This window comes from Helianthus annuus, chromosome 4 (assembly GCF_002127325.2).
Source record: "Helianthus annuus cultivar XRQ/B chromosome 4, HanXRQr2.0-SUNRISE, whole genome shotgun sequence".
NCBI lineage: Eukaryota > Viridiplantae > Streptophyta > Magnoliopsida > Asterales > Asteraceae > Helianthus > Helianthus annuus.
In genome coordinates, this window is record NC_035436.2 from 5,773,601 (window position 1) to 5,845,689 (window position 72,089).

Below are 72,089 nucleotides of genomic sequence, written 5' to 3' on the forward strand. Positions count from 1 at the left end.
TGTAATAGGGTACCGTAATTTTAGTCAATATTTATTATATTTAATTGTGATACCATGAAAGGCCTTTGTTTTTTGAATGAATATTAACGAGAATTACATCCACATATATACACGAGATTTCTCCTGTGATAAAAGGAGATAATATCTCACCTATAAATGGCTAGCACTAATTTACGTATAATCACAATTAAATATAATAAAGACAAAATTACAGAAAACAACCTTTATGTTGCCCTAAACTGCACTTTATACCTTTCACTATGAAATCGGCAAAAACCAACCTTTATGTTCGTGTTTTGCTACAAGTTCAACCTTTAGCACAAACACCGTTAAATTTTCTGGTTAAGTTACCTCACATGCTTTGTATGTGAGGGTATTTTGACCAATGTTAAGTAGCAACAACCCAGATCCGCAGTAAACGGTTCCGTCAACAACTACCTCCACTGTCAACAACTACCACAGCTTATGTTTATGTTTTCGATTGCCTACGCTGCCGGAGCGTGGCCGGCGAGAGGCCGTGGCCACCATCTTCTCTGACTCTCACTCCTACTCTCTCTGTATCCTTTCTCTCTCATCTGATCTCTCTCTCTACGCTTCACTCTCATCTGACCTCACTCTCTAAATACATAAATAAATTGTATTGAAAAAATTAGAAAAGACCAAAATACCCTCACATGCAAAGCATGTGAGGTAACTTAACCAAAAAAATTTAACGGTGTTTGTGTTAAAGGTCGAACTTGTAGCAAAACACGAACATAAAGGTTGGTTTTTGCCGATTTCATAATGAAAGGTATAAAGTGCAGTTTGGAGTAAACATAAAGGTTGTTTTCTGCAATTTTGTCTATAATAAATATTGACTAAATTAAGGTAGCCTATTACTATGGTTTTTTAGAATAAAATGAAATTGATAAATAGTATTTTATTTATGCAATTCAATATGGTGTTTAGAATAAAATGAAATTGATAAATAGTATTTTATTTATGCAATTCAAATCAGATTAAGATTTTTTCCTAACATGAAAATTCAATACGAAAACATCAATCAGAGCACTTATGTATCCCCCACCATAGCCCAGTTGGTTAGTTGGGCGGTGTTCTCCTTGGAGACGCCGGTTTGACTCCCGGCTGCGGCGAAAGGTGCGGGACGTCCCAATGATGGATCGTTTTCTACCGAGGTATGGTTTGATCCGGAGGGCAACCCGGTTTTACCCAGCTGTTACCCTAACGAGTTTCTCGTGTGAGGACAGTATGGTTTCCGGGCGAAGGTCAGTCAGAGCGGCAGCCGGGGCCCGATAGAACGTCGCGTCTGCGAATGCTGGGCTGACAGGTAACCGTACTTGACGGGAACCCGGTGACCAATGGTCCATGTACATTTTAAAAGTCACCCTTCAAAAAAAATCAGAGCACTTATGTATGTATTATATCATCTGATCTTTTATTTAGTAATAAATATCATCAACTATTACACATTCCAAAATCACAAAACAAAAACATGAAATTCAACATCAAACAGGTCCTTTAAACGACACCAACTTCCTGAACTTCAGCCATGGTTTGTCCCAAACAAGCGCCACATAGTTCTTCCTGACTCCACGGTCGGACGCCGTGATCGTCAGGTTGTAATTCATTCCCGCGACCACTTGTTGATCTCCTTTGATGACTTTTGCAAATTTGAGAGATACATGAGATTCCTTGTTGTGCTCATAGATGGCGAACTTGCCGATACTGATCACTGTAGGGTCGGTGATGTCAGGAATCGGCTTCCAACTGCCGACGAGCACTCCGCCGCGCAAGGCGGAGGAGGGTTTAGTGCAGGAGAAGAACATGATGAGAAATGTGATGAAGAGGTTATGCATTTTGGAAGGGTGGTTCATGTGAGGGATGGAGTGGTGGTTTTTATAAGGACATATACCATGTGATATGCACACTTTTTATCTTTGCTTTTAAAATTTGTCTTTATTGATTGTTTAAAATTAGATTATTGTTAATTGGTTAACTAAAAGTGAAAAAGTTTATACCACGTGATGATGTGGAAGCATCCATAGTTTCAGGGGCATTAAATCTCATAGGACCAACAAATTTGGGTTTTTCTGCCACTAAGACTAAGACTACCGGGTGTGGTAAGTGGATTGGGGAGCCGGAATGCATTTAACGCTGGCTAGACTACATTTGGTTAGCGTTGGTCGTGACGTTGTCCCGCTGGTGTGGGGATTGAGCCTGGCGTGGGGCAGGAGGCTGGGGTGACATGGCTGGCTTTGATTGGCTAGTATTTGATGACCGTTGGGCTAGCCGTTAGGCATAGCCGTTGGCCAACGCCTATTTAAAAAAAAATCTTTTAATTATATTCTATATAAACCAAACATTTCTTACTCATTTTTACCATCAAAAAAATTCAAAAACCACTATCAAACTCCAAAAAAAATATATAAAATGGATTCTTCAAGTTCAAGCGATTCGTATGATAAATTTGTTTTGTCATCCTCATCCGACGACGGGTCGGAATTATTATTATCAGCAGTGTCGATGCTGGTGAAAGCTATTGTTGAAGATGCAGATGACGGGGCAGAATTATTATTTCGACACTTCATAGATTCGACTCCAGTAAAGATGAAGATGATTGATTTTTTTTGGTGATGTCATGTATTTTTTTTATTTTAGTTATTTAATATAAAATAAATGTGTTTTTAAAATTATTTACTAAATTCTATGATTAATATAAAAAAGAAATTTAGGTGCCATACGACACCTCAACGCCGCCTAGCCACGCCCTTCCACACCCCACTTTTTTGGGTGTGGACTGGTGGAGCCCATACCTATCACGTGTCGAGCAATGCCCCAACCTAAACCCCTCCACACCCCATAGTCTAACTCAATATTTTATGTTTGATTCTTTATCAACCAAATAATTAAATAAGAATCAGCGACTGGAAGAAAATCCTTTAGGTGTTTAAATAGAAGGAGATCAGGGGTTCAATACCCGATAAGTGTAACATTTAACCGTTAAAAAATTAAATAAAATCTTCAATAAATTACTCCTCCAACCTAAGGCCATCCGTAGTCATAAAGCCCCTTTGTGGGCGTTATCCGACACGTGTCGTGCCACGTCACACAGAGGCTTTATGGGGCGTTCTATCACTAGATCCCGTAGTCATAAAGCCCCTACCAATTATTACCTAATTATTAATTTTCATTTTTATTAATTAATTAAAAAAACACTAACTATTTTTTGATTGGTCCATTTTTGAAAACAACCCCCATATCGCCGCTATGGAGATAGCGCTCTCCCCTTTTTTTACCCCATAACGCCCTTCGTCGGGATGTTCCAGACACCATTAAGCGCTATGAGCCAAAAATCCACCCATATAGCGCCCCACTACAAAGGACCTAAGCCATTTAATCTTATTCATTAACTCCATATATGGAATCATAAAATTCAACTTTTGATTAATGTATTGCATTAATTATGTTTTTATGTTATTTAAAAGTTAGTTTACTATATATCTTTTATACTACTTCTTTACTTATATTAGTTGTTTAATTATTTAATTATGTAAATACATTTTATAATAAAAGTAGTTAAATTTAAATAAACATGGGTGATGATGTGGAAATGTAAGGATCTTTGTATGATTCGAGGTGAAATTGAGTGTTTTTAAGGATTTGTAAGGATAAGATGTGACGGTTAATTAGGCAGCTAAGGACACCCTTAGACCATGTGTAGTGGGGCATTATAGGGCATTATAGTAGGGGTGTGCAGAATTCGTTTCGAATTCGAAAAATTCGAAATTCGTTTAAATTCGATTCGATTATCAAGAATTCGTTTCGATTATAAGTATTCGAATTCGAATTCGATTCAATTCGAGTCAAGTAAATCGAATACGAATCGAATACGAATTTATAATTTCAAATTCGATTTGATTCGAAATTCGAATAAAAATTATACATTTTTATTTATTTATAATACATATATAACTTTTATTAGGCTATACTATAAATTATTTTCAGATTTTTTCCAAGTATTAAAATTACCCATTACCAAACCCACTACATGCTCCATAACTAAAACCCAAGTAACAAATCTATCAATAGATTTCTAAGCGTAAAAATATTAACTTGTAATGTGGAGTGGTTATTCTCGACTTCTCGTTTTGAATTTTAGACTTGTGGTATTTTATTTGGAACTTTTTAATGCGATATCGTGCTTTATGACTGCTTTAAAATTTATGTTTCATTTTGAAAGTTTTTTTACATGTTTTTAAAGAATCTGAATTAAATCGAATTTATTCGAATTCGATTCGAATTCGAATTTTTAATCGAATACGAATTGGGTTTTTTATTCGAATACGAATTCGAATCGAATTCGGAAGGTTTTAATCGAATTCGAATCGAATGCGAATTCAAGGAAAAATAAAAATTATTCGATTCGAATAATTCGAGAATTCGATATTCGATTCGATGAACACTCCTACATTATAGGGCAAAAAAAAAAACGCCCCCTTCCCCATTACATAGGGCATTACTTTTGAAAAAAAATTGGTGGGGCATTATATATAAAACGCCTAACATGGTTTGTGGAATGGTTGACTGGGTTTGACCCACCAATGAGAAAATAGTTTGCTTTTTTTTGTTTAATGATTGGAAGAGGCATTATCAGGCATTATTCCCACTACGCCATTTTTGCAATAACGCCCCATGCTGACTGGACTGTCACGTGTCGAATAATGCCCCATGGTAGGGGCATTATTTTGTTTAACCACTACACATAGTCTAAATACTTAAAGCATACAACATTTAATCCTTGCGCCCTTTTTTCCCTCTCCTTGGTTTTGGTGTTTAGCACGCCCTTTCATGCTGAGTTGTACGAGGGCGTTAACCCACTACACTCAAGACATATTTTGGAACCACAAACTCACACATTAAATAATCCTACTTCTAAATTTACAAATTTTGTTTAGCAATGACTTGAATTCTTATAACTTTATTATTTATCTTATATGATTAGAAATTATTAAAAAAAGTGGGTTGGGTCCTGCTAAAAAGTGGGGCGTTTCCGTAAGATTGATGGGTGTGGTATATCACCCCTGCCACATCAGCTTTAGTGGCGTCCCATAGCGCCCCTCCCCCATTTCCTAGGCGCCAAAGTGGGTTGGGTCCCGCTAAAAAGTGGGGCGCTTCAGTAAGGCTGGTGGGTGTGGTATACCGCCCCCTGCCACATCAGCTTCAATGGCGCCCCATAACGTCCCTTTGTAAGATTAAATATATTATGTTTAATATTTAATCTATAGCCATCTTAATCATTTACATTATAGAGATCAAAATATATTAGAACCTATTATTTAATTAGTTGGTAATTGTTGATGGACCATATTACCCTTAGTAACTAATTAGGTTTCCTCCTGGGTGCTTATATAAGGAGAGTTATGTGGAGGTTTAGGGGTTACTCAGTTACACAATTACACCACCCCATTAGCCATAACATCATCACGAAACCTCCTCTCCTAACCGATACCCTTTTCGGTTTCTAAGTCCCCATCATCAGTTAGCATCCTAAGGAGGAACCAGATCAAGATGACAGGCATGTCGAACTCCCTTACAGGATTCTCCTCTGCACTATCTGCTGTGACAGGTATGATTTATATATGTTTTCCTTCATGAACAAACAGAACTGAACCAACATGTGGTATCAGAGCATATGTTGATTAGTCAGTTCTGTTTTCGTATCCATAATTCTGGGATTGAAACTTGGAAAACGGATTATTTTCTTTATAATTTTTCAAAACCGTCACAGTCGGTTTCGAGTCATGAAGATCGACTCGAAATCATGATTTTCGGAAAAAAAAAAGATTAATGATATGTTCATTCGGAATTAACTTGTTTATGTTTAGCCGAAATCTGTTTAGAAAAGCTATTAAAATTCAGGTTTCGGGTTCCAGAATTTATGTTTTATGTTTTAGGGTTCATCATGTTCTTGAGAAAATTCGAAGTATTCTGTTATGATTTGGAATATGATTCGGATTATTAAGTGTTTTTTCCTGGTTTTGATCTATTTTGTCCTCTAAAGTTTTTAGAAAACTGTTAAAAGATAAAGAGATTGCAATTTCGAAATCTGTTGACAAAATTAGATCAGCTTAAAACAGGAAAGAATATCTCTTAATCCCTTAGATTTCGAATTTTCGGTTATGATATCACAATTAACAGCTGTTAGCGAGGTTGCTACTCGCAACCATGAGGTTGCTACTCGCAACCATGAGGTTGCTACTCGCAACCATAACGTCATCACTCGCAACCATGAGGTTGCTACTCGCAACCATTACGTCATCACTCGAGACCATGAGGTTGCGACTCGCAACCATAACGTGATTAGTCGAGACCGTAGTTGCGACTCGCAACCATAACGTGATTAGTCGAGACCGTAGTTGCGACTCGCAACCATAACGTGATTAGTCGAGACCGTAGTTGCGACTCGCAACCATAACGTCATTAGTCGAGACCGTAGTTGCGACTCGCAATCTCACAGCTTTGGCCGAACCCCGGGCGGGGGCACGCTGTCCCCCGCACCCCCCAGCGAACTCACCGCGGAGTTCGATCCGCGCTAACGGGTAGTTTGCTATTAAATAAATGGTTTTGTAATTTACTTAGTTTAATTAATCAGAATCAGATAATGTAATGTTTTACAAAACCAGAATAGCTTAACTTGAATGAGCTTTGATATATCATTTCTGGCCAAAGCTGACTTGATACATCTACTTATCATTCAAATATTACGAAAGCTATGCTAAGTGTGCATCATAAGCATGAATGTTTTAATATCTGGCCAAAGCTGATTTAATTCTTTCATAGATGGTATACTTAGCAAGTGCATAACTAAAGTGATTGTTTCAATTTCTGGCCAAAGCTGATTTGTTACAACCACTTTGCACATATGCTTAAATGATTACACTTCTGGCCAAAGCTGTTTTGTTTTCGTTTAAGTAGAATTTTTTTAGTTAAGTCTATTATTTTGATGTTAGTAATAGACATTATCACAACTTCATTATGTAAAATGGTCATTATTTTGCCTGCATTAGTTTAACGTGCCCATAGATCACATTAGTTTTTCTTCCTTAGTATCATAACTTGCTCATCTTATTTCCACTATCAGCACCCAACTGCGGGATTCCACCTTTGACTGGTGATAACTTTGCTGCATGGAAGGATGCTCTCATGCTTACTCTCGGATTGCTTGATTTTGATTATGCCCTAAGAGAGAAAAAGCCAGCGGACCTTACCACTCAAAGTACTGCTGCTGAGCAGTTAACTCATGAAAAGTGGACTAGGTGTAACCGCATGTCTCTCATGTTTATGAAGCAATCCATAAGCAATGCAATCAGGGGAGCTATTCCTGATTCTGAAGATGCTAAGACCTACTTGGAACATGTGGAGGCGCAGTTCAAAGGGACGTCTAAGGCGCACGCTAGTACTCTTATTCTCAAGCTGGTGACAACTAAGTATGATGGGAGGAGCGGCATTCGCGAGCACATCATGATGATGAATGACATGGCCAATAAGCTGAAGGGGCTGGAAATGGAAATCAGTGATGGTTTCCTTGTTCATTTCATCATTACTTCGCTTCCTTCATCCTTTGAAGCATTTAAGATCAATTACAACACTCAGAAGGAAAAATGGACGATGAGTGAGCTGGTCGCCATGTGCGTACAGGAGGAAGAGCGCATGAGGATGGATCGCACTACTGATGTTGCCAATTTCACTACCTCCAATCCTATGAAAAGGAAGCACAATTATCAGAGGAAGGATGCTTCTAAAGTCCATAAGTCTAATTCTAACCCTGCTACAAGTGCACCTTCCAGCTCTAAGAACTCCTTAGGCAGTATCCGCTGCAAGTTCTGTAAAAAGACAGGACACATGCAGAAGGAATGCCCTGACTTTAAGGAGTGGCTGGCTAAGAAAGGTAACGATTATTTTATGATACTTGAGTCCTATAATTTAAGTGTTCCTGCTAATTCTTGGTGGTTTGATTCTGGTTCTATGGTTCATGTTACCAATTCTACTCAGGGATTCCTTTCAATCCGGAGGCTGGAAAGAAACCAAAGAACGCTTAAGGTTGGGGATGATCGAGAATTAGAAGTGAAGGCCATTGGAACATTACAATTAGTTATGAAAACTGGTTTATGTATTAAACTTTATGATACCTTATATGTTCCTGAGGTAACTCGGAACCTTGTATCAGGACCAAAGTTAGACATGGACGGTTTTATTGTTTCCCATGGTCATCGCCAACTCTCTATCCATTATGATTCTGTTCTTTATGGTACTAGTGTTCTGGATGGAGGTCTCTATAGATTAGAACTAGATGATGGCTTTTCCAAATCTTTGTTGTCATATAACATTAATGAATCACTCACAAAGATGGAAGAGAAACGAGACTTAGAGACTTCATCCATGTTGTGGCATCAGCGTTTAGGCCACATTTCAAAAGAGCGATTAAATCGTCTCGTAAAGGATGAAGTCTTACCTCCTCTCGATTTCTCTGACTTTGGAACATGTGTCAAATGTCTTAAAGGTAAAATGACATTAGCGAATAAGAAAGGTGCCACTAGGAGTTCTAATTTATTAGAACTCATTCACACTGACATTAGTGGTCCCTACCAAATCGCTGGCATAACAGGACATACTTCATTTATCACTTTTATTGATGATTATTCTCGTTACATGTACTTGTATCTTATTAAGGAGAAATCTGAATCTCTAACAACTTTTAAAGATTATAAGGCTGAAGATGAAAAGCAATTAGATCGTCAGATTAAAGTTGTGAGATCAGATAGAGGCGGTGAGTATTATGGAAGACATACTGATGTGGGTCAAGCTGCTGGTCCATTTTATGAGTTTTGTAAGGGCCAGGGGATTGTGAACCAATACACCATGCCTGGTACACCTCAGCAGAACGGTGTCGCTGAAAGAAGAAACCGTACCCTTATGAACATGGTGCGCAGTATGTTAGCCAACACTAACTTACCATTATTCCTCTGGACTGAAGCATTAAAAGCAGCTGTTCATATACTCAATAGAGTTCCTTCTAAGTCTGTCCCTAAAACTCCTTATGAACTTTGGACAGGAAGGAAACCGAGTCTTAAATATATGAAAGTATGGGGCTGCATTGCTGAAGCAAAACTTTACAATCCTTTCCTAAGGAAACTTGACCCTAAGACAGTTACCTGTTTCTTTATCGGGTATCCTGAGAACTCTAAGGGTTATCGTTTCTATTGTCCTTCCCATGTCACCCGTATTGTTGAAACCAAGCGTGCCGCGTTCCTGGAGGATTTCAAGGTCAGTGGGAGCAGTACCAACCCTTACGAAGAATTGCAAGAAGTACAAGACGCGGGGGGGGGGGGGGAGAGACTCGTCGCTTACCATTACTCCGATTATTCCTCTTGTACCCAATGCAATTATTACACCTGAAGCTACTGCACCAACTCCAAATTCACCTCTACAATCAGAACCCATTATACCTCATGACGAAGGCACATCAAACGCTCAAAACCAAGACAACGCTGAACCCGATAATCTACTCAGGAGGTCATCCAGGCAAAGAAGGCCTCCTAATTGGGATGATTATGTTACCTACCTGACTGAAATGGATCCCGGAAAGCTCAATGATCCTATCTCTTACAATGAAGCCATTAGCAGTGATCAGTCTTCTGAATGGAATAAAGCAATGATTGATGAGCTTGATTCCATGAAGAAAAATGACGTTTGGGATTTGGTAGAATTACCCAACGGAGTCAATCCCGTAGGATGCAAATGGGTGTTCAAAACAAAACTGGATCCGAATGGGAACGTTGAACGCTACAAAGCGAGATTGGTTGCAAAGGGCTACACTCAGAAAGAGGGAATTGATTATCAAGAGACGTTTTCACCTGTCTCTCGTAAAGATTCATTAAGGATCGTCATGGCCCTAGTAGCTCATTTCGATTTAGAGCTTCATCAGATGGACGTTAAAACCGCTTTCCTTAACGGAGATTTGGACGAAGATGTTTACATGAAGCAACCTGAAGGCTTTGAGCCTGAAGGTCAGGAGCATCTAGTCTGTAAGCTGAAGAAATCCATTTACGGGTTAAAACAAGCATCACGTCAGTGGTACCTCAAGTTTGATGAAGTCATGAAGAAGCAAGGTTTTATGAAGAATCAAGTGGATCAATGCACCTACCTCAAGATGAGTGGGAGCAACTTTACTATACTTGTCCTTTACGTTGACGACATTCTATTGGCAAGTAATAGTTTAGACATGTTGCATGAGTCGAAGCGTTTACTCTCGCATAACTTCGACATGAAGGATCTCGGAGATGCATCTTACGTCATTGGCATCGAAATTCACCGAGATAGAAACAAAGGGATCTTAGGATTGTCCCAAAGGGCCTACATAGATCGTGTCCTTACACGGTATAACATGCAACAGTGCAAACCCTCCATCGCTCCAGTAGTTAGGGGAGATGTTTTCGGTTTGTTTCAGTGTCCGACAACAGAGGTTGAGAAGGAGCAAATGAGCCAGATACCTTATGCATCAGTAGTCGGGAGCTTGATGTATGCTCAAGTCTGTACTCGTCCAGATATCGCTTATATTGCTGGAATGCTAGGCCGTTATCAGACTAATCCTGGCTTAGATCACTCGAAAGCAGCTAAGAAGGTACTTCGATATCTGCAAGGGACGAAAGACTATAAGCTGACTTATAGAAGAAGTGATCATTTGGAAGTGGTGGGCTATTCTGATTCTGACTTTGCCAAATGCAAAGATGACAAGAAATCCACTTCGGGCTATATCTTTATGTTAGCAGGCGGCCCTATCTCTTGGAAGAGTCATAAACAACAGTTGACTACAACTTCCACAATGATGGCAGAGTACATTGCTGTCTATAACGCAACCTGTCATGGAATGTTGATTAGAAATCTGGTCACTGGACTCAAAATTGTTAATTCCATTTCTAGACCATTGAAGCTTTACTGTGATAATTCAGCTGCCGTTAGTTTCTCGAACAGTAACAGTTCGACTGGAGCTGGTTTATATCTCGATACGAAATATCTATTTGTACGTGAACGTGTTGAGGAAAATAATCTTTGTATCGAGTATATTAGTACTAAGGATATGCTTGCGGATCCGATGACTAAAGGTCTCCCTCCTAAGGTTTATGAAGAACATGTTCGGAATATGGGATTATGTAAAGACCTTATTTGAGCATATTGTACTAGCTTATGTTTTATGTTTAATGAAATTTCCTCAAGTTTGATTTTGTATGTCTATTAGAATATGTTCAACCGGTATAATGGCATATAGACAAATAAAAGTTACAAATCAAACAAAGGGCTTACGCGTATTTTGATCATAACGACTAGGTTTTAAATTAAGGCTATAGTATGATTAATGGGGGTCCTGAGTCGCATAATGATTCAACGGCTGTATTTTTCTGCTATAGTACTTGTTTAAGGCTAAAATGAGTGTTAACTCCTGATCAGGCTTATCTAATACTCATAGTAAATGATTACTCGGCTAAGTGGGAGAATGTAAGATTAAATATATTATGTTTAATATTTAATCTATAGCCATCTTAATCATTTACATTATAGAGATCAAAATATATTAGAACCTATTATTTAATTAGTTGGTAATTGTTGATGGACCATATTACCCTTAGTAACTAATTAGGTTTCCTCCTGGGTGCTTATATAAGGAGAGTTATGTGGAGGTTTAGGGGTTACTCAGTTACACAATTACACCACCCCATTAGCCATAACATCATCACGAAACCTCCTCTCCTAACCGATACCCTTTTCGGTTTCTAAGTCTCCATCATCAGTTAGCATCCTAAGGAGGAACCAGATCAAGATGACAGGCATGTCGAACTCCCTTACAGGATTCTCCTCTGCACTATCTGCTGTGACAGGTATGATTTATATATGTTTTCCTTCATGAACAAACAGAACTGAACCAACACCCTTCCCTATTTCCTAGGTGCCAGGGGGGGGGGGGGGTATGGAGGGGGCTCCATCCCAGTAACAAGCGCCAATGGCATGTACAGGTGGGGCCCAATGTTTTCAACCAATTAGATTTTTTCCTCTTTATTTTTTTTGTATTTTTTTAATAGCGGGCTTTAAACCACACCGTTCAAGTTAACGATAAAGCCCCTCGCTTATGTGGTGCATACGTGGCTCTGACATGGCACTAGTGGCTTTAAACCACATCCACCAGCCTAATCAAACCCCCGTTATTGATAATGATGCGGGATTATCTTTTAATTTGATTTTTAAAAGTGATTTTTTTGGTTTTGTTTTCGGGGTGGTAATTTTAATCAATATGTACTAGAACAGCTTAGTTTGAGTTGTATTTTTACTGATAAATCTTGTTATGTTTTCAGAAAATTAATCTTCCATAATTAATTCGATAAACAAATAAACTTGGGTTTTTGAAGAAGGTAAAAATTTGAGAAAAAAAGGGAAATGTTAGAAACCGTTTGGGGGTTTCGTTTGCCGAACCGTGTAAACCACTCAAAATAAATAGTCGTGCTTGATTAATTTTTTATTAACATTTTGCCCCCGTGTGTTAGTAAAAATAGATATTTGGTGTATTTGTTTGTTTACAAGACTTTTTCAATCTCTTAAAAAGACAAAAGTCCTCATAAAACACAAAAAAGATCACAAACTCTTGAGTCTTAAATAGCAAATGGCATCTGAATGCGGTCGATCCCAGTCTCATGTTGTTGTTTGATCTTTGTCAAGCGACTTAATAGTTGTGCAAGTTCTAACAACAACAATAACCTGAGAATTTGGGCAAATTTTGATTTATGTGCATTGTCGAACGGATAAAAAATAGATCGATGCAAGAATGTGACGAACTTTACGACCATTCATCAAACACAACTTTGAGAAGCCATATAGGTGGAGCTTGCAAGTCGGTAAATAATGTTTTGGCTTAGGGTCAAACAATACTTAACTTATATAATACATCAAAAAAAAAACATTAAACTCATACAACAATACTTAACTTAATAAATCAAAAAAAAAAAAAACATCAAACTCATACAACATATTAAAGCACTTGTTATGCGCCTGTGTTAAATATAAATGTTGCTTCTAATAGATGAGATCATGGGAAAAGGCTGAAAGTTTAAGGATTGCTTGCAATGTCCAGTAAAAGGGTTGTTAAGACAGTTGGGCATAGTTCAATCACCCTCATCAACCATGTTAGATCCCGCTCTCCTTTTGATGTAGTTTTTCGGTAATGGGTCAAAATGGGTTCGAGTTAGAATGATATTTGTAACATAGGTTGAGGGTTAGACAAGATGGGCAAGTTGGATAATGGGTCAAAACGGTTCTTTTTAAGATAGGTTGGTTGGGTCAAGATTGGTAGGTTGGATAATAGGTTAAAATGGAGTACAGGTTAAAATGATCATTTTTAGTATAGGTTGAATGGTGCAGGTTGAATTATGGCCTAAAATGGGTTCAGGTTGACACTATCATTTTTAGTAAAGGTTGAATGGATTGCATCAGTTTGATTGACGTGCATAGACCTTTTTCTTATGTTTTTTCTCAATTTTATATAAATAGTTAAGCATTAATTATTAGTTATATATGGTTTTAAACACAATATAATAATACTTTAATAAAGGGTGGGGGTATTTGGACATTCCCAACATTGTGTGGACATTTCTGCGTGTATAGGCCTATACGCATCGTATAGAGAGGTTCAATGCATTTTGTTTATTTTATATATTTATTTTTTCGTTTATTTTTAGCGAAAATAGGTTTTTGTTAATTCTAAAATTTTAAAAAATAAATAAATAAAGAACTTTGTTTGCTTTATTTTATACATTTAGCGTTTAACTGTTTGTTTATAAGAAATATAATTTGAAAAAAAAGGTTTATACACCAGTTATTTTGGTTAACCGGTCCGGTTAATAACCAACCCAGTTTTGACACGTAGATTTATTAGATATCTTCCAATTAGTTATTGCCCAAATCGGTTTTAACAACTTTGATGTTTAACCAAATCGGTGATTCTGGAATAACCGATACGTGCACTTCTATTCGAACGCCTTCAAGGTCTTCATTTTTGTGTTGACAGCTAAAAGTAGTCTAAGACAATTAAGATACATAATAACATTATATGTATTTTGATAACAACACATTTTAAAGAGATCGGAGGTATAATGGTTAAGTTTACGATATCAACACAACTATACCTAATAAATAAGTAATGGGTTACGTCATGTGTCCTAACTCTATGAGTTTAATATTATTTTTTTTCGTTTCTTTTATTCACGCATTTGTAATTTTTTCTTATTTTTTAAATGTATCTTATCTTAAAATATCATTTTATAATCCTAAATTTTCATAACTAATTATTTAATATTCTTTTAACCAAAAAATGAAAACTCAATACGAAAACAACAATCAGTGCACTTATCTGATCTCCTTTTATTTAGTTATAAAGATTCCAACCACAAGAAACTATCATCAACTATTAAACATTCCAAAACGACAAAACAAAAACATGCAAATTTAACATCAAACAGGTCCTTTGAACGACACCAGCTGCATGAACTTCTCCCACGGTTTGTTCCAAACAAGAGCCACATAATTCTTCCCCGCGCCACCATCCGCCGCAGTGATCGTCACGTTGTAATTCATTCCCGCGACCACTTGACACTCTCCTTTGACGACTTTCACAAACTTGAGAGACGCATGGGCCTCCTTGTTGTGCTCATCGACTGCAAACTTTGCGATATACACCACCGTAGGGTCGGTCACGTCTGGAACCGGCTTCCATCCGCCGGAGAGTGTCCCTTCGCCCAAAGCGGCGGAGGGTTTGTAGAAGAAGAAGAAGATGATGAGAATTATGGTAAAGAGGTTTTTCATTTTGGTTTGATGATTCATGTGAGGAGTTGGTGGTTTATATAAGGATAAAGAGGGTGACAGGGTCACACAAACACAACACAAAATTACAATTTTACAAAAAAAAAAAAAAAAAAAATATAAATGTATGTTATCTTACGTTAGTTTCTTTTTTAAGTTTATTATTATTATTTTGACATTAAAATACCAAAGTATTTAATTCATTACACAAATCATATTTTAAAAAGTAAAATAAAAAATAAACACCCGTCGGGCTTATATGAACGCGACCCATTTATTTTATAACCAGCTTTGCGAATTCGAGCCCGTTTATACTAAGCTCAAACCCACAAATTTCGTGTTGATTTCCTATCGTGTTTTCGTGTCACGTAAGATAGTCGCCCCCTACACACAAGTAGTAAATGGCATGTGAGCCAATGAGCTATAGTTAACTGAAATTAGAGGGGAGGTGAAGATTTAGGGTTGAAGGCCACAAGTCTCAAGTTTGAATTAGATCCTAACCGGGTTTTATAGTAGTGGACTTTCAGGCTGTGGGTTTTCCCCATAACAGGAGATAGTGGGCTTGAGCTACGAGTGTTGTCTGCGATCGCTGACGTATGAGTCATCTTTTGCTATTGGATTACCCCAGGTAGTCAGGCTTTTATTCATTAACCGTTAAAAAAGAGTAAAAGGCATGTAAAATGCAAACTTTTTTTTCATGGCTTTAAGTTTCATCTGTACTAATTGCTTTGTTTTTAAACCTATATGATTTGAAATGACCAAAAAGTAAATACCTAACGGGTAATGAATAAACTACAAAAATCCCAAAAACGATAAAGTCCACAAACTCTCAATTCTCAAATAGTAAATGGCATTTGAATGCGGTCCTTGCCAATCTCCTGTTGTTGTGCAAGTTCTAAGAACAAAGTACCCTCGGAAATTTGGGTAAACTTTGATACAGCAGGTGCGGCCCTTGGGGTGGGCGGAGAGGAACACCGGTCAGGGCACATTATTTAACAAAAACCCGATATGTATATATAAAAAAAAATAGTAGGGTATATCCATACAAACACCAACATAGGCTCACTTACAAAACTATTCTTATAGTTCAGATTAACTAGTAGCCCATTGGCATTAGTTTTAGACGTTTAGTGAGCCCAATACCCAATTTATATATGAACAACTAGTTTATATTATATATTTCGTTAAGGCCTAATGACACGTTTTTTCGAGCTTGAACATGGTACACGAATTCTCATGACCGATTCTGTCGGTAAAAAAAAGCTCTCGATGCGAGAAATGCTATGAACTTTAAGACCATTATTTGAACACGAATTAGTGTTTCAGCTCTCTGGGTCAAGCAATAAGCAACTTATATAATGCATACAACATATTAAAACACTCAAAACAAAACTACAAAACAATCTTGACGAGTACTAAAACACTCAAAACAAAACTACAAAGCAATCTTGACTAGCACAATGGAGCAATGAAACACACTACTTTTCATAGAGAAGTGAACAATTTACCACAAAAAGTCAAAAACTTTCCTAGTCAATTTTTTTTTTCACAAAATGAGCACATTTTCGACCCATTTCTCACGGAAATAAAAGCTAAATTTGTGACAACTTGGCGACGCATTACCTACATGGTGTGTGGTGTCTCTAGCCGTTATGGAAGTCCGTACAAACTACATTTCATTTTTTTATACCACGTTTTTGTGGATACCACGTTTTTTCCACAAGTTTCCTCTAGCATAGTGAGGTTTTTTTTTTTTTTTTGGAAAAATTACAAGTTTTGTCCTTTATTTTTATACCACTTTTCAGGCGGTGTCCTTTTTAACGAATGTTGACAGGCGGTGTCCTTTACTAGGTATTTTGTTGCAAGTTTAGTTCTTTACACCTAACCCAGTTAAAAAACCCTGTTAATTGTTGGGTTAGGGCTGTAAACGAACCGAACGAACACGAACAAGGCCTTGTTCGTGTTCGTTCGTTAAGGAAATACATGTGTTCACGAACGGTTCATGAACACTTACCGAACGAGATTTTATGTTCGTGTTCGTTCATTAAGGAAATGAGCGTGTTCGCGAACGGTTCACGAACACAAACAAACACAAATAAACTTGTTGAACGCGACGAAGGATAAAGATAGATGACCCAGATAGTAGCACTCAAACGTGAATCCCTTATTGTGGAACGGAGGTGATCGTATTCGCCGATGTAAATAATGAGAAATGAAAAAGAAATGATGCATAAACAAGGTGAAAGTGAGTTTCCTAGTTTAATTGTTAGAGTAATAAAATAAATAAAAGTTTTATAATATAAAAAGTACAAATAAAACATAAGAAAGTACAAAGATCTTCAATTAAAACACAAACATACAAACACAAATAAACACAAATCAACGAATGTTCATGAACATGTTCACGAACACCTGACCGAACGTTCACGAACACAATCGAACGAACGAGACCTCTGTTCATGTTCGTTCATTTAACTAATCGAACGAAATTTCTTGTTCACGTTCGTTCGTTTATTAAACGAACGAACATAAACGAACTTCCCGCCGAACGGTTCATGAACAGTTCGCTGAACGTTCGGTTCGTTTACAGCCCTAGGTGTAAAGGACTAAACTTGCAACAAAATACCTAGGTAAAGGACTAAACTTGCAACAAAATAACTAGTAAAGGACACCGCATGTCAGCAATTAACAGGGTTTTTTAACTGGGTTGGGTGTAAAGGACTAAACTTGCAACAAAATACCTAATAAAGGACACCGCCTGTCAACATTCGTTAAAAAGGACACCGCCTGAAACGTGGTATAAAGATAAAGGACAAAACTTGTAATTTTTCCATTTTTTAATCAAACTCATGTTGTGTACTCACGTTTTTGTAGCTCTTTTTCTTAAATCTAGAATAAACACTTTTTCTACTAAATATTTCTATCGGATATGACTGTTTGATTTGTGGTTTACAGCGCGGGAAAGTGGGAAGTCGTTAATAGGAGCATCGATTATGTATCTGAAGTCAATCTTATTAGACGTTGTTTAGAAACTCCAACAAATATTTCATATAGTTTCTTAACATATGTTTCTGAGATGTGTGGAATTCAAAACATTACACGGTTATTTTAAAGGTTTGTCAACCTTTAGTCAGTGGTGGATCCAGAAATTTTTTCATGGGGGGCGGAATTTTGTAGTAGTCGATTGTCTGCCACTAAATATTATAAAAAAGTCGGTCTGATTCGGGCCAGGTCGGGTCTGGGTATCTTTGAAATTCAAACCATCTTCAAAAATCAAATTAATTGCTTGTAACTGTTGTTATCCGTTTAATATTTTTTTCAGTATTTCTTTTATAGATGCTTTTAAACCAAATTTATATACAATAAATTTAATACCACTATTAAATTAGCAAAACCAAAAATAAACTAAATTGAGATAGCCTAATTTAGGTTGCTTGCATTTTTTAAGTAATCAGAAAAGCGTTATCTTTTGCGTGAACAAAAAAAAATAATAAACAATAGTTTTTTTTTTACACAAAACAAAACAAATCAAATAGACTAATAAAAATAGATATATGACTTACATAATCCCTACTTGTAAATTACACCAATTTACCCCGCAATTAAACCCTGGTCATTCCCTATGAGGCAGAGGCATAAAACCTCTACCACTCTTCATTTTTTAGTAGATAGCTAAAAGTTATTCTAACGGAAGACGTTGAACAACTACACCGAGTCACCTACTCCTAGAATTTACACCACTTGTCAGACTTGAACCCATAACACTTTGAGACCACCCGTAGTGGGGCGGTATTTTAAAAAAAAATTCAAAAAAACGCTCAAAAACGCCCCCCAATTACGGTAGGCGTTATTTCGCGTTATTTTTGAAAAAAAATTGAACTTGGTGTTTTAAATAAAACGCTGAAAATTGCTTTGGGCCAAGAGATAACCGTTGCCAGCGGTCAATTGTTTAATAATTTTATTTTATTTTTTAATTCCAAAATTTACCCACTATATAAATAATACCCACTTCTTCCTATTTTTTTATAAAAAAATCACACTTTCTCTCCTACTTCTTCTATATTTTATACAAATATGCATCCATTCCGACCCCCTTTGGTGTCCCCGCAAGACCCATGAACCCGAACACAACCCAACCGCAACACCCGTATAACCTTCAAGACATGAACCCGAGCTTTTTAAACTACGCGGCTTACTTGAGTGGCGCCACTCCGTTCATGCCTCCCACCTTCGGCTATGGTCAAGCCGGCGGGTCGCAACCTTCACAACAACAAGCCGAACCCGATGTCGATGTCGATGTCGTGCCGGAGACGCAACCCGAACCGGTGCCAGAGAAATCGAAACGCGGCAGAAGGTCGCATAAGAAGAAGGAAAAGGACGAACCTCGACGTACAAAAACTCACCTTAAATGGACGAAGGAGGAGGAATTCACGTTGACTCGGGCGTGGCTTGACGTTTCGGAGGACCACGAACCTGGTAACTTTTATATTTTATTTTTTACTTATATTTTTACTTTTATTTTTAACATACAACTTATATTTTTACTTTTATTTTTTCAATTTGTATCAAACTTTCAAAAGGGCCCCGTTTTTTGGGATAGGGTTCGTGCACTCTTTTATAGCACGTGGGGTCAAGGCGAACATCGGGACAAAGATTCCATTTCTAGCAAATGGACCGACATCAACAATAAGTGTCATGCCTTCCAAGAAGTGTACCAACGTAACTACGATAATCGCCCGAGCGGTGAAGGTGACGTCGAGGTTTTAACGAAGACTTTGGACGAGTTCGAGAAAACGAAATGCCCTTTCGCGTACTATAAGTGTTGGGATCTACTACGAAAAAGTCCAAAGTGGGCGCTAGTAGGTACCATGACGTCTAGTAGTAGACGTCGAGCTAAACGGTCAAAAACATCATCCTCCGTTGACCCTGAAACACCGACATCGGATGCCCGCAATGTCGATCTAAATGAGGTGGTGGACGTTGACGAGGAACTTGAAGAAGAGTTGACCCGACCGCCCGGTAGAAGAAAGGATAAGCGAACCGGGAAAAAACGGTGGAGTCGTCTTCCGATCTCGAGTTGAAGGAAGACTTCGAGGAGATGAACCGTCGTCTCCAAGACATCCGCGACCTCGGCCATAAACGTTGGGAGGTTATGAAAGAACGAGTCGCCGAAACCAAAAAGTTTAATGAGATGCAAGAGGCGAGGCAAATGAAAAAGGACATTGAGTTTTTGTCCAAACCGATCGACCACCTCCAAGGCGACGCGTTGATCCTTGCGCAAATGCATCGCCAAAAAATTCGAGAAAAATATGGACTCTAGATCATCTTCTTTTTTTTTACTTTATTTTTTTTTCGGTTTCTTTATTTTCTGTTTTTTTTTCGTTTTTTTTTTATTTCAAGTAGTGTAATTTTTATTTTAAATTAATGAAGTTTTTTATGTTTTAAATTAAAAAAAATAATTGTGAAATGATTGCATGGGCGTTATTGGGCATTATTCTCAACACGCCACTTTTTCAATAATGCCCCATGCTGACTGGACTGTCACGTGTCGCAAAACGCCCCATGGTTGAGACATTATTTGGCATAACCATTACACATGGTCTGAGAAAAGAGACACTAATACAACACCTTAATACCTCTAATATACAGGCCATTTGGTATAAGAGTTAAATTTACCCGATAGAAACATCATAAAAATATAAAATATTTTCTAAACTAAAACAAAATGAAATTGACTAAATATTTTATTTATGCAATTAAATTCAGGTTCTGATTTTTCCCTTTTCGAAAACAATCAAAACATGAAAATTTAACAGAAAACAGCAACCGGAGCACTTATACATCCTTTTATTTAGTTATAACTATTACACATTCCAAAACCATTACATAAAAACCTGCATATTCTATATCAAACAGGTCCTTTAAACGCCACCAGCTTCCTGAACTTCTGCCACGGTTTGTCCCAAACAAGAGCCACATAATTCTTGCTGGCGCCACCGTCCGCCGCCATGATCGTCAGGTTGTAATTCTTTCCAGAGACCACTTGGCTCTCTCCTTTGACGACTTTCACAAACTTGAGAGACGCATGGGCCTCCTTGTTGTGCTCATCGACTGCGAACTTTGCGATATCCACCACCGTAGGGTCGGTCACATCTGGAATCGGTTTCCATCCGCCTGTGAGTGTCCCTTCGCCTAAGGCGGCGGATGGATTGTATAAGAAGAAGATGATGAGAATTAAGATGAAGAGGTTTTGCATTTTGGTTGGATGGTTCATGTGAGGAGGAGTTGGTGGTTTATATAAGGATTTAAGTAGATGTGAATAACGGGACGTGATCGCGGGTTGTTGAGTTCAACCCGATGCCAACTTGATGTACATGAAAATTATGTCAGATATATGAACCTGAACAAGACACTAATATTCGCGGGATGACTCTAATGCAACCCACTTAGCTCAATTTTTTTTTATTTGTTGCGAAGATCAATACTTTTAAATTATAATTCTATATTCTATAAAGCATACAATTAAAAAAGGGACTTTTAACCAATGGGGTGGTGGTCCATTGGCAAAGGCAAAGTCTTTAAAAACCTCTAGGTTGGGAAGAGGAAGGTCTTGGGTTCAACTCCCACAGATGACAAACGATTAAAAAAATTAGCCGTTAAAAAAAAAAAAAGAGGGACTTTTAAGTTTTTTTTTTTCTTTGTTTCTAGTAACTTTTATTTATTTTAGCATTTACCTTTTAATATTTACAATCGGCACTTACAATCCTTCAATTTTTTAAAAAGTTTATAATCATTTTTACGTGTTTATATTTATGTACGTATCGGTATAAATTCAAGTTGATTACATTTTTGGTTTTTTTTTCTTTTAGTAAGTTTTTGTTAAAGCTTTTACCCTTTAACATTTAGTATTGACAGTTACAACCCTTCAACTTTCTAAAAAAACTATAATCATTTTACGTGATTATATCTAGGTACGTGTGTCGTATAAATTCGAGTTGATTACGTTTCTCTGAAAAAGGGTAGGCTCATATATAATATGTTTTTTTTTTTGCTTTTTTTGTATGCTTTCAGTTGATCTACGTTTTGGCATAAATTTTGTTTTACAAATTTAACTTGCTTTACGTTTCGGGCCCATCGCAACGCGCGAAATCATTTTTAACTTAAAAACTTATTTTTTTACTTATTTTTATGTACGTGTCGGTATAAGTTCAGGTTGATGTTCGAAGTAAATTTCTTTCGCAAATAAGTCGGGCCATATATAATACGTTTCTGTTCTTTTTTTATGTACATCTTCAGTTTATCTACGTTTTGAGGTAACTTTTTTTCAGAAACGATTCAGCTCTTTACTGCACAAATCCGAGTTATTTTACATTTGGACCCGCCGCATCGCGGGGAGAAATTTAATAGTTTTACAACAAAAATATAATTGTATATTTACGTTAATCTCTCTTTTAAGTTTATTTTCACATAAAATACCAAACTATTTAAGTTATGACGTAAATTATATTTTAGAAAAGTGAAATAAAAAATAAATGGGTGAGACGGGTCAACCCGTGAACCCAGACTGACAAAAACATAACCCTTTAGCTAAACTGCTTCGCAAATTTTAGTTAAACTTACTTAGACTCTACTATACTAAACGTAAACCTGCGAATTCCATATCCAATTTTCGTGCCATGTCAGAAATTAACCCCTACACATAAGTAGTAAATGGAATGTGAAATGCATACTATTTTTCCATGGCTTTAAATTTTGTCTTTACTGATTGCTTTATTGTTTAACTTATTATATTAGTAATGCCAAAAAAGGGGGTCAATTAGGTCCCGTTAAAAGTGGAGTGCTTCAGCCACTTTGGCTAAACCATATTGGTCAAGAGGAATTAATGGTCCTATGTGTCATTATGACTCAATTCATACCCCTCATATCCTTTAGTCTTATAGGAAGAACAAGGTTTAATATTTGGAAGGTGTAAGTATTTAAGGGGAAAAATTAGCCGTTAAAAAAAAGTGGAGTGCTTCACTTGGCGACTTCTCCCCACATTTTGATGTCTCGGTTGTGCTCCTTCGAAACAAAATCTACCGAGCGCGTGTTCTTACACTGCACTTTCTCAAAAGATACGTGGAATTGGATCGTTTGTGGTTTGGTTGTAATGCATCGGGTGGACTAGAATATGGTTGGCATATTGTGTTAGACCCGAACACAATAAGACACGAACACGAAACAGCTGAACACGAAACAAGTGAACATGAACACGACACAAAATCTTATAGTGTCAGTTTTGAAAAACGAACACGAACATAATAATAAATAGGTTACACGAACACGACCTGTTAAAACACGAAAAAACTTACAAGCGTATCATACAACCTATTAAGACACAAAAGTGACCTGTTAAGACACGGACACGACCTGTTAAGACATGAACTCGCTGTGGAGGGATGGAGTGTGGAATCTAGGGCTGGCATGTTATGTTAGACACGACCTGTTAAAACACAAACACGATAACACGCGAACACGAAATAGGTAAACACGAACACGACACAAAAATTAACACATCTTATCGTGTTGACCTGTTTAAGACAGGAACATGTTAAGGTGGTGTCGTTTTGTATCGTGTTTTCGTGCTCGTGTCTGGAATTACCAGCCCTAACTAGAAGCAGGTCCAGAATGTCAAGCATCGGTTAGATCTAGGTGGTGTGACAACCCGTTTGCTAACCTTCTTTCATGTTTTGTTTGTTTCCATTTGTTTTGGTGTTTAGATGTTGAATTGTTAGGTTGGGGGCTTTTCAATTTTGAGTCGACCCGTGTGTGTTTTGTTTCATTTTGTTTTGGTTTCTTGTAGGCTTAATTACCTGCTCCATTTTTTATTTCTTGTAGGCCCAGTTATTTTCTGGCCATTTCCTTTTCTTTTAGTTTTATATATATTGAAAACGTAACCAAATTTCTAGATCTTGAAGTGACTCAAAGTTATCTTGATTTTAACGAATTCTTCAAATGGGCTACTGGCGAAATTTATCATATCAGGATACACTCGCCTTTCAAATTGAGGAAAACCCTCACCTAGGGCTGAAGCCCGTGAACACTTCGCCCGAAGGCACGGCAGTACGGTGAGGTAAAACCCGCTCAGTTCAAGGATCAAGGATCGAACTAGTGATCGCCGCCTACTCGCCTAGTCTCTCATCATCACCAGGTGCCGCAAAAACTAAATGTTGGGGGGCATGAATTGAATCTGGGTCACTTGGAACACCTGGTCCCTCTCTTACCACTCCACCACTAGCTAATTGGCTTCTTGATGTTCTACTTACCAAAACTTTCCTGTTACCAGCCTGAACTTCTCCAACCATAACCAAATGCACCAATTGATCAAAGCATAAACGTATATGTTTCAAAGTTATCTCACATTTAGTTCTTTTTTATACATATAAATTGACGTCATTTACCATTTTCATTATTTTAATAATATAATATGTTGCTTTATACAAAATTGACTACAGTATCGTCCCAATATTGCTTGCATTGAATCTGTTTAGTTTTTTCTTCGACATTCCGGTATAAAATTTGTGTAAAATGTGATTTCATTAAAAATATAGTAAGCTATACGTGTGTCGTGTCGTACTGTCCGGTGACAAACTGAACCAATTCCAACCGAGCATTGGTACGCGCATAATAATTATCGGAACTGATACCGATATTTGCTTTTTTTATTTCACCTTCGGTTGCTATAGAGAATGTGGATACCATAGCGAACCGCAACGAAACCGAGCAAGTTCCCGTCGCGTAGTGAGGCTGAACCCAATCCATCCGAACAATAATATCGAGAACGGAGATTGTATTCAAAATAGATGTTATTTTGTATCATAGGCCTCAGAGTGCGCCGGTGACGTAACTGTGTCGTAATGAATTGAATCGATTTCAACCAAACAACATCGGTACTAGTATTGATATTATCAGAACTCTTACTAGTATTCATTTTTTATGGTTTTCTTGTGTAAAACACGTGTCAATACCCTATACTAAGTGTTGTTACCGTACTAATACTGTAATAAACCATACCAATACACTGACCTAACTCCTGCCGCAACGCGTAGGAAATTCTACTAGTGTATTATACGGGTGTCATTTTTTAACCGGAACCGAAACCTGAATCGACCCGAAGCCACCCGAATCAAAGAATCCAATTTAGAGGAAACTCGATGAACTCGAATCTGAATAACAACAAATATTGGCTCGTTCTATTCGCACACCCAAAAATTCTTATTCCCATACTTTTTTCACTCTATCTCTCTGTATTAATGTATATATAGAATGTATATATAGAGAGAGATAAAGAGGAGGTGTATCTAAATAGGTGTTGCTAAATGTACCTCCTTTTCTGTTAAATTTACTGGTTATACTCCCCCATGAAGTTTCAAATAAATACAATTAAACCTTTTATTTTGTATTTTTTTTAACTTGCAATTACTTTAAGTTTTTGTACAATTAAAAAAGAGTTAAATGCCATTTTAGTCCCTGTGGTTTGGGCCATTTTGCCAGTTTAGTCTAAAGGTTTCATTTTTAACATGTGGGTCCAAAAAGGTTTCACCGTTGCCATTTTAGTCCACTGGGTTAACTCCACCCATTTTTTCTGTTAACAAGAAGACCAATTCGGTCATTTTATATGGCTGAATTGCCCTTTTAGTATTGAATTCATGATATTAATTATTTATGTATATAACTATTTTTAAAAATTTAAACTTATAATCATCATCTCATCACTACCAGATTATTTTATTTATTTGAGTTAATTGCTAAATTCGTCCCTGATGTTTTACACAAATTGCTAGATCAGTCCAAAATCAAGATTTGCTGCTAAAACAGTCCAAAATCAAGATTTGTTTTGCTAATACAGTAAAAAAAACGACGCCGTTATATATAGCAGTTGGACTGTTTTAGCAACAAATCTTGATTTGGACTGTTTTAGCAGCAAATCTTGATTTTGGACTGATCTAGCAATTTGTGTAAAACCTCAGGGATGAATTTAGCAATTTTCTAAAAAAAAGTGACTTTTAACTGCTTTTGATATTTAATTTGATATTAATACACCATTAATGAATTTCAATAAAAAAAGTTCTAGTAATTTCTTCAAATATAATAAGTGATTTTTTATTTGTTAGTTATTTTTTTTCCATATAATTGTATTATCGTTATGTCATCTTAAACTTTAATTATGATATATGCATTTCGAATTTATTAAGTTTTTTTTTTTTTGGTAATTAATATGATATTAATACACCATAATGGAATTTTAACAAAAAAAGACTATTCATTTTTTCAACATCATAAGAATTTTAACAACCTGGGTTCGATCTTTAAGCCAAACGGGTTTTACCGGTAATTTTACTGTCGTGTCTACGGGCGGGTGGGTTACTGGGTTTTCCCCGGAATTGGTGGTGGACGACTCGGGTTACCCTCGGAGTAGAGGTCATTGGCAACATCATAAGAAATTTAATTTGATTTCTTAGCTTTTTCTTTTCACACTAAACCACGATATTTAAGAAAAAATGTATTTACCGGTAATTTTACCGTCGTGCCTACGGGCGAGTGGGTTACCGGGTTTTCCCCGGAATTGATGGTGGACAACTCGGGTTTGATCCTTGACCCAAACGGGTTTTCGCCGGTAATCTTATGATGTTGAAAAAATGAATAGTTTTTTTTTTGGTTAAAATTCCATTATGATGTATTAATATCATATAATTACCAAAAAAAAACTTAATAAATTGGAAATGTATTATATATATATCATAATTAAAGTTTAAGATGATATCACTTATTATATTTGAAGAAAATTACTAGAACTTTTTTTATTGAAATTCATTGATTGTGTATTAATATCACATTAAATATCAAAAACAGTTAAAAAATCACTTTTTTTTGATAAAATTGCTAAATTCGTCCCTGAGGTTTTACACAAATTGCTAGATCAGTCCAAAATTAAGATTTGCTGCTAAAACAGTCCAAATCAAGATTTGTTGCTAAAACAGTCCAACTGCTATATTTAACGGCATCTGTTTTTTTGGACTGTATTAGCAGCAAATCTTAATTTTGGACTGATCTAGCAATTTGTGTAAAACCTCAGGGACGAATTTAGCAATTAACTCTATTTATTTTGTTTCAAAGAAAAGATACGTAATACATAAAATATCTTTTCTTTTCAAACGACAGACATGTGTATTGTAACCTATATGAATTGTTATCATCTTTTTCCTTTTCGAATGGCACATATATACAAATTACGAGAAGGTTAAATTTTACAAAGAACATAATAAAAATATATAAATAAATTGAAGTTTAATATATATTAATTATTATGAAAATATAGCTATGCAAATGGTGCTGGATACCTTTTTGCTGATTGATTTTTTTTAATACTGCAACTGCAATAATTGTTCACTGGATTTGAGAGGATGTGGGAGTTCAAAGATAGCCAAAGAGAATTGGCCCTGTTTATATAAGGCTAGACGGTATGGAACCGTCCTCAGCCCGTCCTCCATCCGTCGCCGATCCAACCTCCATGCCGCCCCCCTCCGTCTTCATCCCGTCCCGTCTTCACTGTCGACATACCGACGTCCAGGACGATCCAAATGGTGGGTCCCCTTTTGTTTTTTTGTTTGTGAATGGGATTTGTACATTATGCTTTAATACTTGTACATAGTTTTGTGGGGTAGGATCATCTAGGACCATCCTCCCATACCCTCTAGTTTAGTGGGATGGACCATCCTTGGGAGGACTATGACGTGGCGCCTCGCGGCGGATCATCCTCCCTTGGAGGACCATCACCATACCCTCTAGACTAATGAAAATAACTTTGTTGGTCGTAGGTTTGGGAATTTAATCCCGATGCTGGAACCTTGGAGGAGAAAGGAGTGGATAGGTTTAGCGAAAACTTTAAAGTTTGCTAACAAATTGGGGGATTTCATGCTTGTTCTCTTTAGTCGATATTGGATTATACTCAAATAGTTAGTTAATTTCTTTAGAAGGCTTGTGGTTAAACCTCTAACTTCGACATCTATGATAAAAAATAATAATTTTTAGAGGGTGAAATTCAACAATTTTTAAAGTGTTATTTAGGAAAGGGTGTATAAAAAGTAAAAACGAGGGTGCATTTAACCTACCCCTATCTAAATATTCACACCTAAATATAATATGAAAGAAGAAAGTCTAAGAAAATTATAACCAACAACAATAAAATTATTAACTTATGTTATTGTTGCTTCACTGCTGAAACTAAAGGAAAATCCTAATAAATATATATTTATTAGATTCTGGTTTGATTTTTAATTCTATATATTCCACGATTTATTCCATTTATTATAAAGAATTCCACTTATTTACAAAATAAAAAACATAAAAAGACTTATAGTTGTTATTTTTTAATTCTTTCAAGAAAATCATAGTAAATTAATAATAAATGTTTAATGTTAAAATAACATGATTACCGATTAAATCCCATCCAGATTAACCTTAAGAGCGTGTGTAGTGGACCGCGATCCAGCCGTGATCTGGGCTATAGCGTCTAATCGCGTCGGCGAACAACACCCCCACCCCCGGACGCTATGGCTTCAAAATTTTGATTTCCACGATAGCTATAACAACATTTTTGGCGTATGGTTTGATAATATGACCGTGGGCAACGGTCAAAAAAAAATCATGCTTATTAATTATATATGTATACACACACATAACATTTATCACACATTCATACACCCAACCAACTCAAAAAAAAAAAAAAAACTCTCAACCAAAACCTTATAAAACTCTTTACCAAAATGGATTCGTCTCTGTCGGACAATTCGTTCATCGGTCTATACCAAAACCTTATTTCTTTCTATTTTTATCAAATTTAGAAATTAAAAAAAAAATTGAGTAATGTTTGTTAGTGATATGTGCTATCACTACACACAAATGTTATGAAATGTTATATAATACCACTATTGCACTTTTTATGACACTTGTCACATAACCTTACACTCACGATATTATGTGATGTTACCGCTACACATGGCCTAACCCAACTAACCCGACCCAAACAACCTGAAAACGGATTAGAAAACTAGAAAAACACCCCTACTGTATTATAAAAATCTAAAACAAATTTGAGTAAGTAGTAATAGTATTTTATACATGTATTTTTAAATCAGATTTTGGTTCTTCATTCAAACAAATCCTAAACTATGAAACTAAACACACCATGAAAAGTCAATACAAAAAACACCAATCTAAACACTTATGTATTATTATGTATTATGATCTGATCTCCATTTATTTAATTATAACGATTCTGATAGTACCGATACCGAAACTATCATCAACTATTACACATTCCAAAACACAAAACAAAAACCTGCATATATATGTATATATATATATTTTACATCAAACAGGTCCTTTAAACGACACCAGCTGCCTGAACTTCTGCCAAGGTTTGTCCCAAACAAACGCCACATAACTACTCTCGACACCACCATCCGCCGCGGTGACCGTCAAATTGTAATTCATTCCAGCCACCACTTGACTCTCTCCTTTAACAACTTTCACAAACTTAAGAGACACATGTTCCTCCTTGTTGTGCTCATCGACCGCGAACTGGCCGATGTCCACGACTGTAGCGTCAGTGACATTGGGTATGGGCTTCCAACCGCCCGCGAGTGTCCCTTCGCCTAAAGCGGCGGAGGGTTTACTGTAGAAGAAGAAGAGGATCAGAAATGTGATGATGAAGAAGTTATGCATTTTTGGAAGATGATTGAAGGGTGTCGGTGGTTTTTTGCTTATTTGTTGTGGTTGATATATAGGGACATAATGTCACGTGAAATAAATGCAAACCATGACTTTAATGTTTGTTTTTATTGTGTGATTTGTTGTTTATTTTTGTATGATTGGAAATATATGTTTTTGTTAAATGTTTTAGATATAGTGACAATATTAAATATATTGTGGTTTGACAAACAAGTCGGCAGGTCTATATCAAAATTTTTTAAAGAGCGGAAAAAAGTGGTGGATCCAGTAATTATTTTCAAGGGGTGTGAATGGTGGTTTAACCAAAATTTTGTAGGGTGCGACCAGTGGCGGAACTAGAACGATTTAGTTAGGGGGTCATCATAAGCTTATATTCTATACTGGTTCAAGTTAGGGGGTCCATCTCTAAGTTTGTTCTTCAAAAACTTAAAATTTATAAATAAAAATTCAAAAAGTTCCGGTGACCGGAGGGTCAACGGACCCTCTTGACCCCCCTCTGGTTCCGCCCCTGGGTGCGATTTTAGCCTATAAATTACACTAATTATTTTTTTCAATGGGTACGTTAGCCCACCCAGAGGCTCACTTAGGTCCGCCCCAGGCTGAAATTTGTGCTTAAGATTGTGGGTCATGGGATGCGTGTTTAAAAAAGTCATTAGAGCAAACAACTACCGAGCACCATGAGGTGGAAACACAACACCATGGGCGTAGCTTTGAAGGGGCCGGGAGGGGCGCCCAACCCCCCGAACTTTTCGCTCAGTATTGTTATGTATGTACGTTTCGTATAGAATTTTTTAGATATATACGTTTTCGACCCCCGGTTTTATAATTTTTAAGGTACAATTTTAGATCCGGTGACTTCCGACCTCCGGTCGGAAATCTCAAGCTTCGCCAAACACAATGGTGTTGGTGTTGCTACCCTTGTTATACACGTTTTAAGTTAACAAGTTTTATAATAATGGTTTGTTTGGACATGTTGTCTAAGTTTAACTTGATTCATATTGACCCCGTTGTTTAATTTGAGTTAATCTAGATCAACCATATACAATTTATTATTGTCAAACCAACCTTATAAGAGCATCTTGAACATTGTCCGAAATTGGCATTCAAATCTGACATGGTGTATACAAGTGGAAAAGAGGGGTTGATTCGTCTCGAATTCTAGACAAATGGTGAAGCATCCAAATGTGTATTGTTCGGAATTGGCAATGTTGAAAAAAAATTTGAAATCCAAATTTCTAAACCAACTATGAAACCAAAGAAAACCATAAACACAAACACAAATCGTACCCAACATATTTTATTCAACTCTTAATTAAACCCAAAAGAGATACATGGAAATTGGAGTAGCACTCTTAAATTCATATTATACAAACGGAATCTTTTAAAATCATAACTATTCATGTGACCTCACCATGGTTCGAGCTTGGCTCGAAACTTAAACGGGCCAACTCCACTCGGTTCAACTTATTTATCTGGATTGTGGTCACAACGGTGGTTGAGGTTTTGTGATAGTGTCGATGGTGGTGGTGGCACGACGAGGACGATGTTTTGGGTGATGGTAGTGGAGGCGGCAACGGTGGTGGTGGTGGGGACGACAACGATGGTTAGTTTTGGCGTAGATGGTGATGGTGTCGACGATGACGGGGTGGTCGACACGATAGTTATGGTGATGCCAATGACTTGTATGTGGAGAACAATGGTGTAGGTTGCTTGTTCGTTAGTTGCTCGTTTAAATTAAATCCAAAATTTATATATACTAATCAATGTCGTGTCGAAGGACCGATAAAAATTACAGTTAAAAGGTGTTTCTAATTACCTTAGCTATTAGGGTAAGTAGAATGTCGAACCACGAAGAGTTTGTGGTCGTTGGTAAGTATTAGGGTTTCAATGTAAATGGCTTTCTTGCCGCCTCTATTCTCATTAATCAAATATATATAAGAGTACAATGCCCTAACTAATTATGCTAATTACAACTGACTGGTCACAATATATGGAAATACAATATTGTCGACTATTACACCCCCGCAGTCGAAACGGGAGGTTGCCGAATGTTTAGACTGGACCAAAAATCATCAAATAGTACTCGTGGCAGCCCTTTGGCAAAGATATCAGCTATCTGATGACGAGAGGGGACATGTACAGGGGCGTAGCTTTCAAGGGGCCGGGAGGGGCGCCCGACCCCCGAACTTTTCGCTCATTAGTGTTATGTATGTACGTTTCGTATAGAATTTTTTGGGTATATACGTTTTCAACCCCCAAATATTAGGTCCGGTGACTTCTGTAACAACCCGCACTTTCGTGCGTTGTTACTACTCGGTACACTCGTTACGCCTAGCACCGGAGATTCGGATCATAATGTAACTATATCAGATCTATCGCTAAATCGAAGTATAATCGAATAATTACGCATATTCTATCGCTATTACAAACCTATTTTTTCAATAAATCATAACACTCACGATGATGTTGAGTGAGGGCTTAATCTACCCTCCTCGATAACCGTGAGGCGTCAAAACGTAAACAAGCAACGCTAACAAAGACTATCGGGTGAGTACCATGTCTCCAGCCATCATGACGATGACGGCAACACGAGCAAGTAGTGCCCCGATAATCATTGTGGCACATCACATCGAAGAACGCACTCGAAGGCACGCGTAACTCGATCATCGCACCGAATATTGGATATATAGATACGTATATACGGCCCTTTTGTGATTAATTATAATAAATAATTAAATAATTATATAAATATATGAAATTACGGCCCAAACAGTCGAAATCGCGCCAAAAACGAGGAACCAGGGCTTCTGTACGGACGGGCCAGCCAAATGGCTGGGCCAGTCGATCGGACGGGCCAGCCGATCGGCTAGGCCGCCCGATCGAACGGGCCAGCCGATCGGCTGGGCCGGCCGATCGGACAGACAGCCAATCAGTTGGGCCCAACTGATCGAACGGACCGGCCGATCGGCTGGGCCGTCCGATCGAACAGGCCAGCCGATCGGCTGGGCCGGCCGACCGAACGGGCCAGCCGATCCGGCCCACCTTTCCTCCTTCTTCCTCCTCCCTTGCCTATAAATACCCCTCTATCACCCTCAAACACTTATTGTTGCTGCTGTTACTCGACCAAGACATTCCAGCCCCTTAATCGTCCGATTTCTCGCGATTCTTGTAAGTTTTCAACTCAAATCTTGTACTTCCTTGATCTAAATGCAATCCTTCATCTTTCTATCTTTCAAAATCCGACTTTTAACCGTGAAATCAATGGATTCGGAGTGTTCTAGGGTGATGTCACCATGGAGTTCTTCAAAGGTGATGTCATCCCATGAAGAACAACTCAGATCCGAATGGTTTCCATACGATTCTTCATGAATCTCGTCCAAATCTATGTTCTACAATCAAGAAGTTACGGATTTGAGATGTTCTAGAGTGATGTCATCATGAAGTTCTTATGAACTTCAAATGTGGCCTCATTCCACCAAGAACAACTCAGATCTAAGAAACTCCATAAGAATAATCAAGGTTTTCACATCAGATCTATATACAAAAACGGTAGAAACAGAGCTTAGGCCGTCCTTCTACTCATTCTTAGTGTCGTGTTGGTCGAGGATCTGATTCCTACCGAGGAGACGACCAATTTCGGGTTAAACACGGAAAAACCGTCAAGAACGGCCAGTTCTGATGAAACGGGGTGATTCCCGGCTGTTAGAACAGGTCGGAATTAATGGGATTTCAGTTGTTCAACACGTCATAACAACGTCTCGACCAAAAACACCGAAAACACTCGAAAATCATTAAGAACAGCTGGACAGGCTGGTCGATCGAGCGGCCCAGCCGATCGGCTGGACCAGCCGATCGAACGGCCCACTCGATCGAGCGGCCCACTCGATCGAGCGGTCCATCCGAATGGGCCAGCTCAGTTCAATTTTTCATCCAATTTCACGTAGATCGATACCGTTTAACGCGTAATCCAATACTCATGCAATTAACCTAAAATCAGGACATTCTCAGGCACCATCCCGTCAATCCAACCGAATACGCACTGTGAGTATACTTGACCCTTTTTATCGAATTTTGGGTGTAACATACGTTCCTTATAAATCGAACTTATCAAACGAATGATTCAAATTGTCAATCTATCACTTGCGATTAACTGTTTGCATAGATATACGTGATGCTAGTTGCATGTATGCTAGGACTTATACTCGTGACGTCCCACCCAGACTAGTATAGTACTATTGCGCCCGACGAGGTCTAGTTATGCCATCGAAGAGTCGAGCATCGAGGACTTAGCTGGTAGTATCAGTTTTGTGAGTATATATGTCGTGTATTACGTTCATGCATATGGAAATTCGCAGCACTTTTAATCTATTATACTATTACATATCAAACCTGTATACTCGCCAATACTTTTGTATTGACAATATTTTAACGTATGTTGCAGGATTAGTCGAAGTCTACATCAAATCAAGCTAGGAAGTCTAGAAACACACCTAAATTCAAAGTTGACGGATTTGAATTGTTCGAGAGGACAAGAAATCTGTGATAACTTATGTGATTGTATTGTTTGTTAGTATGGGATGACAAATGTAATGGATATTATCGCAATATAGTTGTTATGGATTCTCTTGAGCAATCTGATTCGCCTAGTGCCGCGCCCCGATGATTCCGCCATCGGTTGGGGTGTGACAGATTGGTATCAGAGCCATAACTATAGGGAATTAGGTGAGACTCGACCTAGTCCGGGTCGACGTCTTAGAGAATGACCTAGTCTATAGTCTAAGCACCCACAGGCTGCCTCGTATGAACCCAGTAGGGTTTGTATTGCGCCTACCTGCTGCTTCTGATCGAAATTGCAAAAACTATGACTTTGTGTGAACCCCGCATACTACAACTTCACACGGAGAAGCCTTTCCTAAGGCTGAAATACTACTTAGCCTTTCCTAAGGCAGACATAATACACATGTTTTCGAAAATACTCGCATCTCACAATCGAGTAATCCAGTCGAGACCAGGTGTGAAAACCAATAACTCTCGATAGGATTGCTCACTCAGCGCATTTTTCTAGCACAAGAATCTTTCGTTGAGTCAGGAGTGACATCCATACCTCGACGAAAGCCTCCCTTTCGAAATTCTAGTGCAGCTCTCGGATTCATTCGATGAGCGTAACCACAAATTGGGAACGAAATTTTTAAGTCAGGGGTGAAACCCGTTCCTTAATGAACCATTCCACTCCCTAAAATATTTTTCAAAAAGCTCTCACCAGGGACTCGACCATCACAATGACTCGAGCCTCGCGATGACTTGGAGGATGAATGCCATGAGCTGCATCCCAGTGGAAGCATAAACCCCCAGAGTTAACGCGTGTGCACGAACTTGTTGGGTGTGATTGAGTTACCTTGGGTAGTCGACGCCTAAACACCCGAGGCACTCCGAGTATCTTAATAAGCCTACAACTCACCGGATTTTACGATTTGATGAACTCAGTTACGTTTTATGTGTTTAATTGCGATTATCAATTTTCGCTCCCTGTTTTACAAAACGCACAACTCGCACAGCCATCGCAATCCAAAACAAAGACCGAATGATCGCAATAAAACTAATGTCCAATTGTCCGATTTCTCTCGCAATCCCTCTCTCAACGCGTCCTCGCGCATTCTAAACCGTAATATATGTGTGTAAGTATGAACTACAACTATCTATATCTAAGTACAATCAACACATCGCGTGAAAATCTAGGAAGTTCGTGTCTCCTATATGGCTCCTATGTGAAGTCTATTTATATTGCATATTACAAGTTTCGACCGCGCTCAATCGCATCGTAAACTCGAAATCATTATGATCGAATCTCATTCCAAATCTCTCTCTGTCTAGATGCCTTCCAACAACTCTATCTCGAGACGAATAGCTAAGAGAAGAGCCAAACGAAGCGCCGATAAGAGGATTGCCTCGATTGTGACCAAGGAAGTGGTCAAGCTCATTCCTCAAATTGTTGCTCAAGTGCACTCTCTCAGTAACTCTCGAGCCGCGAAGGACTCTAAGACGGAATCGCCGCAATCTACTTTCCTCTACAAACACTTCAAAGCCTGTGACCCGATGGAATTCACAGGTGAAGGAGGTGCGACCCAACTGCTCCAGTGGTTCGATTCTATCGAAGTCACCCTTCGACAAAGTGGGTGTCCCGATGGTTTCCGTACTACTTGTGCTACAGGGGTATTTCAATCACGAGCACTCGACTGGTGGACCGCCGAACGCAACAAACGTGGGATCTCCGCAGCTTACGCCCTCTCTTGGGACGAGCTGAAGGAACTCATGAAGGAAGAATATTGTCCCCCTCACGAAGTCCAGAAGCTAGAAAACGAATTTTGGGAAATCAAGCAAAACGGAGGTGACAATGCTGACTACACAGCAAGGTTCAAGCAGCTTAGTGCAATCTGCCCAAGTCAAGTTCACACTCCAAGAAAAGCCATCGCGAAGTACCTCCGCGGCTTACCTGAGAGTGTGGGTGATTTTGTAGAAGCTGCAAGACCTGCTACCATCGAAGAAGCCTACCGTTTAGCCGCAGAGATCAACAGCAAACGAGTCTTGGACGGGTTTTTCTCCAAGAAGCCTGTCAAACAAGCTCGTCAAGCAATCATCATCAACTCATCCGACGATTCCTCTGGCGAATCGATCGAGGAATCATCTGACAGCTCCTCTAAAAGCTTTTCTATGGATTGCTCCGACAATGTCACCATCAAATCATCAGGCGAATCCGACAACGACACTGCATCATCTCAGGAAGCACAACCAAGCCGCAAACGAGAGACCGTGAGCCCAGACTCATCAACAACTGGACTGCCGCAACCCGAACCTCTCCAATCAGTCCCAGTTCAACCAAAACGTGCTTACAATGGGCCCCATCCCCTGTGTTTCACGTGCACGTATCATCACCCGCCAGAAGCAAATTGTCGCTATTGCACAAATTGCAACTGGTATGGTCATCGTACACAGCACTGCCGCGCAGGACCTCAACTCTGAAGGAAGTCAACCACAGCCGCAGTCTTCGCTAGTGTTCTCCACAGCAACGTTATTTTGCTTCTAATGTTGTTGTAATAATATGACTTATCGCTATCATTTCCTTTTATGTGTGGAGCTTATTTCATCTATCGTCGCATGTGGACTCTATTTCTCTTTTACTCTAGCACCACCTAAACGCTAGCACTATGTACTATATAAGGTATTTTTACCCTTACAACACTCTTAGAATGAGGTACGATATACGTGCAAGGAACAACTAATCGCGGGTGCACACGGGATTATTTTGGTCAGTGCACGGAGATCGTAGTGAAGTTCTAATGGTGCCATAACGTTTAAGAGCATGATCAAGGGTTTTGGCCATGTCACCGAAGCGTGACACCAAAGCACGGGGCATAAGTAGTAGGGGTAACGCAAGGTGTGCTTTACCATACTACCGAAGCTTCGTGAAGAAAGTGCCATGTGGAGTAGGACGTTATTAGACCTATTATATTATAACGGTTATTTTCAAACACGACACTAATCGATCGCAAGGCGTAACAAAAACTAAAATCGCATCACTGCGAGACTTCTCGTAAGTCTGCGTACGCAACGCAATTGCCACATCGATGGGCTTAGGTAAGTTCACCCCGAAGAGCAATTGGAGCAACGCAAGACTAGTCGTAAGTCTAGAACGCAACTCAATCGCAGTTTTGCTAGATCCATCTCGCAATCTAAATCACTCGATATGTGGCTCGAAATCGCAATCGCATCATGTGTTCATCTCGCAATCTCTAACGCTGGTTATTGACTATTGTGTGAACTTCTACCGCCTGGTGTGGATCGCTTATTGTGGATCGCTAGACGAGTATCGAGAATCACTCGTTGCTTTTCGCTTTAACGCATTTCGCTCCTATTTCATCGACTCGATACTCTCATCAAGTGTCGTCATCACTCATCGATACTCGTGTCATCTGTGTTATCTTGGCAGGCACGACCTCGCTTCACGAGACAAAAACTAAGAGGGTCGAAACATGGTGGTGTTTTGACCATATTAGCAGACTTTCGTGGAAAAAGGCCATGCGGGTTAGCAATGGTTACTATTTGTGGTGTATTCAACTCAATCGAATCGCGTATTGTTCACAACGCAACGAACGTCGCTTATCATCTATCAGGGTCTATTGCCTATCGATATTCGGTTATCGCTTGGAATTCATCGCAGTTATGTCAAATTAGGGTACATGACATCGCTTCACGGGACAAAACTAACATGGGAAACGTGGTGTTTTCTATATTAGCAACTCTCGTGGAAACGTGCCATGTAGGTTTTATGCGGAACGAATCGAAATCGCATCTAGTCGAATCAAAATCGCGTCATTCGCTATCACTTACCAACGGTCGTCTAACCCAGTGTGCCATATCAATATCTCGCATGATCGAACTACTCGCATTCGCTACCAACGCTTTGTCTACATCCAAGTTGCTTCAGTACTCGGTCTAGCGCCCTATCGCTTGGACCGAGGGGTCGAAATTCCATCTGTGTCATATCGGCACGCGTGACACCGCCTCGCGAAACAGAGGTAATATGGGTAAAACATGGTGGATACGCCGCTGGTACTTCCTATATATAAGTGTTTTAATCATATTAACAAACTTTCGCGGGGAAGTGCCATGTGGGGCTCGATGTAAAATTATTTTTCCGTACTATTAAAGAAAACCGATTTTTTATAAAACTGTTGGACAAGTGAAATCTGCTTACAACATGGGGAAAACATCGAATCAGTGTAGCTCCGTACCCAAAGGGAGTTCCATAAGTCCAGTTTTCCCTTAAACCTTTTGCAATGACAAAAGAAATCTTTCCGAAAACGATGGTTCGACAATCGAATTTCAGCTCGAACTCACGTGGTGGGAAAATTTTCTTAAAACTTATTTTGCCGCCGAATTATTTAAAATGTATAACTCGTAAATCTGTTCTCAAAATAACAAAGAGAACCCTCCCCATAGTGTTGGTGTGGACGTCGATGCAGTTAGCGCCGCGCCTTGAGGGGATTTTCTGAAATATCTTCGAAGATTAGTCGATTATCGATAAGTCTAAACCGTTATGGAATCGCTTTTGTGTGTGTCATCGCTTTCGGTTATTCGAATCGTACCTTCACACCGCTCTCACTCGTCGAATCTTTAATCGATCGCTCGCTTATCTAGACGCTTTAATCGTTACTCTCATTACGCGTCAACTCTTACAACCCTACTAATGGATTAATTTCGGGACGAAATTTCCTAAAGCAGGGGAGACTGTAACAATCCGCACTTTCGTGCGTTGTTACTACTCGGTACACTCGTTACGCCTAGCACCGGAGATTCGGATCATAATGTAACTATATCAGATCTATCGCTAAATCGAAGTATAATCGAATAATTACGCATATTCTATCGCTATTACAAACCTATTTTTTTCAATTAATCATAACACTCACGATGATGTTGAGTGAGGGCTTAATCTACCCTCCTCGATAACCGTGAGGCGTCAAAACGTAAACAAGCAACGCTAACAAAGACTATCGGGTGAGTACCATGTCTCCAGCCATCATGACGATGACGGCAACACGAGCAAGTAGTGCCCCGATAATCATTGTGGCACATCACATCGAAGAACGCACTCGAAGGCACGCGTAACTCGATCATCGCACCGAATATTGGATATATAGATACGTATATACGGCCCTTTTGTGATTAATTATAATAAATAATTAAATAATTATATAAATATATGAAAATACGGCCCAAACAGTCGAAATCGCGCCAAAAACGAGGAACCAGGGCTTCCGTATGGACGGGCCGGCCAAATGGCTGGGCCAGTCGATCGGACGGGCCAGCCGATCGGCTGGGCCGCCCGATCGAACGGGCCAGCCGATTGGCTGGGCCGGTCGATCGGACAGACAGCCAATCGGTTGGGCCCAACTGATCGAACGGACCGGCCGATCGGCTGGGCCGTCCGATCGAACAGGCCAGCCGATCGGCTGGGGCGGCCGACCGAACGGGCCAGCCGATCCAGCCCACCTTTCCTCCTTCTTCCTCCTCCCTTGCCTATAAATCGTCCGATTTCTCGCGATTCTTGTAAGTTTTCAACTCAAATCTTGTACTTCCTTGATCTAAATGCAATCCTTCATCTTTCTATCTTTCAAAATCCGACTTTTAACCGTGAAATCAACGGATTCGGAGTGTTCTAGGGTGATGTCACCATGGAATTCTTCAAAGGTGATGTCATCCCATGAAGAACAACTCAGATCCGAATGGTTTCCATACGATTCTTCATGAATCTCATCCAAATCTATGTTCTACAATCAAGAAGTTACGGATTTGAGATGTTCTAGAGTGATGTCATCATGAAGTTCTTATGAACTTCAAATGTGGCCTCATTCCACCAAGAACAACTCAGATCTAAGAAACTCCATAAGAATAATCAAGGTTGTCACATCAGATCTATATACAAAAACGGTAGAAACAGAGTTTAGGCCGACCTTCTACTCATTCTTAGTGTCGTGTTGGTCGAGGATCTGATTCCTACCGAGGAGACGACCAATTTCGGGTTAAACACGGAAAAACCGTCAAGAACGGCTAGTTCTGATGAAACGGGGTGATTCCCGGCTGTTAGAACAGGTCGGAATTGATGGGATTTCAGTTGTTCAACACGTCATCACAACGTCTCGACCAAAAACACCGAAAACACTCGAAAATCATCAAGAACAGCTGGACAGGCTGGTCGATCGAGCGGCCCAGTCAATCGAGCGGCCCAGCCGATCGGCTGGACCAGCCGATCGAACGGCCCACTCGATCGAGCGGTCCATCCGAATGGGCCAGCTCAGTTCAATTTTTCGTCCAATTTCACGTAGATCGATACCGTTTAACGCGTAATCCAATACTCATGCAATTAACCTAAAATCAGGACATTCTCAGGCACCATCCCGTCAATCCAACCGAATACGCACTGTGAGTATACTTGACCCCTTTTATCGAATTTTGGGTGTAACATACGTTTCTTATAAATCGAACTTATCAAGCGAATGATTCAAATTGTCAATCTATCACTTGCGAATAACTGTTTGCATAGATATACGTGATGCTAGTTGCATGTATGCTAGGACTTATACTCGTGACGTCCCACCCAGACTAGTATAGTACTATTGCGCCCGACGGGGTCTAGTTATGCCATCAAAGAGTCGAGCATCGAGGACTTAGCTGGTAGTATCAGTTTTGTGAGTATATATGTCGTGTATTACGTTCATGCACATGGAAATTCGCAGCACTTTTAATCTATTATACTATTACATATCAAACCTGTATACTCGCCAATACTTTTGTATTGACAATATTTTAACGTATGTTGCAGGATTAGTCGAAGTCTACATCAAATCAAGCTAGGAAGTCTAGAAACACACCTAAATTCTAAGTTGACGGATTTGAATTGTTTGAGAGGACAAGAAATCTGTGATAACTTATGTGATTGTATTGTTTGTAAGTATGGGATGACAAATGTAATGGATATTATCGCAATATAGTTGTTATGGATTCTCTTGAGCAATCTGATTCGCCTAGTGCCGCGCCCCGATGATTCCGCCATAGGTTGGGGTGTGACAACTTCCGACCCCCCGGTGGAAATTTTCCAGCTTCGCCACTGGACATGTAAGACTCGTACTTGACCTCGTTGAACCTGTTCCCAAACAAAGTGGATGTCAAGCTCAATGTGCTTGGTGCGCTGATGTTGCACCGGATTGCCAGTCAAATAGACGGTGCTGACGTTGTCACAGTATACCAATGATGCACGAGTGAGAGGGCGATGAAGTTCAAGTAACAGGTTACGTAACCAACATATTTCAGCCACTACATTAGCAACGCCACTGTATTCAACTTCAGCACTTGAGCACGAAATTATGGGTTGGCGTTTGGAGGACCACAAGATTAGATTGTCTCCATAATAAACGCGATATCCGCTCGTAGACCAACGAGTATCCGGACAGCCAGCCCAATCAGCGTCAGTATATGCGAGAGGAGAAGGGTGCTTAGACGACCTGAGAGACCGTAAGAAGTGGTGCCTTTGATGTATCGTATAATGCGTTTTAAGGCAATCCAACGATCTGTTTTTGGGGCATGCATGTGTATACAAATTTGCTGAACCACGTAACTGATATCCAGACGTGTGAAAGTGAGATACTGAAGCGCCCCGGCTAGACTACGATACAAGGTCGGATCATGAAAATCATCACCGGAATGAGCACTCAATTTAGAGTGTGTATCCACTGGGGTAGTAACCGGACTACAAGAAACCATACCGGCTCGAGTAATAATATCATATAGTAACCGGATTACAAGAAACCATACCGGCTCGAGTAATAATATCATTGGCATATGACTGCTGGGAAAGAAACATGGTGTCTTGTTGGCAAGTAACCACAATTCCAAGAAAGAAGCTGAGAGGGCCGAGGTCCTTAATGGCGAATTCATTCGCGAGCCAAGCCATTAGCTGATATCGGAGATGATCTGTAGAGGTGACAAACAGAATATCATCAATGTAAAGAAGTAAGTGGGCGACATTGGTACCATCATGCAATGTGAATAGCGACACATCACATTTACTTTGCCGAAATCCCAAGGTTAACACATAATCCGTGAATCGTTGGTACCATGCTCGCGGAGCCTGCTTCAATCCATACAAAGACTTTTTCAAGAGACACATATGGTTGGGATAATTCGTGTTACGAAACCCCATCGGCTGATACATATACACAGTTTCATTGAGAGTGTCGTGCAGAAACGCATTTGTCACATCTAGTTGATGGACGGGCCAAGAGTGTGATAGAGCAATTGATAAAAGTGTGTGTATGGTCGTCGGTTTTACGACCGGACTGAATGTTTCCCCATAATCGATACCCACCTATTGTAGTCGACCATCACACACGAGATGAGCCTTGTATCTTTCTAACATGCCATCCGACTTGAACTTGTGTTTAAATAGCCACATGCTGCGAATTATATTCATGTTGGGTAGATGTGGTACAGGATCCCAAGTATCATTCTTAATAAGAGCATCAAATTCGTTAGTCATGGCCCGGTGCCAAACCAGTGTAGACAAGGCCTCGATGGGTGTTTTAGGAACTGGGACAATGGGCGTTTTGGTCAAGGTATTTAGATTTAGAGGATGTTTAGGTTTTGTTATACCGTCCATTGCGCGTATACGCATGGTACAGGTGGGTTGAGTGGGTAGCGGGGATGAGGATAGGATATGCAGGTGGGGTAGTCGATAGAAATCCAAGATTTTGGTTAACACCACTTCTTTCTCGTTTGTCCATGGATGAACAACTAGGTCTGAGGCTTTTTCCTTCTCCACCTCGGTTCTTTTTCCCATGTTTTCACTTTTTTGGTGAGGACGGTTCGACGACATCTTCAGGTTACGTTTCGAGTACGGATTCGGGTGTAGAGGCGTTTGGGATATAGGAACGAGTTGTTGTTGAGGGAAGTTAGGTGTAACACCCCGTGTTTCGAAAGTCAAAGTCAAAGTTAAGATTGAAGTCAAAGGGAGAAAAGATTGCTAATTGCAAACTGTCTCTCCTCGTTCAATCCCTGTTTTGACTTCTTGACTGTAATTAGCCTATTTTGAGTTTTTACGTTAGTTGTATTATGTGGAGTAATTAACTAAATCGCAGTAATCGAATATTTATCCATACGAATCGCATTACGACTGTGAATTGTAGGAAGTAACAATGCGATAAAGTTAATTAAACGCTAATCAAACTAATCTAATCAGCATCGCGCTCGCAACTCGAAACTACGCATTTTGGTAATTATTATATGTGTGTGTGCCTTATGTGTTACTTGTGCATGTTTATTTATGTTATGTTTGGAAATCAATCGAGATTAGGTGTGAAAGCCGCAAATTCTCGACTAAAATGCTTGATCGACCTGTATTTTCACCTTGCTCATATCATTGCTGTTTTTGAGAATCATGACCTAGTATGACCAGTTGTCTTTACTTGGAACAGATTCTATCAACTTATCAATGATCTCTTCATTATTTTGACACACCAATTCTTTCCATTTCAAGTTTAAGATGACAAAATTTTTCAATCATTTGTGGAACAGTTTCACCTTTCATACAAGCAAACAAGTCAAATTCTTTTTCAATAATGAACGCTTGTTTAACAGGGAGAATTATACCAAACCAGGAGTGAACTCCATATTTTGATGAATAATCTCCTCTATTTTATTAAAATCAAGTGGAAGTTGTCAAGCCAGGGGTGAAACCCTAACCTTGACGACTCGCCCATGTTTTATAAAACTCTCACCAAAGTCTAGACGGACTCCAACGATCTGAACTCACGGTATGGCTAGAGGGATGTGCGCCGGATGCCCAAGAATCGAGGCAGAGGCCCTATCCTGAAAGTCAACATGTGTACTACGGATCCTTGAGAATAGTCGAATCACTTTGGATAGTCAATGTCTAATAGCCGCAGACAATCTATGTCTCGATTTTTATGTGTTTCGATTCCGAGCCCGCAACTGCTGACTCTGATGACTCGTTGATTTTATGTATTTATATGCGTTTAACTGCATATGTGTTTAAAATTTTGGAATCTTATTCGATTTTTGCACTCATTTCGATCGACACACACGACCCGCATCGTTCTCCTATCTCAAAACGTTAACAAATCGTTACTACTATAAGGAACACAGTACGCTATGATACTCGCTGTACTATACGCTTATGCTATACTAATCGCTACGATAGACACAATCGCTATATTCGAGAAATCGCAGACTTTAAGTGATAGGTTTCTGTATTCTGACTGCCTCTATGACTAAATGCGTACGTGCCTCTGTGCTTCTGTGCCTTACGTGCTTATGTGATTATGTGCTTATGTGCTTATGTGTTCCTCTGTGAATCGGTGATTTTGGGTTTACGTGTTTATGCCATTATGCGAATATGTTCTTAAGCTTTAGTAAGTACTAGACGTGTGAGGTGAGATTCGACTATGACGTGTCTGAGACCTATGACAATGTCTATTGCAGACAATGTCGTCATCTGGACACCGTCGCCCACCACTTTCTCGCCAAGAAAAGAGAGATAAGCGTCTTGCTGCTATCATCTCCAAAGAAGTAGCAAAAGCTGTCAGTGATGTCTACGAGAACGTCAGCAAATCGTCCAAGGAGTCGCGAACTGAAGCTCCTAAAGCTGCCCCCAAAACTGCTTTCAGTTTCAAACAATTCAAGGCTTGTGGGCCAAAGGAATTCACTGGCGAGAGAGGCCCCACAGCGTTGTTCCAATGGTTTGATTCCATTGAGGTCACTCTGCGACAGAGCGGCTGCCCTGACGACCTTCGTACTCTCAACGCTATTGGCGTCTTCCAGTCCCGCGCACTAGACTGGTGGACGACCAAGAGAAACAAAAGGGGAAACGATGCAGCCTACGGTCTGTCGTGGGACGAACTCAAGGAGGTCATGCTGGAAGAATTCTGCCCTCCTCATGAACGTCAAAAGTTAGAAGATGAATTCTGGCACATTAAGCAGAAGGATGGAGAAAACGCTGCTCTCACTGCTCGATTCAAGCAGCTCAGTATCATCTGTCCTGATCAGGTGAAAACTTCTGACATGGCAATTAAGAAGTATATCCGAGCCCTGCCTGACTGTGTCGCAGATTTCGTGCAAGTGGCTAAGACTAAGACAATCGAGGAAACCTACCTACTGGCCACTGAAATCAACGACAAGCGGGTTAAGGCTGGTGTCTGGGATAAAACTCCAAAGCACCTGCATCAAGCTATCACCGCACCAACCGCTGACTCCACCGCCACCGCACCTCAGTCATCAAAGTCCTCACGCTGGAAGAAGAAGAACAATAACAGCAGCTCCAGCAACAAGAACTTCGCTGCCACTACCACTGCTGCTCCTCTACAGGCTGTACCGGCCCAGCAGCAGCCCCATCACCGTCCAGCTCCAACTACTTATGCACCACCAGCAAAGCGTGCATACACAGGCCCCCACCCAGTCTGCCCAACATGCTCTTATCATCATCCGGTGGGCATTGCCTGTCGTTTCTGTGCTCACTGCAACATGTACGGCCACTTCAGTGTCAACTGCCGTACTGGTCCTCGCAACACCGCAGCTCCTGCCACTGCTCATCAAGCTCTGCTCCCTGCCCTGCAAGGCCAACACGCGGCTCCGACACCCGCGATCAATGCCAGAATCTACTTCGCATGTGGTGATCCCAACCACTTTGCGAACATGTGCCCGAACAGGGTGGTGAAACAAGAGCCCCAACAGCAGCAGCCTCACCAGCAACAGCAGCCTCAGCAGCAACAATAAGCTGCATGTGCCAGAACTTTCAACATCAACGTGCGCCAAGCCTAGACCGACAACAACGTGGTCAATGGTACGTTCCTTGTTAATGGTATTTATGCATCATGTTTGTTTGATACTGGAGCCAATAATTGCTTTGTGTCGTTCGAATTTGAAAAGCTCCTTAGTCGTAAGCGCTCTTATCTCTCCTCGTCGTTCGATGTTGAAGTCGCTACCGGAAGAACTGACGCCGTTAATTCTGTTCTTCATGATTGTACTCTTGAGCTCAACAATCACATCCTCCCAATCGACCTTATTCCGATGCAACTCGGAAGTTTTCATGTCATAGTAGGCATGGACTTTCTTCGTGAAAACCATGCTGAAGTTGTATGCTTCGACAAGATGATTCAATTCTCGCTCGCAAATGGTGACTTATTATGTGTTTATGGTGAAACTGCTTCGAAAGGTCTCAAACTTATGTCCTGCGTCCAAGCTAGCAAGTATCTCCGTAAGGAATACAGAGCTTTCTTGGCTAACAATGTAGTAGCGGAGAAGGAAAAGAAAAGGAAGACATAAGTGAAAGACGTCCCAATGGTCCGTGAATTTCCTCAGGTGTTCCCTGATGATCTTCCTGGACTTCCGCCAAGTCGTGACATCGACTTCCGTATCGACCTCATTCCTGGAGCCAACCCTGTTGCCAAAGCTCCCTACCGACTTGCACCATCCGAAATGCGTGAACTCTCAAACCAACTCCAGGAACTACTTGAGAAAGACTTCATTCGCCCGAGCACTTCTCCTTGGGGCACGCCAGTCCTCTTCGTTAAAAAGAACGATGGGTCGTTCCGGATGTGCATTGATTATTGGGAATTGAACAAGCTAACCATCAAGAACTGCTATCCTCTACCTCGCATCGACGATTTGTTTGATCAGCTACAAGGTGCTACGTGTTTCTCAAAGATCGATCTCCGCTCAGGCTATCACCAGCTACGCATTCAAGAGGAGGATATACCCAAAACCGCTTTTCGCACTCGCTACGGCCACTATGAGTTTGTTGTTATGCCTTTTGGTTTAAGCAACGCACCCGCGGTCTTCATGGATCTGATGAATCGCTTGTGTAAACCTTATCTCGACCGTTTCGTCATCGTGTTCATCGACGATGTCTTGATCTATTCTAAGTCAAGAGCCGAACATGCGCAACATCTACGTTTGGTTCTCGAACTACTCTAGGGGAATCAACTCTATGCTAAGTTCTCCAAGTGCGAATTCTGGCTAGGGGAGGTTCAGTTTCTGGGTCACATCGTAAATATTCAAGGCATTCACGTTGATCTCGCGAAGATTGAAGCAGTTAAGCGCTGGATTACACCTAAGAACCCGTCAGAAGTTCGTTCTTTTCTCGGGCTAGCGGGTTATTATCGCTGATTTATCAAAGGATTCTCCAAGATCGTTGTGCCTCTTACCGCTCTCATGCATAAAGACAGGTCTTTTGTTTGGGGAACTGAACAAGAGTCTGCTTTCCAAACCCTCAAGCACATGCTCTGCAATGCTCCTGTTCTCACTTTGCCCGATGGGAATGACGGTTTCATTGTCTATTGTGATGCTTCTAACCTTGGTCTTGGTTGTGTTCTCATGCAACGGGACAAGGTTATAGCTTACGCATCTCGTCAGCTCAAAATCCACGAGAAGAACTATACAACCCATGATCTCGAGCTAGGTGCTGCTGTCTTTGCATTAAAGATTTGGCGACACTACCTGTATGGTACCAAGTGTACGATCTTCACCGATCATAGGAGCATCCAACATATCTTTAACCAGAAGGAACTTAACATGCGTCAACGCCGATGGGTAGAGCTTCTCAATGATTACGACTGCGATATTCGTTATCACCCAGGCAAAGCAAATGGCGTTGCCGATGCTCTTAGTAGGCGGAGTTATCTGCTCAGCATCCACGATACCCTAGCCCAATACGATCTCGAAACCCTCATCCGCGAAGCCCAGCATGCCTGCTTTAATGAACGCACTCTGAAGAAGGAACGAATCTACCACGATGGAGCTCAACTGGTAAGCAAGTCGAATGGGATATTCCACTTCCTGGACCGAATTTGGATCCCTAAGCGGACCAATTTGCGACAGATTTTGATGGACGAAGCCCACAAATCCCTGTATTCTATTCAGCCCGGTGCCGATAAAATGTACCAGGATCTTCGTTACAAGTACTGGTGGCCGGGAATGAAAAGGGATATCGCTCTCTACGTTGGGAAGTGTCTGACTTATGCAAGGGTCAAGGCTGAACATCAAAGGCCCTCTGGCTTACTCGAGCAACCCCCAATCCCTATGTGGAAATGGGAGAGTATAACTATGGACTTCATAACAAAGCTTCCGCACACGTCATCAGGTCACGACAGCATTTGGGTTGTTGTTGATCATTTAATTAAATCAGCCCACTTTTTGCCAATACGAGAAGACTACAAGGTGGAACGATTAGCCCGAATCTACACCGACGAGATCATCTGTAATCATGGTACACCTCGCGACATCATCTCTGACCGTGACGCTCGATTTACCTCGCGATTGTGGGAAACGTTTCAAGCAGCTCTTGGTACAACGCTTAACTTAAGTACCGCATTCCATCCTCAAACCGACGATTAGACTGAAAGAACGATCCGTACTCTTGAAGACATGCTCCGATCGTGTGTCACAGACTTTGGTGGTAATTGGGACAAATACCTGCCGTTAGTTGAATTCTCGTACAACAACAGTTATCATACCAGCATCCAAATGGCACCGTTCGAGGCTTTATATGGAAGAAGATGTCGATCGCCTATTGTGTGGCACGAGATCGGTCACTCGCAACTAACCGGTCCTGAGCTACTGCAAGAAATGACTGACAAAATTCTCCAGATTCGAGACAACTTGTTGAAAGCTTGAAGTCGACAGAAAAGTTACGCCGATAGACGACGCAAGCCCCTTGAATTTGACGTTGGTGACTATGTACTCCTAAAGGTATCACCTTGGAAGGGTGTGGTCAGATTCGGCAAGAAAGGGAAACTAACGCCTCGATATGTTGGACCTTTTAAGATTCTGGAAAGGATCGGAAAAGTTGCCTACAGACTCGAACTACCGGAGGAACTTAGTAACGTCCACCCGACTTTCCACGTGTCAAACCTCCGAAAGTGCCTAGCTGAACATGATTTGATTGTACCCCTCAACGACCTCCAAATAAACGAAACACTACACTTTGTGGAGAAGCCTGTCGAAATCATGGATCGCCAAACCAAGCAGCTCAGACGCTCGCGCATTCCTATTGTGAAAGTCCGATGGGAAGGCAAACGAGGCGTAGAGTTCACTTGGGAACTCGAAAGCGACATGAAGACAAAGTACCCACAGTTGTTTGCTACGGCTTCGACCTAATTTCGGGACGAAATTCCCGAAACAAGGGGAGGCTGTAATACCCCGTGTTTCAAAAGTCAAAGTCAAAGTCAAGATTGAAGTCAAAGGGAGAAAAGATTGCTAATTGCAAATTGTCTCTCCTCGTTCAATCCCTGTTTTGACTTCTTTGACTGTAATTAGCCTATTTTGAGTTTCTACGTTAGTTGTATTATGTGGAGTAATTAATTAAATCGCAGTAATCGAATATTTATCCATACGAATCGCATTACGACTGTGAATTATAGGAAGTAACAATGCGATAAAGTTAATTAAACGCTAATCGAAGTAATCTAATCAGCATCGCGCTCTCAACTCGAAACTACGCATTTTGGTAATTATTATACGTGTGTGTGCCTTATTTGTTACTTGTGCATGTTTATTTATGTTATGTTTGGAAATCAATCGCATCGCAATCGAAACGCAGTCGAGCGAAATCGTAATCGAATCGCAATCGCAAACCGAATACGAAATAGGGATACTTGTATGTTGATATAGTAGTTGGGATTAAAAGTAATTTGAAAAGAAAACACTATCACATTCGCATCACTCGCAATCGAAATCGAAATATCAAAAATCGTCGCACTGAACACTCGAATCAGGCAACTGATCGATCAGGCTACCAGCCGATCGAACAGCCAGCCGATCGGACTGCTGTCCGATTAGACAGGCTGTCCGAACATGTTGCCCGACCGATCGGCCAGCCTTTACCTTTTTTGGCATCCTATAAATACCCCTGTCATTATCATCATTTCCACTTTTGGAAACCTCTGTCCGACCAGCATGCTCAGCTCATTTTTTCTTCGATTTCTCTCAATCTCGGTAAGATCTCATCCTAAATCTTGTACTTTCTTGATCTACACGCACTCCTACACCTTTCTATCTTTCAAATCTTAACTTTCAATCGTGAAATCATCAAGAATCAAGTGTTCTAGGATGATGTCATCATGTTGTTCTTGAAGAACTTCATGTTTTGGCCTCAATCCACCAAGAATAACTTGGATCTAACCGATTTCCCCATAAACAAACAAAGATCTTTCATAGATCTAAACATATTCATAGTGAAAGGGATTGAAAGATGGTTTTCCAACTTTCTTTCAACTCTTTTAGACTCAATACCTTTAGAACCGATAGAAACAGAGCTTGTGCCAACTTGCTAATCATTCCGGTGGTTGCGTGGCCCCAGATCCGGATTCTATCCATGAGGTTCACCGATTTCGAATTAAACGTTAAACACTGTCTCGAACCGTTCGCTAACCGTATTTGGTGATTCCTATCCGATCAGGAGAACCAAGTAAAGACGAGGGTTCTGTGGTTTGACTCATTGTCAAAATACCTCGATAAAATGACAAACAATCAGATCAACCAAGTGTTAGACGAACAGGCCGACCAGGTCAGGGTGCTGACCGATCGGACTGCTGTTCGAACGGACAGCCAGTCGATCGGACAGTCAGCCGATCGACTGGCCAGCCGATCGGCTAGCACATGGGTCCCACACTTAAATAATTCACTTGGAGTTGAGTATTGAAAGAACAGCAGTCCGATCGGACTACCGTCCGATTGGGTTACTCTTCGGATCATGAGATACTTGACTTCAACACTTAATCGATTTTTCAACATGTTCGACGCACTAGGAGTGCCACCCGATCGAACAGCCGTCCGATCAGGTGACACCCTGCTGAGAACTTATTTTGCTGAGGTACCTAGCTGATCGGGTTGCCGGCCGATCGAACGACCGTCCGATCGACTGACCTGAAAGGTAAAGATACTTCAATGTCTTCAAATACTTCAACAAAAACTTCAAAAGTCAAACCATCATACACAAACACATCCTACTCAAAGGAAGAAACAATCCACTCGAACAGCCATCCGATCGGACTCCCGTCCGACCGGACAACTGTCCGAACGGACTGTCAACCGAACGGTCAGCCGTCCGATCGGACTACCATCCGATCGACCAGCTGTCCGATCCTTCAACACTTGTTTCTGTTTTACGCGTTGCTTATCGTTATGCTATCAAACTATTCAGGCTAACCCTACTCTCAAGCGCTCCCTTCAATCCATCAACCACTGTGAGTATACTCGATCCCTTTTTACTTTAAGCACTTTTGGGTGTTACATACGTTACTTATACGAAATCACATCGAACACACTACGCAATATTTTAAACGCTAACCGTTATCGCATGTATTACGTGACTTAATGAATGCTTGTTTGTTATGTTTACACATGGAATGTTGTCTACCTGCCTTAATGACGATAGTACTATAGTTTGGACTCAGCACCCGCTGATGCGGGGGTTGTTAAGGACAATTACTTGCATGGATTACAGTGGTGACCATGTATTGCGAACTGCCTTGGGCAGTCAACCCGCAGTCATTGGTATCGATAGATCCGTGTCGATAATTAACATGCTTCGTTTTCCTCTGTGTACGTGCTGGTTATGCGTAAACGATTTCGAACACTATATGCTATTACTAAACTTGTATGCTCACCTTTACACGATGTGTATTGACTTTTATTTTAACGTATGTGACAGGTAATTAGGATGCTTATCTGCTAGGAAAGCGAGGCTAGAATAAGCTTCTAGAGCCCAACAAATAGTTGTCTGTAGATTTTGAATCAAGAGTCTCTAGAAGCAGATAAACAATTTCTATATTTGAATCTGAGTTGTCGGAACAGAAATATTTGCCTAGATTTTGTCTGTAATAATTTGTTTACTGTTTGAGACATGGTATGGGACATGTTACTTTAAATTGAATAGTAATGATAATTGTTATGGAAACTTCTGGATAATCTGTTTCGCTCAGTGCCGCGCCCCGATGATTCCGCCATCGGTTGGGGTGTGACATTAGGCATTTGTAATTGTGGCGGATAAAACATACCATATTTCGCTATAAGGTTCGCATATGCCGCTATGTCGAGGGCGGTTTTGAGGCGAAATACTATTTCGTGTTTCGCCTCTCCATATGGGTTGTTTGGGTCAAAGGAACGGTTATGAGGATGCATTTTTTTTTTATAAAAAGTAGAGAGGATTTTATAAAATTTGGAGTCGGGTAGGATAGATTTTGGTAAAAAAAATGGTTGAGTGGGTTTGGATTAAATAAAGATTGTTTGATTTTTTAGGTAAAAAAACCTTTTTTTATATTGTAATTGTTACTCAACAGTTTCACAACCCACCACTCACATCGTTCCACGTCAGCCACCATCACCCTCCACGCTGCTTGAGAAATCCAACACCATATCCCCCACGCCATCTTCACGCCGGTAGTCGAGGCAATGTACGCGACATTGGGGAAGCCCCACTAAATATCCCACGCTACACACCTTATGGTCTAACACTAGTTAATTGATATAAATAGTTAAGATTTTAAAAGTCTATTACAATTTACAAAATTTCAATCAATTTAGAAATTACCCAATTTACATTGTCGAAGCCCATTAGCCCAACCCAATTACCTATTCTTTTAAACTTAATAAAAAAGACTTATGAGTCTTTTCACTTCCCACTCAAATCCCAATCCCATCCAATTACCCATTTTTTAACTTAATAAAAACTCATTCTTTTAAACGTAATAAAAGGTAAGGATAAGAAATGGCTAGTGGGTATGTTTAAGGATTCATACAATCATGAGGTAACCATTACTTTAAATCAGTCGCATAAGAAGTTCCACCTCTTCAATTGACAAAATTATTGGAGTTAAGGTGTTATTTCTCTTAAGATCAAGGGTTTAAGCCCTGTTAAATACAAATTTGGTGTGATTGAAGCAGTTATAAAAAGAAGTCTCACTCTTTTAATGCATGACTATTTTCTAATTTTAAAGTTTTATTCATAAATAGTTACAAGTATATATATATATATAGGGTAGGGTTCCAGCGTGAACCTAATCCCATGTGTGAACTGCGTGAACTAATCTGTACCATTGATTTCCTTTTTAGTTGTTAAGGGTATGATTGTAATTATATAATAAATTAGATTTAAATCATTATTTTAATAATTAAATTAAGTTATATCTTTCCTATTTTAAATTCATTATCCACATTATCTTTTCTTTCATTTTTATTTTTTAGATTTCACCACCAGAATTCGGATTATGATTTTTAAGATTCACGTAACCTTCATATTTCAACGGTATACACATGTGTACTTTGATATGAATTGAACAGTACACATGTGTACTCAGCATGGTACATATATGTAATTAGCTACATAATACATACATATAAACAAAACTTGTAAACCTATTTTATATTAAGCAAATAACAATTTCCATAATGATTGCCAAACCAAAAAAACATACAATTACAAGTTCTAGTTTCGTGAAAACAATAAACGCAACATAATTGGAAAAATAAAAAAGACATAGTCTTTTACAACTATTCGCCGCGTTGTATGCTGAATCATCCTTATCAACCAAGCAAACAAACATACGTGAATCATCCTTATCGACCTCATACGTGAATCATCCTTATCGACCTTCCATCTCCACTTTCCTCGTTTACGACGTCCCCTATAATAACACAAAAAACTCAGCAATTAGTGCTTTGCATAATTCACAAGTGTACATCAACAACTTTACACATTCGATATACAAAAAAAATATGAGATGTCACAAAAACAGACGCTATACACATGTGTACATCACATTAAAAACATAGGAAAACCAGAATACACATGTGTACATCGCGTTAAAAACAGAGCGAAATCAAAGAATTGAACAAAAAAACTCAGCAACTAATATTTTTCATAATTCACAAGTGTACATCAACAACTTTACACATTCAATACACAAAAAAAAAAAAACTGAGATATCACAAAAACAGACGCTATACACATGTGTACATCGCACTAAAAACAGAGAAAAATCAGAATACACATGTATATACAACAAAATAACAGAGCAAAATAAAAAATACACCTTTGTACATAGCTAATCAAAACTCACAATTATAATCTACAAAATAAACTACAAGCATAATAACCAACAAAAACAATTAAAAACCTGTCACAACAAAAACTAGGTAAATAATCCAATAAAATCCCAAATTTTCATCTCCTAACCCTAGGAAAACCTTACACCATTATCCAACACTATTGTTAATTAGACTAACAAAAAATCTCTCAAAACAATTCAACCACTGATACGTATATAACAAATCAAATGGTGTAATTAAAATAATTATACTACAAAACAAAAACATGTTAATATTAATCGATTCAGACTTTTAGAGTTTTAGTTTTTACTACTACGGCAAAAACATCATAAAATTATTAATTAATGATTCATATACCACATAACAACACAACACAACAGGTTTAGGAAACCTGATACTTTACAGATCAGTTAAAAAAACTTACAAGCAGAATGTGATGTGCTTGATGAACACAATAAGTGGATTGATCGAATGAGGCGGATGTGCGGCAGCGCATTGACTCCGAATCGATTCAGATCTGAAAAACGATCCGGCAAAAATCAATGACGGCGACGAAACAACGATGAATCGGACCAAAAAAACGGGATCCGGCAGTTTGTTCTTCATCGAGATCCGGCGATGAAACGGTAGTTTGTTCTTCATCGAGATTCGGCAGTTTGTTCTTCAGCGAGATCCGGCAATGAAACGACGATTCAGTCATCCGGCAGTTGTTCTTCATCGAGATGGAGGTGCCATAAAAATGGGATTTGAAACTGATTGATGGAGAGAGAGACCAAATTTACTGGATTTGAAAATTGATTGGATTTTAAATAATGGAAAGAATTTAGGTTTCTTTATTGAATTATTTTGATTGTGTAATTACGGATACACCCTTATGTATTTAATTAAATGGAAAAAAATAACCAAATATTTACAATCATGCCATTCACTTTAATCTCAAGATCATAAAAATCAAGGGCCCAGATCAGTTCACGCAGTTCACTCCTGGGATTTTGTTCACGTTTGAACCTAATCCTATATATATATATATATATATATATATATATATATATATATATATAGAGAGAGAGAGAGAGAGAGAGAGAAAGGTTAACATACAAAAAGCCTTATCGTACTTCACGTACACGACAAGCGTAACCATCAGATCAAGGCCATAATCACGCATGGGAACAGGAAATCACCCATGGATTCATTTTTTTTTTTTGATAATCACGCATGGGATACAAAATCACGCACGTTATCTTTTTTATCGCGTACGTTAATGTAGGTTAAGGCTTTTTGTACATTATACTTTCTCTCTCTCTCTCTCTCTCTATATATATATATATATATATATATATATATATATATATAGGGTTAGGTTAACGTATTGTACGCCCTTATCGTACATTACGTACGCTACAATCTCAGCTGTCCGATCATCTTCCCGCATTGAATTCGCATGTTGTTTTTTTGTAACAATTTCGCATGTTGGTCTTTTAACATGCGATTTCATCAAAATTACCACATGCGAAATTGTTACAAAAAAACAACATGCTATTTCATCAAAATTATCACATGCGAAATTGGTACAAAAAAACAACATGCGAATTCATCAAAAATTATCACATGCGAAATTGTTATAAAAAAACAACATGCTATTTCATCAAAATTATCACATGCGAAATTGGTACAAAAAAACAACATGCGAATTTATCAAAAATTATCACATGCGAAATTGTTATAAAAAAACAACATGCGATTTTAAAATGCGGGAAGATGATCTGACGGCTGAGATTGTAGCGTCCGTAATGTACGATAAGGGCATTTGTACAGAACATTTTACCTATATATATATATATATATTATATATATATATATATATATATATATATATATATATATATATATATATATATATATATATATATATAGGAGAAGGATCCGTTAGGAACCACCCTTTATTGCGAGAACCGTGAGAACCAATGTGAACACAACCAAAAATACCTAAAAAACATACAATTTTTTTAAACATTTTTTATAAAAAAATCGCTACTTTTAGTAGCCAATTTTTTTTTGCTACTAAAAGTAGCGATTTTAATGTAAAAAAATATTAAATTTTTTTTGTGTGTTTTTTTTTTTTTTGATTTTTTTTAGTTTTTTTGGGGGTTTAGTTTTTAGCATTTTAGCTTGGGGGGGTTAGGTTTGGGGGGGTGGGGTTAGTTTTTAGCATTTAGCTTGGGGTAAGGGGAGGTTAGTTTTTTTTTTTTTTTGGGGGGGGGTTTAGGTTTTTGGGGTGGGGGGGATGGGGGTTAGGTTTTTTTAGGTATTTTAGGTTGTGTTCACATTGGTTCTCGCGGTTCTCACAATAAAGGTGGTTCTCGCATGAACCTTACCATATATATATATATATATATATATATATATATATATATATATGGTAAGGATCATTTCAGAACCATACATATTTACAGAACTCGCAGAACTCCTAATAAACAATCTTTTTATTTATATATTTTTATGTTTAGGATAATTTTATCATTTATTATGTGTATTTTCATGATTACCTACATGTTAAGAGTAATTTTATCATTTTTTATATGTAAATTTATAATTACACATATGTAAACTAGTGTTTTTACATATATGTAATTAGTTATTACACACATATATATATATATAATTTGGCTATTAGACATATGTAAACTACTTTTAACATGTAGGTAATCATAAAAATACATATAATAGATGATAAAAAGATTCTAAATATAAAAAGATATATATAAAATGATTGTTTATTAGGAGTTCTGTAAGTTCTGCCATTATTTAGAGTTCTGAAATGAACCCAACCCATATATATATATATATATATATATATATATATATATATATATATATATATATATATATATATATATAGAGTAGTAGTTGGGTAGAAGGTGGATTTTTCCTAGAAAGTCTAGGAAGCAATCAGAATGCGACACGTGACATTGAAAGATTTTAACTTAAAAGGCAATTATGTACTTTCACAATCTATTTTTATTTTAGGAAATTATCTTCAATAACTAACTATCCATAATGAAACCGATTTGCTCCATCAATTTTGGAATTTTTTGTTTTCGATTTCTGATCTCACTTAGTATTAATCATTCCTTCGTTTTCTTGCTCATAAGATTCATCACTGATCATATTTTTATACGGAGGGAAAAATCATGGCATCTGGATTCTGTCAGCATGTTCTTGGTACTGTGTTTTAACAGTTTGTTCTTGGTGATGTGTTTTAATAGCAAGTAGATTCATGCAGCTGTGTTTTATTATTCAGATTCATACAGTTGTGTTTTAACAGCAAGCAGATTCATACAGTTGTGTTTTAGCATTCAGATTCATACAGTTGTGTTTTAACAGCAAGCAGATTCATACAGTGCAGATTCATATAGTTGTGTTTTAGCATTCAGATTCATACAGTTGTGTTTTAACAACAAGCAGATTCATACAGTTATGTTTTAACAGCAAGCAGATTCATATAGTTGTGTTTTAGCATTCAGATTCATACAGATGTGTTTTAACAGCAAACAGATTCATACAGTTGTGTTTTAGCATTCAGATTCATACAGTTGTGTTTTAACAGCAAGCAGATTCATACGCTGTGTTTTACCATCCATGCTGGTAATGCTGGAGGATTTCTTGATGTTGTGTTTTAACAGCAAGCAGATTAATACAATGTGTTTTCTTGATGTGTTTCTTCATGAAGAATAGAAGAGAGAGAGAAAGAGAGAGAGAGAGAGAGAAAGAGAGAGAGAAAGCGAGAGAGAGAGAGAGAGAGAAAATCGCAAGAAATATGGGGTGGTTATGGAATGACAATTATTTCCATATTTAAAACAAGCTAAATGACTTATCTACCCCTGATCAATTAAATAATCATATTTTTAAGAAACACATATTACCAAAATGCCACCAAGATGATCTCAACCATTAAACACACCCATTGGATGACACAGATCGCTTCCTAGACTTTCTAGGAAAAACAAACTTTCCGTAGGATCCCCACTCTATGTATATATATATATATATATATATATATATATATATATATATATATATATATATATATATATAGGTCGAGGATCCTGTACAAAGTGGGACTTTTGTAAGAAGTGTGAGAAATAATTTGGGAGTGACAAGTGTCCTTTATCCTAATTAAATCAAAAGGGTATATTAGTAATTTGACTTTCTTATCATTTAATTGATTTCAAAGATAACTGCAAAAAAAAAAAAAAAAAAAAAAAAAAAAAAAAAACTTGCGATGAGTTTTTATAGGGATGAATTGAATTTTGAATTAGGAGAAATTTTAGGAAACATTATGCATCTGATTCTTTTATCTTCTTCATCATCTTTTAATCGCAACATCTTTTAATCATATATTGTTCATGACGTGGTGTTTTAAACATCTGGATACATTGTTCATGGCGTGGTGTTTTAAACATCTGGAGACATTGACTATGATTCAAGTCATGGTGTTTTATCAGGAGACATTGTTCATGGCGTGATGTTTTAAACATCTGGAGACATTGTTCATGGCATGGTGTTTTAAACATCTGGAGACATTGACTATGATTCAAGTCATTGTGTTTTATCTGACTCGAATTCCAGATAAAACACCATGACTTGAATCGTCTGTTTGTTTGATGATTTACAATGTTTTTTGGATTCCAGATAAAACACCATGACTTGAATCATAGTCATGGTGTTTTAAAATCTGGGAATATTTTGTATTGATAAAACACCATGACTTGAATCATAGATGTTCTGGGAATGTTGTGTATTGATAAAACACCATGACTTGAATCATAGATGTTTAAAACACCACGCCATGAACAATGTCTCCAGATAAAACACCATGACTTTGAATCATAGATGTTTAAAACACCACGCCATGAACAATATCTCCAGATAAAACACCATGACTTGAATCATAGATGTTTAAAACACCACGCCATGAACAATGTCTCCAGATAAAACACCATGACTTGAATCATAGTCAATTTATCCAGTTGTTTTAAAACACCATGCCATGAACCTGATTACAGTTCTCTTTATTATAATGTATGACGAATATGCAACCAAAGACCTCCTACAATTAAGGTGAATCATTAATTCCGATATTTAAGGAAAAAGGAATGAATGTAGGAGTTTTTTGGTCGTGTATGATATGGTTACCATATTTCAAACATTGAAAAAGACACTATTGCCCTTCAATTTTACATAAGGTCCCTCTAATTAAAACATAATTTACATTTTTATACCCTATTGATCTCAACCATTAGATCAAATATCCAATGGTTTAAAACACTTCTTACCCTTCTTACATTTTAGACACTTTTTACCATATCCCTACCCTATATATATATATATATATATATATATATATATATATATATATATATATATATATATATATATATATATATATATATATATATATATATATATATATATATAGAATTAGGTTCAAGAGTGAACAACTTCTTGAGAGTGAACTGAGTAAGCTAATCTTGACCCTTGATCATTTTTTAGATTAAAAGGGTAAGACTGACATTAGCCAAGTATGTTTAATTAAAATCCCTTAACTCTCTTTCTCTCTCTCATTTTTAGTTATTTCTCTATCATTTCTTTATCCATAGATTTTGTTTTAATTTTAACATTAATACTGTTTTTATTTTATTATCCATATATACAGATATCATAATATATTGTTTTAACTTTTTATAATTTTCAATAAATATTGAAAATTTTCTCTGAGATTGAAATTTTAATTATTTTTGGGCATTAACTCTTTTTTTAATATGTGATGAAGTTATTTATTTTTGCATACATGTGATATGTTTCGTTTTCATAATTTTTATATGAATCTACTCGTGCGCATGCATAATATACTATATGTTGTTAATATATACATATGTAACCATTTTTTTAATATAATACACAGATGTATAAAGACTGTACACATGTGTATAAACTAAAAATTGTGTATCTTATATAACCTGATAGTTAGCGAGACTGTGCACATGTGTATAAACTAACAGTTGTGTATCTTGTATAAACTGATAGTTAGCGAGACTGTACACACGTGTATAAACTAAAATGTTTGTATCTTGTATAAACTAATACTAGCGAGACTGTACACATGTGTATATACTAACAGTTGTGTATCTTGTATATACGGAAACTAGCGAGATTTTAGGGATTTTGATTATATTGTTTAATAAATGCAATTTACAAAAGACGCAAATACCCTTCTGTCAATTAATTTAAAAGGAGGTTACAACATTATAATTACAATCTTGCCATTGTTTAAAAATCTTTAGATGGTGTAATTCAATGGCCCAGATTAGTTCACACAATTCACTCTCAACCTAGTGTTCACTCTAGAACCATACCCTATATATATATAAAGACATACATTTCGTTAAAATATTCACGCATTTGCAAATAATGGTCTACTTATTTATAATGCCATTAAACAATAGACTACTTATATCTACACCATTGTTCACAAGAGGACTAGAACCTACACCCACTTGGGAATGAATATATTTATTATGGGTGGCAATTCTTGAATTACTGACCAAATCACGACATGATAAACAAGTTTTGGGTCGGCTAATACAACCTATTTAAAAAAAAACGGGTCATGTTCAGGTTGACATATTTAAAAACAAGTTGAGCTCGGGTTGATTCGTTTAACCAGACCAGCTACAAAACCGCAAAATAAATTCTTATATAGCTAGAGGCCTACTATCTTTAAAAATCTTCCATACAACACTTTCCATACAACACTATATATATGTAATATGTGACCTTAAGCACTCCACAAAGTCTTAGAATCACTCGTGAAATGGCGGGTGTTCGTCTTTCTCGGTTCTCACTTCAAATCTATAAAACAATTTTGATAATATTTCAAATTGTTTACAACACATCTCATGCATTTAATGGTTTCTCAACATTTGTTATTCCTAAGGAGAATGCTGAAAATGATGATAGGCCGGTCGTATCATCTGATTATATTGGTCAATCACTCTCATATCCGGCAGGTACTTCATTAACTCTATTTATATGGTATTCATAATGTGTTTTATTGTTGTTGATGCCATGCAGTGGCGAAACTTGAGATTTCCAATGGGGGGTCGAAAACGTATATGCCAAAAAATTTCTTTAGAACCAGTGGGTCGAAAACGTATATACCCAATCTATACGAAAACCACTACTGAGCGAAAAGTTCGTGGGTTGGGCGCCCCTCGGCCCCTTAATAGCCGCGCCCCTGATGCCATGTAGTTTTTTTTTTCAAATAATAATAATAAGATGGATTTTAGACCATTTTGAATATCCTTTCAGCAGAAAGTTAGTATTTTAGGTGTCATAGAGTGTAAAAGAGTAGAGAGATTGAGTTTGTGTATATTATGTATAAAAGAGAAGAGAGATGGGTCTGCATAAGTGTAAAAGAGTAGAGAGATTGAGTTTGTGTATACTAAAGATTTTTTAGTGTGTTATTAATTAAGGTGTGAATTGGGTGAGGTGGTCAACTTATTTAGGATTAAAAAAGGAGGGCTAGCTAAAGAATTTTAATTAGTCGATTGTTTCCTTAAAAAGTATTTCAATTAACCAATGGTAAATCATTTTAATCAATAGTTTTAGATAACTGATTCATTCCTAATTAAAAGATTTTTATAACCCTTTTTTCTAAATTAAATGGTTCTTAATTGTCAAAAGAGATTCATACTCTAAAACGTAATCTTTGAACATGATTAGAATTTTTACATTTTTATGCAATGTATTTTTTTCTTAATATAAAGATAATTAAAATCTTTTTGATTTCTTTTGTTTTATATTATGATACTTATATCTATAGAGAAAGTTTAAAATACAAAAGTCTCGTGCGAAATGTACGCAACCATTAAATAACGTGCGTAATCATACATATAACATGCACAATTAGGTTTTACTCATCCATGAATTGTGTTTTTGTCCATGTATGATTTTGTGTTTCAACCTATGCGTGATTTTTTTATTATCACATGCGTAATTAGGGGTTACTCATGCGTGATTTTTGTGTTTGTCCATGCGTGATTTTATGTTTAACTTATGCGTGATTAGGGTTTGAATTTTGTAACGTGCGTAATGTACAAATTAACATGCGTAATTAAATCGTGTACTTTTCGCACGTTAAGGAGCTATTGTACCCAATAAATAATGTGATTACAAGATATATGATCTCAATACATAATTTTTTAATCTAAAAAGGTGGATAAACACGCTAAAGCATGTGCTGATAACCAACATGCGTTTGTCCCATTCGCCTTCGACACCTTTGGCTCATTAGCTCCAGAAGCTATCCGTTTGTTGATTAGGGTCCAAAAGATTGTCCACAGCAGTTGCTCATCAACAGGGGGCCAGGGGTTTGTCTTTAATAGGCTAGGGTTTGCTATTCAGAAAGGGGTAGCGGCGCAACTTGTTGCTCGCTTACCTGCGATATTGATGTAACTCGGCCAGTATTTTATATATAAATAAAATGATATTAGTTAAAAAAAAATGTTGTATTAGTTAATTGTAGTCCATTTATTATAAAAACAATAAGTTTGTAAACTAGAAATAAATTTGTGCGCAGGTGGAGACTTTGGAAATGGGGCAATTGATCTCGGAGGATTAGAAGTGTATAATGCTTTGTACTTCAAGAAAATATGGGAAACACACAGTGGTGGTCCAAAGGGTTTTGGTGTGTCATTTTATGAACCAACTTCCATCCCATTTGGGTTCAATTTGATTGGTCACTATTGCAAACCAAACTCTATGGCCATGTTTGCAGTAGTTCTTATAGCTAAAGACACCACAGGTGATCCATCACAGGGTGCCTTAAAGAGTCCCATAGACTACACTCTTATTTGGACTAGTAAAGGTTTGAATGTAAGTCAACGAGAAGATGGATACATTTGGCTCCCAGTCCCACCGGACGGTTATAAAGCCATTGGTCACATTGTCACGACTTCACCTGAAAAACCCTCACTTGACAAGGTTAGGTGTGTTAGATACAACTTCACGGATTTAACCAAGGTGGACAAATGGATATGGGGACATAAGACGCGTTGGGGTTTGAGTATAGTCCATTTGCATACTACAAAACCAAAAACTAGAGCGCTAAGTGTTCCAACAGGCATGTTTTTGGCGCGAAATGGCTCGAATACACATGAGTTAGCGTGCTTAAAGATGGTCAAGACCGACCCTTATTCTGCTATGCCCAATTCCTTACAAATTAGAACAATGATCAATGCTTATGCTCCATGGGTCTATTTCCATCCGCATGAGCAATACTTTCCATCCTCAGTTTTGTGGTTCTTCGAAAATGGGGCTGAGCTACACCAACACGACCAACCTCCAAGGCTTGTGATCAACGATGGCGATAACCTTCCAAACAATGGTACCGTGGATGATGCCTTTCTAGACCTTCCACAAGATCAACCTTCCAAAGAAAGGTTACAAAAAGGGTTTTTGCCTAATGCAATCGCTTACATACATGTGAAACCCGCGCTAGGGGGAATATGTACTGATCTTGCCATATGGTTGTATTATCCTTTCAATGGGGGAGGGAAGTTTCAACTAGGACCTTTCACCATAGATTTAGGAAAGATAGGGGAGCATGTTAGCGATTGGGAACATATAACATTAAGGGTCGATAACTTTCATGGGACTCTAACTGCGGTCTACCTATCTCAACACGCTAAGGGAAAATGGTTAACGCCTAGCGAATTCGAGCTCATGAATGGAACTAGACCAGTGGTGTATGCATCTTTGCATGGTCATGCACATTACTCTACTCCAACTTCTCATGTACATGTGGCTGGCATTCTTGATTCAAGTGACATACAAATGTTATATGATGAGCTTCAAATAATGAGCGATTCAAGAAAATCATCAATGTTCAAGGAGGAAAGCTTTTTTGGGTTTGGTGCTAGGGATGATGTTGCAAAAAGCAACAACGTGATGGATATCGCATCAACCTATAATGTTATTTGTGTTGATTACATGGAATCAGGTATTGAACCATGGTTAGATTATACAGGGAGATGGGGTCCTAAGATTACATATGAATTTACAGAAGAGATGATGATTATTGCGGACAGTTTTCCACATATAGTGAGAAAACTGGTCATTAAACTTTTGCGAAAGCTCCCTCCTGAGTTGCTTGGAGAAGAAGGACCTCAAGGCCCAAAAATGAAAGAAAGTTGGACTGGAGATGAGAGGGTATGATAATTCATAACCGGCAAATGTAAAAAAAATGTCATTTGTTTGTTTAATTATTTTAATATAAGTTAAAATGAATTAATGAACAAGCCTTTATCCCCCATAGTAATATTAAAGGTCAGAAAGTTGAATCCTACAATTTAAATTACATTGACTTTTTTTTTGGAAATCCAATCAAGTGATATTGCAACACACATGAACTTTATGGTATAAATAACTAGGTCTATATCCTGTGCGTGTTGCGACGCGCTAAACTGAATCGTTGTGGGTTTTAACATTTTACTTATACTAATGAAGTTGATACAAAAGGCTACTGCAGTGGTCGAATAGCTTATAACTAATACCCGTATATACACAACTGCTTATGTGAATGATCATGAATCAACTACATTTAATCTAGCTACTTATGTTTAAGTTCAAGCCATACATCTTTTCTTTTCTTTTTTTTTTTTTTTGTGTTTTGACCAAAACCTTCTGGTTGCTAATATGAAGTTTAAAAGTAAGGCAATTGATTTTTAGAAGCTACATATCTATTTTATTATCAAATATGGTACAAAACAGTAAAAATCAAGTAAAGTGAATGATAAATTTTAGTTATTAGTTTTGAAAAAAAAAAAAAAAGTTATAGCAATGATAGTTTGGTAGTCACATTTGGTCCGGTAAAAACTTCATTAAAACCCATTGAGCTGGGATATTAATTTGAGTTGCATCTGTTTTTTATAAGCGCTTTTTGCCATTAACCACTCTCTAAAATGGCACAATTTTTAATGAAGCGTCTTCAGAATAATCATAAACGTTTATTCTCTACCGATTAAAGGAGTCAAACTTATGTCTCAATTAGTGAGTGTGAGTTAGCAGTCTAAAAATATATATATAAAAAACCTCAACTTTAATAATATAATCCGATCGCTCACGCTTGGCTCCGCCCATATTGTTAAAAAAACAGTAAGGATTGAAAACAAATTTTCTTTCTAATAGTCTTTTAACTCTTTTTTTTTTACAAAGTAATTACCATATTTACTAAAAGAAATGTATGAATTGTTATGTTTGAGATACTATTTTCAACATTTTTTTATAGTAATATACAGGCATTTAATATTCGATTTGATACATAACAAAAGAAGCAAGAATGTCGGGGGAATGGCCAAAGCAGGGACAACCATGCTAGAACACAGGCAAGCAATTAAATTATTCATTATTGTTTTTTAGGGTTGAGATCCTGTATAAACAGTGCTAACCGTAAGAAACGTAAGAATAGATCTGAACCATTGATAGTTTAAATCAAGGGTTGGGTTGATTATAAATAGAACCCTTATAATTAAATATGGGTCCATGAGGTTTAGTCACTTTTGTCATTTTAGTTAGAGTAAACTGTCATTTTGGTCCCTGCCATTTGGTCCCTGAGGTTTGAGTTTTGGACCAAAATGGCAATAAAAGTGAAACCACAGAGACCCAAATGCAAAAGGTTTGAGTTTTGGACTAAAGTGGCAAAATTGACCAAACCTCAGGGACCAAAATGGCAGTTTACTCTAATTAAAAATTAGCACTAACAAGTTAGGGGTAATTTCGTAAAATTGCTAGTCATTTGACCATTTTCAATTAAATACAAGTTTCATCAAGGTTTTCTAAACTAAAATAACTTTTATATACTTCATTATTTTTTTAAAAAAAATACCATAAAATCAAGTATTTTTTATCTTTAATATGAGTATCATATTGCTATACTTTTTTTATTTATAAAAGTAACTTTTAAAAAAGTTACCAAAAGTTGTTTTATAATTGTGCTGATAATGTGCTGATTATGTGTTAATTACAATATGATACAAACAAACACCAAAAGTAGATATAATCAGCACATCTGATGTGCTGATAATGGAGAACGATTGAGGATGTTGTGCTAATGTCGTTTATGTTGATAATGGAGAACGATTGAGGACGATGTGTTGATAATGGAGAACGATTAAGGATGTTATGCTAATTATATAGTGTTGTGATGATTATATTTTTTATGGTGGTTCCTACAGGTTGGTTCGATCATGAATATGTTAAAAAAATCAAACTTTTATTTGAATTAAACTTGCATGAATTTAGAGATGTTTTAATAATTATTTTTAATTAGTTATAAATAAATATGGTGAAAAGGTCTAAATTAACCCTAAACTAATTTTTTATTGAGGGACACTTGTCAATTATGTGTTGATTCTTATGGTTCTTACAAACATAAATGTTTGTATTTGATCTCATTCCCTTGTTTTTTATACATCAAATAAGATTATATTAATTTATTTTATTTTAAAATTTGATCATGATATTTGAACTTATGCACGTTTAAGTTTAAATAGCTATTAGGTTATAAGCCGTGTATTACACGAGTTGAATAAATGTAATTTTATATATTAAAAAGTTATACGTATATAAACTATATGTATTGTACGAATTGAATAAATGTAATTTTACATACTAAATAATAAAAATATTATATCTTTAAAACCATGTATTTTCCTATTTATCCCAATTTGATTTACTAAACTCCTCTTTATTCGAATTTTATTTTTAAATAAACATTCTTTTAGGAAGTTTAATTGTATTAGTTATGAAATTCTTTGATAATCTGATATCAAGATTTTAAAATCTGAATGACTAAAAGTAAATATATTATAAAATTACGGTTTTGCCACCAGTTTAAAATAAAAAAAATACGGTTTTTGTAACACCCTAAAATTCGAATTATTAAATTCGTTAGCATGTTGCCATGTTTAATAAAAAGAGATACAATAACTAAGTTAATAAACCTAGTTAAATGCCTATTAGATAAGCTAAATGATGAAACTTGTGGCATTTATGATAGTAAGTTAAACTTGAGGGACTTAGAGTGCCAAACTTGGAAGTTTAATCTATTAAAACAAAAATCACACACACACCCACACAACGTGTGCGTGTGATCGAGCAGGAGAAAAGGGGAAGGGGTGTAAACCCTAACCCACATGAAATCATCAAATTGGAAAAGGATTTGAGGGTTAATTGGATGCATGAACCAAGATTTATGATCACTCAAGCGTTCTTGACACCAAGTAAGTCGAATTTTGCATATTGGTGATGTTTGATTTAGTGGGTTTAGTGTAATTCGTGAATGTAATGCTAAATCTAGTATGAATGATGGTTGCTATGGCTGTGTAGACATCAAGATATGTTAAATTTTGAATATGAACATGGATTAGGCAAAACCCACTTGCATGTCAAGGAATGGCTAGAAATTTTGAGGTTTCTACATGTTAATTTGGTTGTTGTTGATGATCTTGTTATGAATAATTGATGTCACAACCATATGTTCATAGTTAGGATGAAATATCGTTATGAACTTGATTGATTGTTAATAAGCTATGTGAAGAATTAGTAGGAATCACGCTTTAAAAGCTTGTACATAATGTGTTACAAATGCGAAACCCGCCAAGTGTTCGATGAAATGCCTAAGAGAACAAATTGTGAAATTATATGAAAGTTGTGGGTAAGTATGTATAGAAAGTGTTTGTAGTCGTTAGCAAAATAATATGTTAAGTGTGCTTACGGTGGAGTTCATATGAGAATTCGGATTGAATGTATGGTGTGGTAAAATTATGCATTAGGAACTTGTACCTTATGCTTCAATGGTATGATGCTCGCCATGTATTTGATGCGCTAGATTTATGGTAATTAAAAGTGAATGCGTATGAGTGTGAAATGAATAGCTTATTGGTAAACGATAATGTTGGAGTTATGTCGTGAACGTATGTAAGATAATAACTTTGATTAAGTGAATGTTGAACAATGTGGTTGTTAGTTCATGTTTATCTATGATAAAGTTCGACTATTAAGAGTCTATATAGTTAAAAGTTGGAAATGGATGTGATATGAATGAACATGCGGACTAACTATGATATGGGCATAATGACTTGAAAGGATAGGAATCCCAAATTGACATGGACTCAAGTATGGAAAGCTAACGGGTCAAGCGGAGGTGAGGAAGCAAGCATGAACACTAACACTTAAGGTAAGTGATTCCGTAATCACTTCTTAGTTGTTTATGTAATGTTATATGCAATTTAATTATTTGTGATAATTGAGGTCGAATAGGAATGAATTGTATGATGTCAATGGAGTATTAAACAGATTTTAGTTTTGATCCGAGCAAGGTAGGTGTGATTAAGAAATAGTAGCTAAGTAGTGGAATTGGTTACTTATGTAAGAAATTCCTTTGTTATTAAGGATAGAGCATAGTTGACTAAAATGCCCTTGATAGGTATATCGGGCAAACGACCTTAGAAGTCGTTTGGAAACAAGCTATTCGATTAGAGTAATGTCTTGGACAAGTATGAAAGCGAAGTATTGGGTTTGGTATGTCATAGTCCACTTAATGCGCAAATACCCATAACGGGTCAAAAATAAGCCTTTGAGCGAAAATGGGTTAATAAGAGGATGCAAGACGTCCGAGAATTTAATCTTTTATGATAGGTGCCAATGAAATTATTAAAGTTCATATGAGATTGAGGTCAAATAAACAGATTATGTTGATAAATGCACGAACGGGTCAATTAGTTAGAAAATGATAATATGTCGAATGCACGTAAGTTAAGAATTTCCTTAATCCGGAGGTAGGATTTCAAGTTAATATGATAGAATGTGAATTTACAAGCATGTAGGAAGAAACGGGAGGTTAAACGGGTAAACGGTTTAAAAGTTATGCGAGTTTTAGTGGGCGTTTTGTATCTGCACCCGGAGTATGGAACGCCGGGTTTGGGAGTATGGAACGCCGGGCAGAAACCCAAACGCCCATGCTTCACTGTCAAACGCTGGTTCCATGTTAAAGTGAACGTCGGGGTGTTCCAAACAAGCCTAGATCACTTTCCTTGAGTTCCTTTGATGTGTGTAAAGCTCCATGTGTTAGGTTTATGATCCGGAATCATCACGTAACCTTCCACCACTACCCTACATGTATATGTGCATCAAAGTAACATGTCTCGATACAAATTCGATACTAAAACATGTAAATATTAACCACTTAGGCGTACCAAAAGCATATGCATCGGATATGTACGTATGTAGGTATGTATAAATATGATTGTATGTAGATATGTAGGTGCGTATGATCAGACGTATGAATATATGAATGCACGAAGTAGGATTTATCGTCTATGAAAAGAATGGGACAGGTATGCATGTATACATGGTTTCAATACGTTTGAGTATGGACATTACTAATGATGTGCTTGAGATTGAAATGTAATGCAGGAATGAGAACGTCAGACTCTTGTAGAATTGAAGCCGAACCTTGAAGCCGAACTCGGAACAAAGGAATCCGAGAGGATAGTCGAATGAATCAAAGTTTATGTTGTCGAATGTTATATGATTTTTAATTTGCATCAGATTATTGTTGTATGACGTTGTCAATGACTAATGGTTAAGTTGTATGTGTCGTCCACAGGTACTACACGGATTTCTTCTGCTGCTAAGGAAGCGAAGCGGACGTAGATCGAGTCAAGAGCAAGGATTGTACGGATAGATCGGTCACATAGTTGAAGTATATAATGTCTAGAAATCTAAATTTTAGTATGAATGTTGTGAATTCTTTTATAGAACGTTTAACATTTTTAGAATTTGGAACCTTCGTGAAAGTAATGTCGTTAATAAGGAAAGAAATTTTAAAGCTCTTTTTCCGCTGCGGCATTTTTAAGGTTAAACGTGTTAGGGTGTAACAGTTTTCCCATCGGTTTAAAATTACGATATCACCCTCAATTCAAAATTAGGTTTTTACCCCAGTGCAAAATAAAAATATGATTTTCCCCTAGCTAAAAATTACGAATTTACCCTCGGGAAAAAAATTTGATTTTTCCCCAGGTAAAAGTAAAAATATGACTTTGCCCCCAGCTAAAAATCATATCAAGGAGCTGCCTAACACTCGCTCATTAGTCCTTACAAATTACTGTTTTGCCCTGAGCTCAAAATTACAATCTTCTCGGCGTTTTACTATTTCTTTTTAGCAAAACTATAGTAGTTTCTTTTTTAATTGGTTGAGAATCACGCCCCGCAACGCGGGCGGGGCATCACCTTGTTAATATACATATGACAAAAAATATTGTTTTTTTATTAATATCATTATTAGCAGTGTTACTTGTATTATTATGTTCTAATTATAATTGCTACCATTAATATCTTTTTATTTTAATTATTATTTGTACAGATATAAATAATAATTATCTATAATTATGTAGAAGAGATTAAACTAAATAATATTTCGTAGGAGATTATCTATAATTAATTAGAAGATATTAAACTAAATGATAATAGTCTATAGAGTACATGGCCTAATATAATGACAAGTGTCCCAAACATAGTTTCTTTTATTATATAGTTAAATTAGATTAGATACTCTATACTCATGTTACAGACCATTAGATATATATAACAAAATTCACTACTAAAATAGTCGAACATGATTTGATCCTCTAAAACTATGGGGTATGGGGTTTGAGTTGGGAAAATACGCTCAAGCCATCACCCCGGGTAGGCTTGGGTTAGGGCGTGGCCCTTGGTGCTTGGGTTTGAAGTCGGGCGTGGGGCGGGCTAGCGGTCCGATGTGGCGACCTGCTATTCGCTTTGTTGGCCATGTCATAGCGGGTGTTTGAATTTTAAATTCTAACCGTTTGGCTTCACCCCAACCCCCAACAGTCAACATTTCCTATAAATGTAACCCCAACACCACCGGCTACCCCATCCCAAACCATCGTTGTCCACCGCTACCCCCACTTGATCGAACCCGCTACCCCAACCCACTTGACCGATGGCCTCTTGGACCCACGAAGAAGAGCTAGCTCTCGTCACAAGCGTCGTTGACGCTATGAAGGGGCGACAACCCGGCCAAACACGATATTGGCCGGAAGCCTTCGCAAGCTACTGACATAACGTCGGACATGACCGGCACAACTTAAACGCGTGCCAACATAAATGGCGCGAGCTACGGCCCAAGCTTGATCGTTTCAAGGCCTACTACGAAGCCGTTTCGAGCGGTGAGTTAAGCCACGAGGACCGGGTGGCGGTGGCGAACATTGAGTTTCAGGGCAAGGAGCGAAGACCGTTCGACAAGCTCGCGCTTTTTTAAATTTATCTAACGCTCTAGGTTTTTTTTATTTTGTAATCGTTTTTAGGTTTTTTGTAATTTTTAGGTTTTTTTTTTGTAATTTTTAGGTTTTTTTTAATTTTGTAATCGTTTTAGGTTTTTTTATTTTGTAATTAATAAAATTTTAGGCTTTTAATGTTGTGTGTATTTTTTTAATTTTTTGTAATTTTTTTAATAAACTACCAAGCCACGCTCCAACCCAAGTCCCGCCATACTCCACTGACACATCACTCACCGATAGGGGGGGGAGACTTCAACTCCACGTGTCAACTCATACCCCTAACCTAAACCCCACCATACCTTACGTTCTAATTAATGT

At 38.0% G+C, this 72,089-nt stretch overlaps 5 protein-coding genes and 1 long non-coding RNA gene across 6 annotated transcripts; 2 read left to right on the plus strand and 4 right to left on the minus strand.

Annotated features, from left to right (window-relative positions):
• Window positions 1-1,505: 1,505 nt before the first annotated feature.
• LOC110932805 (cysteine proteinase inhibitor 5) lies at window positions 1,506-1,856 on the minus strand. The gene has a single exon (XM_022176060.1). The coding sequence runs from the start codon at window positions 1,854-1,856 to the stop codon at window positions 1,506-1,508; it is 351 nt and encodes a 116-aa protein (XP_022031752.1).
• A 12,571-nt stretch (window positions 1,857-14,427) lies between these two features.
• On the minus strand, window positions 14,428-14,904 carry LOC110932803 (cysteine proteinase inhibitor A-like). The gene has a single exon (XM_022176059.1). The coding sequence runs from the start codon at window positions 14,902-14,904 to the stop codon at window positions 14,554-14,556; it is 351 nt and encodes a 116-aa protein (XP_022031751.1). The 3' UTR covers window positions 14,428-14,553.
• A 5,713-nt stretch (window positions 14,905-20,617) lies between these two features.
• LOC110935613 (cysteine proteinase inhibitor 5-like) lies at window positions 20,618-21,188 on the minus strand. Its single transcript, XM_022177987.2, has one exon. It carries the CDS (start codon window positions 21,173-21,175, stop codon window positions 20,810-20,812), a length of 366 nt encoding a protein of 121 aa, XP_022033679.1. The 5' UTR covers window positions 21,176-21,188; the 3' UTR covers window positions 20,618-20,809.
• A 7,957-nt stretch (window positions 21,189-29,145) lies between these two features.
• LOC110935612 (cysteine proteinase inhibitor 1) lies at window positions 29,146-29,713 on the minus strand. Its single transcript, XM_022177986.2, has one exon. It carries the CDS (start codon window positions 29,665-29,667, stop codon window positions 29,314-29,316), a length of 354 nt encoding a protein of 117 aa, XP_022033678.1. The 5' UTR covers window positions 29,668-29,713; the 3' UTR covers window positions 29,146-29,313.
• A 31,509-nt stretch (window positions 29,714-61,222) lies between these two features.
• On the plus strand, window positions 61,223-64,626 carry LOC110932802. Its single transcript, XM_022176058.1, has 2 exons — window positions 61,223-61,418; window positions 62,990-64,626. Exons 1-2 carry the CDS (start codon window positions 61,223-61,225, stop codon window positions 64,624-64,626), a joined length of 1,833 nt encoding a protein of 610 aa, XP_022031750.1.
• Window positions 64,627-67,548: 2,922 nt separating this feature from the next.
• On the plus strand, window positions 67,549-70,327 carry LOC110935611. The gene is made up of 3 exons (XR_002589223.2): window positions 67,549-67,691; window positions 68,557-68,647; window positions 69,726-70,327. It is a non-coding gene; the product is annotated as an uncharacterized LOC110935611 (long non-coding RNA).
• The last annotated feature ends 1,762 nt before the right edge of the window (window positions 70,328-72,089 follow it).

Coding starts and splice junctions, on each gene's coding strand:
- LOC110932805 (XM_022176060.1), bottom strand. CDS start 1,856: ATGCATAACCTCTTCATCACATTTCTCATCATGTTCTTCTCCTGCACT.
- LOC110932803 (XM_022176059.1), bottom strand. CDS start 14,904: ATGAAAAACCTCTTTACCATAATTCTCATCATCTTCTTCTTCTTCTAC.
- LOC110935613 (XM_022177987.2), bottom strand. CDS start 21,175: ATGAACCATCCAACCAAAATGCAAAACCTCTTCATCTTAATTCTCATC.
- LOC110935612 (XM_022177986.2), bottom strand. CDS start 29,667: ATGCATAACTTCTTCATCATCACATTTCTGATCCTCTTCTTCTTCTAC.
- LOC110932802 (XM_022176058.1), top strand. CDS start 61,223: ATGGCGGGTGTTCGTCTTTCTCGGTTCTCACTTCAAATCTATAAAACA. Junction 61,419..62,989: donor ATCACTCTCATATCCGGCAG/GTACTTCATTAA, acceptor ATTTGTGCGCAG/GTGGAGACTTTGGAAATGGG.